The following is a 72,089-nucleotide window of genomic DNA, read 5'->3' as shown; positions in this document are numbered from 1 at the left end:
CTTAGAAGAAGAATACGACTCGCCTTGACTCGTCGTCAGTCATGCTTATTAATACGACAAGCAAAGAAAAATGAAATTTCAATCCACTAAATGAATTTTAGACAGGTAATAAGGAAAATATTTGGCGTTTCATTCTTGAAATTCAGATATTAACAATTGGATTCAAACAAATAACAACACATATTAGGACCCAACTTTTCTTTTGTAGGACGGATTGAACTAACATAATAAATGTCAGTCAATCGGCTTGGTCGTAATATTGAAGCATCCAGATATAAACTGTTTATATAGTCACAGAGCGGCTGTGATAGAAAGACACTCACTTTTAAATAAAATCAGCTGTCATTGGTCAATTTACTTTAATAGAGAATGTTGTTGAGAGAATAGAAAAAGAGGGGGGGGGGGCATTAATGTACTAATGTGAATACACAATTTCTATGACTTTGATCAGTGAATTTGACTTCACAGTAGATTTTATTTTCAGCAAATGACGAAGGCGCACGTACGTTGTGAAAAAAAAATGTCGTTCTCCTTCATCCTTTACATAGAAGCACTATGGGTATTTTTATGAAATTAACAGAATTCTTTTTATCAAAACTCCATTATCTGACATATCCTTTTCGTGCATATACATGTATGCAAGGTAATCTAGCGGAAAGTACATGCAGGAAAATGCGCAATCGCGGGTTTTTGGTTCTCTTTCTCCGTTGTGTACGATTCGTTAGTCTATTCGTATTAAAAGCATATTATAGCGATTTTCTTGTTTATCTTTCGTCAGATACGGTTATAATAGTAGCCAAAATGTTGGACAGTCGAACAGATACACATGTACATGTAGTACTAACTACATTGGCATTATATATACATGTAAGAAAGTTTTGATCGGTCAAGTTTGATTTTATTTGACCTACAAGTTGTGCATGTTGCATATGAAATCATTAAGTATTGCACGTGCAGTCATTTAATTCACTGTCGCCTGCGACTTTTCATATTATAACAGTAATGAAACGATTCTAGTAAGGAAGATATCAACGTTGCAGGTAACTGACAGAGATTTTTTCAAATGGACAAGTCTTTCAGTTAAAATACTTATAGGGGGATACGGGTGAGAAGTGCTCACAACACCTTACGGCTATAATACACAGACACATTGTTTCATTGTTTATAGATGTGTATGCCTTTTGTTGTATTAATTATAAAGGATCGTGAAAGAAAATGAAAAGATCAACTGGCGTTTGAATTGCTTTGCATTAATACACACGTCGGAAATACATGTAGCACATAATGTTACACTTTGAAAGCTGTCACTTTCAATAAATGTATGCATTCAAAGGCCTTTAGTGACTGTTTTTGATAGAACATGGTAAATATGTTATTCTGACCTACATGTGCATGTACATGTATAGGTGGGTAATAATGTAGGGGGCAGGGATATATATTTTTTTAAAATTTGTTTTATTTACACTTAATTCAGATATCAACCTAAGAATCTTTTTGAAATATTTTGATGGCCCTCAAAAGGGCCGTTTAAATATGTGGAAACTGACATCTGGGGCACATGTACATGTTCACCGTCTAGGGATTCTAGTCTGCGTAACAGCCGGGATGGTGATTCTAAAAGGTATATAAGTTGCTTTCATGATGAACTGTGACAGCAACACTCTGGTATCTTATGTTAGGCTTGACTTTGGTCGCGGGCGATTTCTCCTGTATGATCCCGCTCTCGCTACCATGGGTTCTCGCTCAACTTGAAACTTAGAAGAAGAATACGACTCGCCTTGACTCGTCGTCAGTCATGCTTATTAATACGACAAGCAAAGAAAAATGAAATTTCAATCCACTAAATGAATTTTAGACAGGTAATAAGGAAAATATTTGGCGTTTCATTCTTGAAATTCAGATATTAACAATTGGATTCAAACAAATAACAACACATATTAGGACCCAACTTTCCTTTTATAGGACGGATTGAACTAACATAATAAATGTTAGCCAATCAACTTGGTCGTAATATTGAAGCATCCAGATATAAACTGTTTATATAGTCACAGAGCGGCTGTGATAGAAAGACACTCACTTTTAAATAAAATCAGCTGTCATTGGTCAATTTACTTTAATAGAGAATGTTGTTGAGAGAATAGAAAAAGAGGGGGGCATTAATGTACTAATGTGAATACACAATTTCTATGACTTTGATCAGTGAATTTGACTGCACAGTAGATTTTATTTTCAGCAAATGACGAAGGCGCACGTACGTTGTGAAAAAAAAATGTCGTTCTCCTTCATCCTTTACATAGAAGCACTATGGGTATTTTTATGAAATTAACAGAATTCTTTTTATCAAAACTCCATTATCTGACATATCCTTTTCGTGCATATACATGTATGCAAGGTAATCTAGCGAAAAGTACATGCAGGAAAATGCGCAATCGCGGGTTTTTGGTTCTCTTTCTCCGTTGTGTACGATTCGTTAGTCTATTCGTATTAAAAGCATATGATAGCGATTTTCTTGTTTATCTTTCGTCAGATACGGTTATAATAGTGGCCAAAATGTTGGACAGTCAAACAGATACACATGTACATGTAGTACTAACTACATTGGCATTATATATACATGTAAGAAAGTTTTGATCGGTCAAGTTTGATTTTATTTGACCTACAAGTTGTGCATGTTGCATATGAAATCATTAAGTATTGCACGTGCAGTCATTTAATTCACTGTCGCCTGCGACTTTTCATATTATAACAGTAATGAAACGATTCTAGTAAGGAAGATATCAACTTTGCGGGTAACTGACAGAGATTTTTTCAAATGGACAAGTCTTTCAGTTAAAATACTTATAGGGGGATAAGGGTGAGAAGTGCTCACAACACCTTACGGCTATAATACACAGACACATTGTTTCATTTTTTATAGATGTGTATGCCTTTTGTTGTATTAATTATAAAGGATCGTGAAAGAAAATGAAAAGATCAACTGGCGTTTGAATTGCTTTGCATTAATACACACGTCGGAAATACATGTAGCACATAATGTTACCCTTTGAAAGCTGTCACTTTCAATAAATGTATGCATTCAAAGACCTTTAGTGACTGTTTTTGATAGAACATGGTAAATATGTTATTCTGACCTACATGTGCATGTACATGTATAGGTGGGTAATAATGTAGGGGGCAGGGATATATATTTTTTTAAAATTTGTTTTATTTACACTTAATTCAGATATCAACCTAAGAATCTTTTTGAAATATTTTGATGGCCCTCAAAAGGGCCGTTTAAATATGTGGAAACTGACATCTGGGGCACATGTACATGTTCACCGTCTAGGGATTCTAGTCTGCGTAACAGCCGGGATGGTGATTCTAAAAGGTATATAAGTTGCTTTCATGATGAACTGTGACAGCAACACTCTGGTATCTTATGTTAGGCTTGACTTTGGTCGCGGGCGATTTCTCCTGTATGATCCCGCTCTCGCTACCATGGGTTCTCGCTCAACTTGAAACTTAGAAGAAGAATACGACTCGCCTTGACTCGTCGTCAGTCATGCTTATTAATACGACAAGCAAAGAAAAATGAAATTTCAATCCACTAAATGAATTTTAGACAGGTAATAAGGAAAATATTTGGCGTTTCATTCTTGAAATTCAGATATTAACAATTGGATTCAAACAAATAACAACACATATTAGGACCCAACTTTCCTTTTATAGGACGGATTGAACTAACATAATAAATGTTAGCCAATCAACTTGGTCGTAATATTGAAGCATCCAGATATAAACTGTTTATATAGTCACAGAGCGGCTGTGATAGAAAGACACTCACTTTTAAATAAAATCAGCTGTCATTGGTCAATTTACTTTAATAGAGAATGTTGTTGAGAGAATAGAAAAAGAGGGGGGCATTAATGTACTAATGTGAATACACAATTTCTATGACTTTGATCAGTGAATTTGACTGCACAGTAGATTTTATTTTCAGCAAATGACGAAGGCGCACGTACGTTGTGAAAAAAAAATGTCGTTCTCCTTCATCCTTTACATAGAAGCACTATGGGTATTTTTATGAAATTAACAGAATTCTTTTTATCAAAACTCCATTATCTGACATATCCTTTTCGTGCATATACATGTATGCAAGGTAATCTAGCGAAAAGTACATGCAGGAAAATGCGCAATCGCGGGTTTTTGGTTCTCTTTCTCCGTTGTGTACGATTCGTTAGTCTATTCGTATTAAAAGCATATGATAGCGATTTTCTTGTTTATCTTTCGTCAGATACGGTTATAATAGTGGCCAAAATGTTGGACAGTCAAACAGATACACATGTACATGTAGTACTAACTACATTGGCATTATATATACATGTAAGAAAGTTTTGATCGGTCAAGTTTGATTTTATTTGACCTACAAGTTGTGCATGTTGCATATGAAATCATTAAGTATTGCACGTGCAGTCATTTAATTCACTGTCGCCTGCGACTTTTCATATTATAACAGTAATGAAACGATTCTAGTAAGGAAGATATCAACTTTGCGGGTAACTGACAGAGATTTTTTCAAATGGACAAGTCTTTCAGTTAAAATACTTATAGGGGGATACGGGTGAGAAGTGCTCACAACACCTTACGGCTATAATACACAGACACGTTGTTTCATTGTTTATAGATGTTTATGCCTTTTGTTGTATTAATTATAAAGGATCGTGAAAGAAAATGAAAAGATCAACTGGCGTTTGAATTGCTTTGCATTAATACACACGTCGGAAATACATGTAGCACATAATGTTACACTTTGAAAGCTGTCACTTTCAATAAATGTATGCATTCAAAGGCCTTTAGTGACTGTTTTTGATAGAACATGGTAAATATGTTATTCTGTCCTACATGTGCATGTACATGTACAGGTGGGTAATAATGTAGGGGGCAGGGATATATATTTTTTCTAATTTGTTTTATTTACACTTAATTCAGATATCAACCTAAGAATCTTTTTGAAATATTTTGATGGCCCTCAAAACGGCCGTTTAAATATGTGGAAACTGACATCTGGGGCACATGAACATGTTCACCGTCTAGGGATTCTACTCTGCGTAACAGCCGGGATGGTGATTCTAAAAGGTATATAAGTTGCTTTCATGATGAACTGTGACAGCAACACTCTGGTATCTTATGTTAGGCTTGACTTTGGTCGCGGGCGATTTCTCCTGTATGATCCCGCTCTCGCTACCATGGGTTCTCGCTCAACTTGAAACTTAGAAGAAGAATACGACTCGCCTTGACTCGTCGTCAGTCATGCTTATTAATACGACAAGCAAAGAAAAATGAAATTTCAATCCACTAAATGAATTTTAGACAGGTAATAAGGAAAATATTTGGCGTTTCATTCTTGAAATTCAGATATTAACAATTGGATTCAAACAAATAACAACACATATTAGGACCCAACTTTCCTTTTATAGGACGGATTGAACTAACATAATAAATGTTAGCCAATCAACTTGGTCGTAATATTGAAGCATCCAGATATAAACTGTTTATATAGTCACAGAGCGGCTGTGATAGAAAGACACTCACTTTTAAATAAAATCAGCTGTCATTGGTCAATTTACTTTAATAGAGAATGTTGTTGAGAGAATAGAAAAAGAGGGGGGCATTAATGTACTAATGTGAATACACAATTTCTATGACTTTGATCAGTGAATTTGACTGCACAGTAGATTTTATTTTCAGCAAATGACGAAGGCGCACGTACGTTGTGAAAAAAAAATGTCGTTCTCCTTCATCCTTTACATAGAAGCACTATGGGTATTTTTATGAAATTAACAGAATTCTTTTTATCAAAACTCCATTATCTGACATATCCTTTTCGTGCATATACATGTATGCAAGGTAATCTAGCGAAAAGTACATGCAGGAAAATGCGCAATCGCGGGTTTTTGGTTCTCTTTCTCCGTTGTGTACGATTCGTTAGTCTATTCGTATTAAAAGCATATGATAGCGATTTTCTTGTTTATCTTTCGTCAGATACGGTTATAATAGTGGCCAAAATGTTGGACAGTCAAACAGATACACATGTACATGTAGTACTAACTACATTGGCATTATATATACATGTAAGAAAGTTTTGATCGGTCAAGTTTGATTTTATTTGACCTACAAGTTGTGCATGTTGCATATGAAATCATTAAGTATTGCACGTGCAGTCATTTAATTCACTGTCGCCTGCGACTTTTCATATTATAACAGTAATGAAACGATTCTAGTAAGGAAGATATCAACTTTGCGGGTAACTGACAGAGATTTTTTCAAATGGACAAGTCTTTCAGTTAAAATACTTATAGGGGGATACGGGTGAGAAGTGCTCACAACACCTTACGGCTATAATACACAGACACGTTGTTTCATTGTTTATAGATGTTTATGCCTTTTGTTGTATTAATTATAAAGGATCGTGAAAGAAAATGAAAAGATCAACTGGCGTTTGAATTGCTTTGCATTAATACACACGTCGGAAATACATGTAGCACATAATGTTACACTTTGAAAGCTGTCACTTTCAATAAATGTATGCATTCAAAGGCCTTTAGTGACTGTTTTTGATAGAACATGGTAAATATGTTATTCTGTCCTACATGTGCATGTACATGTATAGGTGGGTAATAATGTAGGGGCAGGGATATATATTTTTTCTAATTTGTTTTATTTACACTTAATTCAGATATCAACCTAAGAATCTTTTTGAAATATTTTGATGGCCCTCAAAACGGCCGTTTAAATATGTGGAAACTGACATCTGGGGCACATGAACATGTTCACCGTCTAGGGATTCTACTCTGCGTAACAGCCGGGATGGTGATTCTAAAAGGTATATAAGTTGCTTTCATGATGAACTGTGACAGCAACACTCTGGTATCTTATGTTAGGCTTGACTTTGGTCGCGGGCGATTTCTCCTGTATGATCCCGCTCTCGCTACCATGGGTTCTCGCTCAACTTGAAACTTAGAAGAAGAATACGACTCGCCTTGACTCGTCGTCAGTCATGCTTATTAATACGACAAGCAAAGAAAAATGAAATTTCAATCCACTAAATGAATTTTAGACAGGTAATAAGGAAAATATTTGGCGTTTCATTCTTGAAATTCAGATATTAACAATTGGATTCAAACAAATAACAACACATATTAGGACCCAACTTTTCTTTTGTAGGACGGATTGAACTAACATAATAAATGTCAGCCAATCGGCTTGGTCGTAATATTGCAGCATCCAGATATAAACTGTTTATATAGTCACAGAGCGGCTGTGATAGAAAGACACTCACTTTTAAATAAAATCAGCTGTCATTGGTCAATTTACTTTAATAGAGAATGTTGTTGAGAGAATAGAAAAAGAGGGGGGGGCATTAATGTACTAATGTGAATACACAATTTCTATGACTTTGATCAGTGAATTTGACTTCACAGTAGATTTTATTTTCAGCAAATGACGAAGGCGCACGTACGTTGTGAAAAAAAAATGTCGTTCTCCTTCATCCTTTACATAGAAGCACTATGGGTATTTTTATGAAATTAACAGAATTCTTTTTATCAAAACTCCATTATCTGACATATCCTTTTCGTGCATATACATGTATGCAAGGTAATATAGCGGAAAGTACATGCAGGAAAATGCGCAATCGCGGGTTTTTGGTTCTCTTTCTCCGTTGTGTACGATTCGTTAGTCTATTCGTATTAAAAGCATATTATAGCGATTTTCTTGTTTATCTTTCGTCAGAAACAGTTATAATAGTGGCCAAAATGTTGGACAGTCGAACAGACACACATGTACATGTAGTACTAACTACATTGGCATTATATATACATGTAAGAAAGTTTTGATCGGTCAAGTTTGATTTTATTTGACCTACAAGTTGTGCATGTTGCATATGAAATCATTAAGTATTGCACGTGCAGTCATTTAATTCACTGTCGCCTGCGACTTTTCATATTATAACAGTAATGAAACGATTCTAGTAAGGAAGATATCAACGTTGCGGGTAACTGACAGAGATTTTTTCAAATGGACAAGTCTTTCAGTTAAAATACTTATAGGGGGATACGGGTGAGAAGTGCTCACAACACCTTACGGCTATAATACACAGACACGTTGTTTCATTGTTTATAGATGTTTATGCCTTTTGTTGTATTAATTATAAAGGATCGTGAAAGAAAATGAAAAGATCAACTGGCGTTTGAATTGCTTTGCATTAATACACACGTCGGAAATACATGTATCACATAATGTTACACTTTGAAAGCTGTCACTTTCAATAAATGTATGCATTCAAAGGCCTTTAGTGACTGTTTTTGATAGAACATGGTAAATATGTTATTCTGTCCTACATGTGCATGTACATGTATAGGTGGGTAATAATGTAGGGGGCAGGGATATATATATTTTTTAAATTTGTTTTATTTACACTTAATTCAGATATCAACCTAAGAATCTTTTTGAAATATTTTGATGGCCCTCAAAAGGGCCGTTTAAGTATGTGGAAACTGACATCTGGGGCACATGTACATGTTCACCGTCTAGGGATTCTAGTCTGCGTAACAGCCGGGATGGTGATTCTAAAAGGTATATAAGTTGCTTTCATGATGAACTGTGACAGCAACACTCTGGTATCTTATGTTAGGCTTGACTTTGGTCGCGGGCGATTTCTCCTGTATGATCCCGCTCTCGCTACCATGGGTTCTCGCTCAACTTGAAACTTAGAAGAAGAATACGACTCGCCTTGACTCGTCGTCAGTCATGCTTATTAATACGACAAGCAAAGAAAAATGAAATTTCAATCCACTAAATGAATTTTAGACAGGTAATAAGGAAAATATTTGGCGTTTCATTCTTGAAATTCAGATATTAACAATTGGATTCAAACAAATAACAACACATATTAGGACCCAACTTTCCTTTTATAGGACGGATTGAACTAACATAATAAATGTTAGCCAATCAGCTTGGTCGTAATATTGAAGCATCCAGATATAAACTGTTTATATAGTCACAGAGCGGCTGTGATAGAAAGACACTCACTTTTAAATAAAATCAGCTGTCATTGGTCAATTTACTTTAATAGAGAATGTTGTTGAGAGAATAGAAAAAGAGGGGGGCATTAATGTACTAATGTGAATACACAATTTCTATGACTTTGATCAGTGAATTTGACTGCACAGTAGATTTTATTTTCAGCAAATGACGAAGGCGCACGTACGTTGTGAAAAAAAAATGTCGTTCTCCTTCATCCTTTACATAGAAGCACTATGGGTATTTTTATGAAATTAACAGAATTCTTTTTATCAAAACTCCATTATCTGACATATCCTTTTCGTGCATATACATGTATGCAAGGTAATCTAGCGAAAAGTACATGCAGGAAAATGCGCAATCGCGGGTTTTTGGTTCTCTTTCTCCGTTGTGTACGATTCGTTAGTCTATTCGTATTAAAAGCATATTATAGCGATTTTCTTGTTTATCTTTCGTCAGAAACAGTTATAATAGTGGCCAACATGTTGGACAGTCGAACAGACACACATGTACATGTAGTACTAACTACATTGGCATTATATATACATGTAAGAAAGTTTTGATCGGTCAAGTTTGATTTTATTTGACCTACAAGTTGTGCATGTTGCATATGAAATCATTAAGTATTGCACGTGCAGTCATTTAATTCACTGTCGCCTGCGACTTTTCATATTATAACAGTAATGAAACGATTCTAGTAAGGAAGATATCAACGTTGCGGGTAACTGACAGAGATTTTTTCAAATGGACAAGTCTTTCAGTTAAAATACTTATAGGGGGATAGGGGTGAGAAGTGCTCACAACACCTTACGGCTATAATACACAGACACGTTGTTTCATTGTTTATAGATGTTTATGCCTTTTGTTGTATTAATTATAAAGGATCGTGAAAGAAAATGAAAAGATCATCTGGCGTTTGAATTGCTTTGCATTAATACACACGTCGGAAATACATGTAGCACATAATGTTACACTTTGAAAGCTGTCACTTTCAATAAATGTATGCATTCAAAGGCCTTTAGTGACTGTTTTTGATAGAACATGGTAAATATGTTATTCTGTCCTACATGTGCATGTACATGTATAGGTGGGTAATAATGTAGGGGGCAGGGATATATATATTTTTTAAATTTGTTTTATTTACACTTAATTCAGATATCAACCTAAGAATCTTTTTGAAATATTTTGATGGCCCTCAAAAGGGCCGTTTAAGTATGTGGAAACTGACATCTGGGGCACATGTACATGTTCACCGTCTAGGGATTCTAGTCTGCGTAACAGCCGGGATGGTGATTCTAAAAGGTATATAAGTTGCTTTCATGATGAACTGTGACAGCAACACTCTGGTATCTTATGTTAGGCTTGACTTTGGTCGCGGGCGATTTCTCCTGTATGATCCCGCTCTCGCTACCATGGGTTCTCGCTCAACTTGAAACTTAGAAGAAGAATACGACTCGCCTTGACTCGTCGTCAGTCATGCTTATTAATACGACAAGCAAAGAAAAATGAAATTTCAATCCACTAAATGAATTTTAGACAGGTAATAAGGAAAATATTTGGCGTTTCATTCTTGAAATTCAGATATTAACAATTGGATTCAAACAAATAACAACACATATTAGGACCCAACTTTCCTTTTATAGGACGGATTGAACTAACATAATAAATGTTAGCCAATCAGCTTGGTCGTAATATTGAAGCATCCAGATATAAACTGTTTATATAGTCACAGAGCGGCTGTGATAGAAAGACACTCACTTTTAAATAAAATCAGCTGTCATTGGTCAATTTACTTTAATAGAGAATGTTGTTGAGAGAATAGAAAAAGAGGGGGGCATTAATGTACTAATGTGAATACACAATTTCTATGACTTTGATCAGTGAATTTGACTTCACAGTAGATTTTATTTTCAGCAAATGACGAAGGCGCACGTACGTTGTGAAAAAAAAATGTCGTTCTCCTTCATCCTTTACATAGAAGCACTATGGGTATTTTTATGAAATTAACAGAATTCTTTTTATCAAAACTCCATTATCTGACATATCCTTTTCGTGCATATACATGTATGCAAGGTAATCTAGCGAAAAGTACATGCAGGAAAATGCGCAATCGCGGGTTTTTGGTTCTCTTTCTCCGTTGTGTACGATTCGTTAGTCTATTCGTATTAAAAGCATATTATAGCGATTTTCTTGTTTATCTTTCGTCAGAAACAGTTATAATAGTGGCCAACATGTTGGACAGTCGAACAGACACACATGTACATGTAGTACTAACTACATTGGCATTATATATACATGTAAGAAAGTTTTGATCGGTCAAGTTTGATTTTATTTGACCTACAAGTTGTGCATGTTGCATATGAAATCATTAAGTATTGCACGTGCAGTCATTTAATTCACTGTCGCCTGCGACTTTTCATATTATAACAGTAATGAAACGATTCTAGTAAGGAAGATATCAACGTTGCGGGTAACTGACAGAGATTTTTTCAAATGGACAAGTCTTTCAGTTAAAATACTTATAGGGGGATAGGGGTGAGAAGTGCTCACAACACCTTACGGCTATAATACACAGACACGTTGTTTCATTGTTTATAGATGTTTATGCCTTTTGTTGTATTAATTATAAAGGATCGTGAAAGAAAATGAAAAGATCAACTGGCGTTTGAATTGCTTTGCATTAATACACACGTCGGAAATACATGTATCACATAATGTTACACTTTGAAAGCTGTCACTTTCAATAAATGTATGCATTCAAAGGCCTTTAGTGACTGTTTTTGATAGAACATGGTAAATATGTTATTCTGTCCTACATGTGCATGTACATGTATAGGTGGGTAATAATGTAGGGGGCAGGGATATATATATTTTTTAAATTTGTTTTATTTACACTTAATTCAGATATCAACCTAAGAATCTTTTTGAAATATTTTGATGGCCCTCAAAAGGGCCGTTTAAGTATGTGGAAACTGACATCTGGGGCACATGTACATGTTCACCGTCTAGGGATTCTAGTCTGCGTAACAGCCGGGATGGTGATTCTAAAAGGTATATAAGTTGCTTTCATGATGAACTGTGACAGCAACACTCTGGTATCTTATGTTAGGCTTGACTTTGGTCGCGGGCGATTTCTCCTGTATGATCCCGCTCTTGCTACCATGGGTTCTCGCTCAACTTGAAACTTAGAAGAAGAATACGACTCGCCTTGACTCGTCGTCAGTCATGCTTATTAATACGACAAGCAAAGAAAAATGAAATTTCAATCCACTAAATGAATTTTAGACAGGTAATAAGGAAAATATTTGGCGTTTCATTCTTGAAATTCAGATATTAACAATTGGATTCAAACAAATAACAACACATATTAGGACCCAACTTTCCTTTTATAGGACGGATTGAACTAACATAATAAATGTCAGCCAATCGGCTTGGTCGTAATTCTGAAGCATCCAGATATAAACTGTTTATATAGTCACAGAGCGGCTGTGATAGAAAGACACTCACTTTTAAATAAAATCAGCTGTCATTGGTCAATTTACTTTAATAGAGAATGTTGTTGAGAGAATAGAAAAAGAGGGGGGCATTAATGTACTAATGTGAATACACAATTTCTATGACTTTGATCAGTGAATTTGACTTCACAGTAGATTTTATTTTCAGCAAATGACGAAGGCGCACGTACGTTGTGAAAAAAAAATGTCGTTCTCCTTCATCCTTTACATAGAAGCACTATGGGTATTTTTATGAAATTAACAGAATTCTTTTTATCAAAACTCCATTATCTGACATATCCTTTTCGTGCATATACATGTATGCAAGGTAATCTAGCGAAAAGTACATGCAGGAAAATGCGCAATCGCGGGTTTTTGGTTCTCTTTCTCCGTTGTGTACGATTCGTTAGTCTATTCGTATTAAAAGCATATTATAGCGATTTTCTTGTTTATCTTTCGTCAGAAACAGTTATAATAGTGGCCAACATGTTGGACAGTCGAACAGACACACATGTACATGTAGTACTAACTACATTGGCATTATATATACATGTAAGAAAGTTTTGATCGGTCAAGTTTGATTTTATTTGACCTACAAGTTGTGCATGTTGCATATGAAATCATTAAGTATTGCACGTGCAGTCATTTAATTCACTGTCGCCTGCGACTTTTCATATTATAACAGTAATGAAACGATTCTAGTAAGGAAGATATCAACGTTGCGGGTAACTGACAGAGATTTTTTCAAATGGACAAGTCTTTCAGTTAAAATACTTATAGGGGGATAGGGGTGAGAAGTGCTCACAACACCTTACGGCTATAATACACAGACACGTTGTTTCATTGTTTATAGATGTTTATGCCTTTTGTTGTATTAATTATAAAGGATCGTGAAAGAAAATGAAAAGATCAACTGGCGTTTGAATTGCTTTGCATTAATACACACGTCGGAAATACATGTATCACATAATGTTACACTTTGAAAGCTGTCACTTTCAATAAATGTATGCATTCAAAGGCCTTTAGTGACTGTTTTTGATAGAACATGGTAAATATGTTATTCTGTCCTACATGTGCATGTACATGTATAGGTGGGTAATAATGTAGGGGGCAGGGATATATATATTTTTTAAATTTGTTTTATTTACACTTAATTCAGATATCAACCTAAGAATCTTTTTGAAATATTTTGATGGCCCTCAAAAGGGCCGTTTAAGTATGTGGAAACTGACATCTGGGGCACATGTACATGTTCACCGTCTAGGGATTCTAGTCTGCGTAACAGCCGGGATGGTGATTCTAAAAGGTATATAAGTTGCTTTCATGATGAACTGTGACAGCAACACTCTGGTATCTTATGTTAGGCTTGACTTTGGTCGCGGGCGATTTCTCCTGTATGATCCCGCTCTTGCTACCATGGGTTCTCGCTCAACTTGAAACTTAGAAGAAGAATACGACTCGCCTTGACTCGTCGTCAGTCATGCTTATTAATACGACAAGCAAAGAAAAATGAAATTTCAATCCACTAAATGAATTTTAGACAGGTAATAAGGAAAATATTTGGCGTTTCATTCTTGAAATTCAGATATTAACAATTGGATTCAAACAAATAACAACACATATTAGGACCCAACTTTCCTTTTATAGGACGGATTGAACTAACATAATAAATGTCAGCCAATCGGCTTGGTCGTAATTCTGAAGCATCCAGATATAAACTGTTTATATAGTCACAGAGCGGCTGTGATAGAAAGACACTCACTTTTAAATAAAATCAGCTGTCATTGGTCAATTTACTTTAATAGAGAATGTTGTTGAGAGAATAGAAAAAGAGGGGGGCATTAATGTACTAATGTGAATACACAATTTCTATGACTTTGATCAGTGAATTTGACTGCACAGTAGATTTTATTTTCAGCAAATGACGAAGGCGCACGTACGTTGTGAAAAAAAAATGTCGTTCTCCTTCATCCTTTACATAGAAGCACTATGGGTATTTTTATGAAATTAACAGAATTCTTTTTATCAAAACTCCATTATCTGACATATCCTTTTCGTGCATATACATGTATGCAAGGTAATCTAGCGAAAAGTACATGCAGGAAAATGCGCAATCGCGGGTTTTTGGTTCTCTTTCTCCGTTGTGTACGATTCGTTAGTCTATTCGTATTAAAAGCATATGATAGCGATTTTCTTGTTTATCTTTCGTCAGATACGGTTATAATAGTGGCCAAAATGTTGGACAGTCAAACAGATACACATGTACATGTAGTACTAACTATATTGGCATTATATATACATGTAAGAAAGTTTTGATCGGTCAAGTTTGATTTTATTTGACCTACAAGTTGTGCATGTTGCATATGAAATCATTAAGTATTGCACGTGCAGTCATTTAATTCACTGTCGCCTGCGACTTTTCATATTATAACAGTAATGAAACGATTCTAGTAAGGAAGATATCAACGTTGCGGGTAACTGACAGAGATTTTTTCAAATGGACAAGTCTTTCAGTTAAAATACTTATAGGGGGATAGGGGTGAGAAGTGCTCACAACACCTTACGGCTATAATACACAGACACGTTGTTTCATTGTTTATAGATGTTTATGCCTTTTGTTGTATTAATTATAAAGGATCGTGAAAGAAAATGAAAAGATCAACTGGCGTTTGAATTGCTTTGCATTAATACACACGTCGGAAATACATGTAGCACATAATGTTACACTTTGAAAGCTGTCACTTTCAATAAATGTATGCATTCAAAGGCCTTTAGTGACTGTTTTTGATAGAACATGGTAAATATGTTATTCTGACCTACATGTGCATGTACATGTATAGGTGGGTAATAATGTAGGGGGCAGGGATATATATATTTTTTAAATTTGTTTTATTTACACTTAATTCAGATATCAACCTAAGAATCTTTTTGAAATATTTTGATGGCCCTCAAAAGGGCCGTTTAAGTACGTGGAAACTGACATCTGGGGCACATGTACATGTTCACCGTCTAGGGATTCTAGTCTGCGTAACAGCCGGGATGGTGATTCTAAAAGGTATATAAGTTGCTTTCATGATGAACTGTGACAGCAACACTCTGGTATCTTATGTTAGGCTTGACTTTGGTCCCGGGCGATTTCTCCTGTATGATCCCGCTCTCGCTACCATGGGTTCTCGCTCAACTTGAAACTTAGAAGAAGAATACGACTCGCCTTGACTCGTCGTCAGTCATGCTTATTAATACGACAAGCAAAGAAAAATGAAATTTCAATCCACTAAATGAATTTTAGACAGGTAATAAGGAAAATATTTGGCGTTTCATTCTTGAAATTCAGATATTAACAATTGGATTCAAACAAATAACAACACATATTAGGACCCAACTTTCCTTTTATAGGACGGATTGAACTAACATAATAAATGTCAGCCAATCGGCTTGGTCGTAATATTGAAGCATCCAGATATAAACTGTTTATATAGTCACAGAGCGGCTGTGATAGAAAGACACTCACTTTTAAATAAAATCAGCTGTCATTGGTCAATTTACTTTAATAGAGAATGTTGTTGAGAGAATAGAAAAAGAGGGGGGAGGGCATTAATGTACTAATGTGAATACACAATTTCTATGACTTTGATCAGTGAATTTGACTTCACAGTAGATTTTATTTTCAGCAAATGACGAAGGCGCACGTACGTTGTGAACAAAAAATGTCGTTCTCCTTCATCCTTTACATAGAAGCACTATGGGTATTTTTATGAAATTAACAGAATTCTTTTTATCAAAACTCCATTATCTGACATATCCTTTTCGTGCATATACATGTATGCAAGGTAATCTAGCGAAAAGTACATGCAGGAAAATGCGCAATCGCGGGTTTTTGGTTCTCTTTCTCCGTTGTGTACGATTCGTTAGTCTATTCGTATTAAAAGCATATTATAGCGATTTTCTTGTTTATCTTTCGTCAGAAACAGTTATAATAGTGGCCAAAATGTTGGACAGTCGAACAGATACACATGTACATGTAGTACTAACTACATTGGCATTATATATACATGTAAGAAAGTTTTGATCGGTCAAGTTTGATTTTATTTGACCTACAAGTTGTGCATGTTGCATATGAAATCATTAAGTATTGCACGTGCAGTCATTTAATTCACTGTCGCCTGCGACTTTTCATATTATAACAGTAATGAAACGATTCTAGTAAGGAAGATATCAACGTTGCGGGTAACTGACAGAGATTTTTTCAAATGGACAAGTCTTTCAGTTAAAATACTTATAGGGGGATACGGGTGAGAAGTGCTCACAACACCTTACGGCTATAATACACAGACACGTTGTTTCATTGTTTATAGATGTTTATGCCTTTTGTTGTATTAATTATAAAGGATCGTGAAAGAAAATGAAAAGATCAACTGGCGTTTGAATTGCTTTGCATTAATACACACGTCGGAAATACATGTAGCACATAATGTTACACTTTGAAAGCTGTCACTTTCAATAAACGTATGCATTCAAAGGCCTTTAGTGACTGTTTTTGATAGAACATGGTAAGTATGTTATTCTGTCCTACATGTGCATGTACATGTATAGGTGGGTAATAATGTAGGGGGCAGGGATATATATATTTTTTAAATTTGTTTTATTTACACTTAATTCAGATATCAACCTAAGAATCTTTTTGAAATATTTTGATGGCCCTCAAAAGGGCCGTTTAAATATGTGGAAACTGACAACTGGGGCACATGTACATGTTCACCGTCTAGGGATTCTAGTCTGCATAACAGCCGGGATGGTGATTCTAAAAGGTATATAAGTTGCTTTCATGATGAACTGTGACAGCAACACTCTGGTATCTTATGTTAGGCTTGACTTTGGTCCCGGGCGATTTCTCCTGTATGATCCCGCTCTCGCTACCATGGGTTCTCGCTCAACTTGAAACTTAGAAGAAGAATACGACTCGCCTTGACTCGTCGTCAGTCATGCTTATTAATACGACAAGCAAAGAAAAATGAAATTTCAATCCACTAAATGAATTTTAGACAGGTAATAAGGAAAATATTTGGCGTTTCATTCTTGAAATTCAGATATTAACAATTGGATTCAAACAAATAACAACACATATTAGGACCCAACTTTCCTTTTATAGGACGGATTGAACTAACATAATAAATGTCAGCCAATCGGCTTGGTCGTAATATTGAAGCATCCAGATATAAACTGTTTATATAGTCACAGAGCGGCTGTGATAGAAAGACACTCACTTTTAAATAAAATCAGCTGTCATTGGTCAATTTACTTTAATAGAGAATGTTGTTGAGAGAATAGAAAAAGAGGGGGGCATTAATGTACTAATGTGAATACACAATTTCTATGACTTTGATCAGTGAATTTGACTGCACAGTAGATTTTATTTTCAGCAAATGACGAAGGCGCACGTACGTTGTGAAAAAAAAATGTCGTTCTCCTTCATCCTTTACATAGAAGCACTATGGGTATTTTTATGAAATTAACAGAATTCTTTTTATCAAAACTCCATTATCTGACATATCCTTTTCGTGCATATACATGTATGCAAGGTAATCTAGCGAAAAGTACATGCAGGAAAATGCGCAATCGCGGGTTTTTGGTTCTCTTTCTCCGTTGTGTACGATTCGTTAGTCTATTCGTATTAAAAGCATATGATAGCGATTTTCTTGTTTATCTTTCGTCAGATACGGTTATAATAGTGGCCAAAATGTTGGACAGTCGAACAGATACACATGTACATGTAGTACTAACTACATTGGCATTATATATACATGTAAGAAAGTTTTGATCGGTCAAGTTTGATTTTATTTGACCTACAAGTTGTGCATGTTGCATATGAAATCATTAAGTATTGCACGTGCAGTCATTTAATTCACTGTCGCCTGCGACTTTTCATATTATAACAGTAATGAAACGATTCTAGTAAGGAAGATATCAACGTTGCGGGTAACTGACAGAGATTTTTTCAAATGGACAAGTCTTTCAGTTAAAATACTTATAGGGGGATAGGGGTGAGAAGTGCTCACAACACCTTACGGCTATAATACACAGACACGTTGTTTCATTGTTTATAGATGTTTATGCCTTTTGTTGTATTAATTATAAAGGATCGTGAAAGAAAATGAAAAGATCAACTGGCGTTTGAATTGCTTTGCATTAATACACACGTCGGAAATACATGTAGCACATAATGTTACACTTTGAAAGCTGTCACTTTCAATAAACGTATGCATTCAAAGGCCTTTAGTGACTGTTTTTGATAGAACATGGTAAGTATGTTATTCTGTCCTACATGTGCATGTACATGTATAGGTGGGTAATAATGTAGGGGGCAGGGATATATATATTTTTTAAATTTGTTTTATTTACACTTAATTCAGATATCAACCTAAGAATCTTTTTGAAATATTTTGATGGCCCTCAAAAGGGCCGTTTAAATATGTGGAAACTGACAACTGGGGCACATGTACATGTTCACCGTCTAGGGATTCTAGTCTGCATAACAGCCGGGATGGTGATTCTAAAAGGTATATAAGTTGCTTTCATGATGAACTGTGACAGCAACACTCTGGTATCTTATGTTAGGCTTGACTTTGGTCGCGGGCGATTTCTCCTGTATGATCCCGCTCTCGCTACCATGGGTTCTCGCTCAACTTGAAACTTAGAAGAAGAATACGACTCGCCTTGACTCGTCGTCAGTCATGCTTATTAATACGACAAGCAAAGAAAAATGAAATTTCAATCCACTAAATGAATTTTAGACAGGTAATAAGGAAAATATTTGGCGTTTCATTCTTGAAATTCAGATATTAACAATTGGATTCAAACAAATAACAACACATATTAGGACCCAACTTTCCTTTTATAGGACGGATTGAACTAACATAATAAATGTCAGCCAATCGGCTTGGTCGTAATATTGAAGCATCCAGATATAAACTGTTTATATAGTCACAGAGCGGCTGTGATAGAAAGACACTCACTTTTAAATAAAATCAGCTGTCATTGGTCAATTTACTTTAATAGAGAATGTTGTTGAGAGAATAGAAAAAGAGGGGGGGGGCATTAATGTACTAATGTGAATACACAATTTCTATGACTTTGATCAGTGAATTTGACTTCACAGTAGATTTTATTTTCAGCAAATGACGAAGGCGCACGTACGTTGTGAAAAAAAAATGTCGTTCTCCTTCATCCTTTACATAGAAGCACTATGGGTATTTTTATGAAATTAACAGAATTCTTTTTATCAAAACTCCATTATCTGACATATCCTTTTCGTGCATATACATGTATGCAAGGTAATCTAGCGGAAAGTACATGCAGGAAAATGCGCAATCGCGGGTTTTTGGTTCTCTTTCTCCGTTGTGTACGATTCGTTAGTCTATTCGTATTAAAAGCATATTATAGCGATTTTCTTGTTTATCTTTCGTCAGAAACAGTTATAATAGTGGCCAAAATGTTGGACAGTCGAACAGACACACATGTACATGTAGTACTAACTACATTGGCATTATATATACATGTAAGAAAGTTTTGATCGGTCAAGTTTGATTTTATTTGACCTACAAGTTGTGCATGTTGCATATGAAATCATTAAGTATTGCACGTGCAGTCATTTAATTCACTGTCGCCGGCGACTTTTCATATTATAACAGTAATGAAACGATTCTAGTAAGGAAGATATCAACGTTGCGGGTAACTGACAGAGATTTTTTCAAATGGACAAGTCTTTCAGTTAAAATACTTATAGGGGGAGAGGGGTGATAAGTGCTCACAACACCTTACGGCTATAATACACAGACACGTTGTTTCATTGTTTATAGATGTTTATGCCTTTTGTTGTATTAATTATAAAGGATCGTGAAAGAAAATGAAAAGATCAACTGGCGTTTGAATTGCTTTGCATTAATACACACGTCGGAAATACATGTAGCACATAATGTTACACTTTGAAAGCTGTCACTTTCAATAAATGTATGCATTCAAAGGCCTTTAGTGACTGTTTTTGATAGAACATGGTAAATATGTTATTCTGACCTACATGTGCATGTACATGTATAGGTGGGTAATAATGTAGGGGGCAGGGATATATATTTTTCCTAATTTGTTTTATTTACACTTAATTCAGATATCAACCTAAGAATCTTTTTGAAATATTTTGATGGCCCTCAAAAGGGCCGTTTAAATATGTGGAAACTGACATCTGGGGCACATGAACATGTTCACCGTCTAGGGATTCTAGTCTGCGTAACAGCCGGGATGGTGATTCTAAAAGGTATATAAGTTGCTTTCATGATGAACTGTGACAGCAACACTCTGGTATCTTATGTTAGGCTTGACTTTGGTCGCGGGCGATTTCTCCTGTATGATCCCGCTCTCGCTACCATGGGTTCTCGCTCAACTTGAAACTTAGAAGAAGAATACGACTCGCCTTGACTCGTCGTCAGTCATGCTTATTAATACGACAAGCAAAGAAAAATGAAATTTCAATCCACTAAATGAATTTTAGACAGGTAATAAGGAAAATATTTGGCGTTTCATTCTTGAAATTCAGATATTAACAATTGGATTCAAACAAATAACAACACATATTAGGACCCAACTTTCCTTTTATAGGACGGATTGAACTAACATAATAAATGTCAGCCAATCGTCTTGGTCGTAATATTGAAGCATCCAGATATAAACTGTTTATATAGTCACAGAGCGGCTGTGATAGAAAGACACTCACTTTTAAATAAAATCAGCTGTCATTGGTCAATTTACTTTAATAGAGAATGTTGTTGAGAGAATAGAAAAAGAGGGGGTGGGGGGGGGGGGGGCATTAATGTACTAATGTGAATACACAATTTCTATGACTTTGATCAGTGAATTTGACTTCACAGTAGATTTTATTTTCAGCAAATGACGAAGGCGCACGTACGTTGTGAAAAAAAATGTCGTTCTCCTTCATCCTTTACATAGAAGCACTATGGGTATTTTTATGAAATTAACAGAATTCTTTTTATCAAAACTCCATTATCTGACATATCCTTTTCGTGCATATACATGTATGCAAGGTAATCTAGCGAAAAGTACATGCAGGAAAATGCGCAATCGCGGGTTTTTGGTTCTCTTTCTCCGTTGTGTACGATTCGTTAGTCTATTCGTATTAAAAGCATATTATAGCGATTTTCTTGTTTATCTTTCGTCAGATACGGTTATAATAGTGGCCAAAATGTTGGACAGTCAAACAGATACACATGTACATGTAGTACTAACTATATTGGCATTATATATACATGTAAGAAAGTTTTGATCGGTCAAGTTTGATTTTATTTGACCTACAAGTTGTGCATGTTGCATATGAAATCATTAAGTATTGCACGTGCAGTCATTTAATTCACTGTCGCCTGCGACTTTTCATATTATAACAGTAATGAAACGATTCTAGTAAGGAAGATATCAACGTTGCGGGTAACTGACAGAGATTTTTTCAAATGGACAAGTCTTTCAGTTAAAATACTTATAGGGGGATACGGGTGAGAAGTGCTCGCAACACCTTACGGCTATAATACACAGACACGTTGTTTCATTGTTTATAGATGTTTATGCCTTTTGTTGTATTAATTATAAAGGATCGTGAAAGAAAATGAAAAGATCAACTGGCGTTTGAATTGCTTTGCATTAATACACACGTCGGAAATACATGTAGCACATAATGTTACACTTTGAAAGCTGTCACTTTCAATAAACGTATGCATTCAAAGGCCTTTAGTGACTGTTTTTGATAGAACATGGTAAATATGTTATTCTGACCTACATGTGCATGTACATGTATAGGTGGGTAATAATGTAGGGGGCAGGGATATATATTTTTCCTAATTTGTTTTATTTACACTTAATTCAGATATCAACCTAAGAATCTTTTTGAAATATTTTGATGGCCCTCAAAAGGGCCGTTTAAATATGTGGAAACTGACATCTGGGGCACATGAACATGTTCACCGTCTAGGGATTCTAGTCTGCGTAACAGCCGGGATGGTGATTCTAAAAGGTATATAAGTTGCTTTCATGATGAACTGTGACAGCAACACTCTGGTATCTTATGTTAGGCTTGACTTTGGTCGCGGGCGATTTCTCCTGTATGATCCCGCTCTCGCTACCATGGGTTCTCGCTCAACTTGAAACTTAGAAGAAGAATACGACTCGCCTTGACTCGTCGTCAGTCATGCTTATTAATACGACAAGCAAAGAAAAATGAAATTTCAATCCACTAAATGAATTTTAGACAGGTAATAAGGAAAATATTTGGCGTTTCATTCTTGAAATTCAGATATTAACAATTGGATTCAAACAAATAACAACACATATTAGGACCCAACTTTCCTTTTATAGGACGGATTGAACTAACATAATAAATGTCAGCCAATCGGCTTGGTCGTAATATTGAAGCATCCAGATATAAACTGTTTATATAGTCACAGAGCGGCTGTGATAGAAAGACACTCACTTTTAAATAAAATCAGCTGTCATTGGTCAATTTACTTTAATAGAGAATGTTGTTGAGAGAATAGAAAAAGAGGGGGTGGGGGGGCATTAATGTACTAATGTGAATACACAATTTCTATGACTTTGATCAGTGAATTTGACTTCACAGTAGATTTTATTTTCAGCAAATGACGAAGGCGCACGTACGTTGTGAAAAAAAATGTCGTTCTCCTTCATCCTTTACATAGAAGCACTATGGGTATTTTTATGAAATTAACAGAATTCTTTTTATCAAAACTCCATTATCTGACATATCCTTTTCGTGCATATACATGTATGCAAGGTAATCTAGCGAAAAGTACATGCAGGAAAATGCGCAATCGCGGGTTTTTGGTTCTCTTTCTCCGTTGTGTACGATTCGTTAGTCTATTCGTATTAAAAGCATATTATAGCGATTTTCTTGTTTATCTTTCGTCAGAAACAGTTATAATAGTGGCCAAAATGTTGGACAGTCGAACAGACACACATGTACATGTAGTACTAACTACATTGGCATTATATATACATGTAAGAAAGTTTTGATCGGTCAAGTTTGATTTTATTTGACCTACAAGTTGTGCATGTTGCATATGAAATCATTAAGTATTGCACGTGCAGTCATTTAATTCACTGTCGCCTGCGACTTTTCATATTATAACAGTAATGAAACGATTCTAGTAAGGAAGATATCAACGTTGCGGGTAACTGACAGAGATTTTTTCAAATGGACAAGTCTTTCAGTTAAAATACTTATAGGGGGATACGGGTGATAAGTGCTCACAACACCTTACGGCTATAATACACAGACACGTTGTTTCATTGTTTATAGATGTTTATGCCTTTTGTTGTATTAATTATAAAGGATCGTGAAAGAAAATGAAAAGATCAACTGGCGTTTGAATTGCTTTGCATTAATACACACGTCGGAAATACATGTAGCACATAATGTTACACTTTGAAAGCTGTCACTTTCAATAAATGTATGCATTCAAAGGCCTTTAGTGACTGTTTTTGATAGAACATGGTAAATATGTTATTCTGACCTACATGTGCATGTACATGTATAGGTGGGTAATAATGTAGGGGGCAGGGATATATATTTTTCCTAATTTGTTTTATTTACACTTAATTCAGATATCAACCTAAGAATCTTTTTGAAATATTTTGATGGCCCTCAAAAGGGCCGTTTAAATATGTGGAAACTGACATCTGGGGCACATGAACATGTTCACCGTCTAGGGATTCTAGTCTGCGTAACAGCCGGGATGGTGATTCTAAAAGGTATATAAGTTGCTTTCATGATGAACTGTGACAGCAACACTCTGGTATCTTATGTTAGGCTTGACTTTGGTCGCGGGCGATTTCTCCTGTATGATCCCGCTCTCGCTACCATGGGTTCTCGCTCAACTTGAAACTTAGAAGAAGAATACGACTCGCCTTGACTCGTCGTCAGTCATGCTTATTAATACGACAAGCAAAGAAAAATGAAATTTCAATCCACTAAATGAATTTTAGACAGGTAATAAGGAAAATATTTGGCGTTTCATTCTTGAAATTCAGATATTAACAATTGGATTCAAACAAATAACAACACATATTAGGACCCAACTTTCCTTTTATAGGACGGATTGAACTAACATAATAAATGTCAGCCAATCGGCTTGGTCGTAATATTGAAGCATCCAGATATAAACTGTTTATATAGTCACAGAGCGGCTGTGATAGAAAGACACTCACTTTTAAATAAAATCAGCTGTCATTGGTCAATTTACTTTAATAGAGAATGTTGTTGAGAGAATAGAAAAAGAGGGGGGCATTAATGTACTAATGTGAATACACAATTTCTATGACTTTGATCAGTGAATTTGACTGCACAGTAGATTTTATTTTCAGCAAATGACGAAGGCGCACGTACGTTGTGAAAAAAAAATGTCGTTCTCCTTCATCCTTTACATAGAAGCACTATGGGTATTTTTATGAAATTAACAGAATTCTTTTTATCAAAACTCCATTATCTGACATATCCTTTTCGTGCATATACATGTATGCAAGGTAATCTAGCGAAAAGTACATGCAGGAAAATGCGCAATCGCGGGTTTTTGGTTCTCTTTCTCCGTTGTGTACGATTCGTTAGTCTATTCGTATTAAAAGCATATTATAGCGATTTTCTTGTTTATCTTTCGTCAGAAACGGTTATAATAGTGGCCAAAATGTTGGACAGTCGAACAGACACACATGTACATGTAGTACTAACTACATTGGCATTATATATACATGTAAGAAAGTTTTGATCGGTCAAGTTTGATTTTATTTGACCTACAAGTTGTGCATGTTGCATATGAAATCATTAAGTATTGCACGTGCAGTCATTTAATTCACTGTCGCCTGCGACTTTTCATATTATAACAGTAATGAAACGATTCTAGTAAGGAAGATATCAACGTTGCGGGTAACTGACAGAGATTTTTTCAAATGGACAAGTCTTTCAGTTAAAATACTTATAGGGGGATACGGGTGATAAGTGCTCACAACACCTTACGGCTATAATACACAGACACGTTGTTTCATTGTTTATAGATGTTTATGCCTTTTGTTGTATTAATTATAAAGGATCGTGAAAGAAAATGAAAAGATCAACTGGCGTTTGAATTGCTTTGCATTAATACACACGTCGGAAATACATGTAGCACATAATGTTACACTTTGAAAGCTGTCACTTTCAATAAATGTATGCATTCAAAGGCCTTTAGTGACTGTTTTTGATAGAACATGGTAAATATGTTATTCTGACCTACATGTGCATGTACATGTATAGGTGGGTAATAATGTAGGGGGCAGGGATATATATTTTTCCTAATTTGTTTTATTTACACTTAATTCAGATATCAACCTAAGAATCTTTTTGAAATATTTTGATGGCCCTCAAAAGGGCCGTTTAAATATGTGGAAACTGACATCTGGGGCACATGAACATGTTCACCGTCTAGGGATTCTAGTCTGCGTAACAGCCGGGATGGTGATTCTAAAAGGTATATAAGTTGCTTTCATGATGAACTGTGACAGCAACACTCTGGTATCTTATGTTAGGCTTGACTTTGGTCGCGGGCGATTTCTCCTGTATGATCCCGCTCTCGCTACCATGGGTTCTCGCTCAACTTGAAACTTAGAAGAAGAATACGACTCGCCTTGACTCGTCGTCAGTCATGCTTATTAATACGACAAGCAAAGAAAAATGAAATTTCAATCCACTAAATGAATTTTAGACAGGTAATAAGGAAAATATTTGGCGTTTCATTCTTGAAATTCAGATATTAACAATTGGATTCAAACAAATAACAACACATATTAGGACCCAACTTTCCTTTTATAGGACGGATTGAACTAACATAATAAATGTCAGCCAATCGGCTTGGTCGTAATATTGAAGCATCCAGATATAAACTGTTTATATAGTCACAGAGCGGCTGTGATAGAAAGACACTCACTTTTAAATAAAATCAGCTGTCATTGGTCAATTTACTTTAATAGAGAATGTTGTTGAGAGAATAGAAAAAGAGGGGGGGGCATTAATGTACTAATGTGAATACACAATTTCTATGACTTTGATCAGTGAATTTGACTTCACAGTAGATTTTATTTTCAGCAAATGACGAAGGCGCACGTACGTTGTGAAAAAAAATGTCGTTCTCCTTCATCCTTTACATAGAAGCACTATGGGTATTTTTATGAAATTAACAGAATTCTTTTTATCAAAACTCCATTATCTGACATATCCTTTTCGTGCATATACATGTATGCAAGGTAATCTAGCGAAAAGTACATGCAGGAAAATGCGCAATCGCGGGTTTTTGGTTCTCTTTCTCCGTTGTGTACGATTCGTTAGTCTATTCGTATTAAAAGCATATTATAGCGATTTTCTTGTTTATCTTTCGTCAGATACGGTTATAATAGTGGCCAAAATGTTGGACAGTCAAACAGATACACATGTACATGTAGTACTAACTATATTGGCATTATATATACATGTAAGAAAGTTTTGATCGGTCAAGTTTGATTTTATTTGACCTACAAGTTGTGCATGTTGCATATGAAATCATTAAGTATTGCACGTGCAGTCATTTAATTCACTGTCGCCTGCGACTTTTCATATTATAACAGTAATGAAACGATTCTAGTAAGGAAGATATCAACGTTGCGGGTAACTGACAGAGATTTTTTCAAATGGACAAGTCTTTCAGTTAAAATACTTATAGGGGGAGAGGGGTGAGAAGTGCTCGCAACACCTTACGGCTATAATACACAGACACGTTGTTTCATTGTTTATAGATGTTTATGCCTTTTGTTGTATTAATTATAAAGGATCGTGAAAGAAAATGAAAAGATCAACTGGCGTTTGAATTGCTTTGCATTAATACACACGTCGGAAATACATGTAGCACATAATGTTACACTTTGAAAGCTGTCACTTTCAATAAATGTATGCATTCAAAGGCCTTTAGTGACTGTTTTTGATAGAACATGGTAAATATGTTATTCTGTCCTACATGTGCATGTACATGTATAGGTGGGTAATAATGTAGGGGGCAGGGATATATATTTTTCCTAATTTGTTTTATTTACACTTAATTCAGATATCAACCTAAGAATCTTTTTGAAATATTTTGATGGCCCTCAAAAGGGCCGTTTAAATATGTGGAAACTGACATCTGGGGCACATGAACATGTTCACCGTCTAGGGATTCTAGTCTGCGTAACAGCCGGGATGGTGATTCTAAAAGGTATATAAGTTGCTTTCATGATGAACTGTGACAGCAACACTCTGGTATCTTATGTTAGGCTTGACTTTGGTCGCGGGCGATTTCTCCTGTATGATCCCGCTCTCGCTACCATGGGTTCTCGCTCAACTTGAAACTTAGAAGAAGAATACGACTCGCCTTGACTCGTCGTCAGTCATGCTTATTAATACGACAAGCAAAGAAAAATGAAATTTCAATCCACTAAATGAATTTTAGACAGGTAATAAGGAAAATATTTGGCGTTTCATTCTTGAAATTCAGATATTAACAATTGGATTCAAACAAATAACAACACATATTAGGACCCAACTTTCCTTTTATAGGACGGATTGAACTAACATAATAAATGTCAGCCAATCGGCTTGGTCGTAATATTGAAGCATCCAGATATAAACTGTTTATATAGTCACAGAGCGGCTGTGATAGAAAGACACTCACTTTTAAATAAAATCAGCTGTCATTGGTCAATTTACTTTAATAGAGAATGTTGTTGAGAGAATAGAAAAAGAGGGGGTGGGGGGGGGCATTAATGTACTAATGTGAATACACAATTTCTATGACTTTGATCAGTGAATTTGACTTCACAGTAGATTTTATTTTCAGCAAATGACGAAGGCGCACGTACGTTGTGAAAAAAAATGTCGTTCTCCTTCATCCTTTACATAGAAGCACTATGGGTATTTTTATGAAATTAACAGAATTCTTTTTATCAAAACTCCATTATCTGACATATCCTTTTCGTGCATATACATGTATGCAAGGTAATCTAGCGAAAAGTACATGCAGGAAAATGCGCAATCGCGGGTTTTTGGTTCTCTTTCTCCGTTGTGTACGATTCGTTAGTCTATTCGTATTAAAAGCATATTATAGCGATTTTCTTGTTTATCTTTCGTCAGAAACAGTTATAATAGTGGCCAAAATGTTGGACAGTCGAACAGACACACATGTACATGTAGTACTAACTACATTGGCATTATATATACATGTAAGAAAGTTTTGATCGGTCAAGTTTGATTTTATTTGACCTACAAGTTGTGCATGTTGCATATGAAATCATTAAGTATTGCACGTGCAGTCATTTAATTCACTGTCGCCTGCGACTTTTCATATTATAACAGTAATGAAACGATTCTAGTAAGGAAGATATCAACGTTGCGGGTAACTGACAGAGATTTTTTCAAATGGACAAGTCTTTCAGTTAAAATACTTATAGGGGGATACGGGTGATAAGTGCTCACAACACCTTACGGCTATAATACACAGACACGTTGTTTCATTGTTTATAGATGTTTATGCCTTTTGTTGTATTAATTATAAAGGATCGTGAAAGAAAATGAAAAGATCAACTGGCGTTTGAATTGCTTTGCATTAATACACACGTCGGAAATACATGTAGCACATAATGTTACACTTTGAAAGCTGTCACTTTCAATAAATGTATGCATTCAAAGGCCTTTAGTGACTGTTTTTGATAGAACATGGTAAATATGTTATTCTGACCTACATGTGCATGTACATGTATAGGTGGGTAATAATGTAGGGGGCAGGGATATATATTTTTCCTAATTTGTTTTATTTACACTTAATTCAGATATCAACCTAAGAATCTTTTTGAAATATTTTGATGGCCCTCAAAAGGGCCGTTTAAATATGTGGAAACTGACATCTGGGGCACATGAACATGTTCACCGTCTAGGGATTCTAGTCTGCGTAACAGCCGGGATGGTGATTCTAAAAGGTATATAAGTTGCTTTCATGATGAACTGTGACAGCAACACTCTGGTATCTTATGTTAGGCTTGACTTTGGTCGCGGGCGATTTCTCCTGTATGATCCCGCTCTCGCTACCATGGGTTCTCGCTCAACTTGAAACTTAGAAGAAGAATACGACTCGCCTTGACTCGTCGTCAGTCATGCTTATTAATACGACAAGCAAAGAAAAATGAAATTTCAATCCACTAAATGAATTTTAGACAGGTAATAAGGAAAATATTTGGCGTTTCATTCTTGAAATTCAGATATTAACAATTGGATTCAAACAAATAACAACACATATTAGGACCCAACTTTCCTTTTATAGGACGGATTGAACTAACATAATAAATGTCAGCCAATCGGCTTGGTCGTAATATTGAAGCATCCAGATATAAACTGTTTATATAGTCACAGAGCGGCTGTGATAGAAAGACACTCACTTTTAAATAAAATCAGCTGTCATTGGTCAATTTACTTTAATAGAGAATGTTGTTGAGAGAATAGAAAAAGAGGGGGGCATTAATGTACTAATGTGAATACACAATTTCTATGACTTTGATCAGTGAATTTGACTGCACAGTAGATTTTATTTTCAGCAAATGACGAAGGCGCACGTACGTTGTGAAAAAAAAATGTCGTTCTCCTTCATCCTTTACATAGAAGCACTATGGGTATTTTTATGAAATTAACAGAATTCTTTTTATCAAAACTCCATTATCTGACATATCCTTTTCGTGCATATACATGTATGCAAGGTAATCTAGCGAAAAGTACATGCAGGAAAATGCGCAATCGCGGGTTTTTGGTTCTCTTTCTCCGTTGTGTACGATTCGTTAGTCTATTCGTATTAAAAGCATATTATAGCGATTTTCTTGTTTATCTTTCGTCAGAAACGGTTATAATAGTGGCCAAAATGTTGGACAGTCGAACAGACACACATGTACATGTAGTACTAACTACATTGGCATTATATATACATGTAAGAAAGTTTTGATCGGTCAAGTTTGATTTTATTTGACCTACAAGTTGTGCATGTTGCATATGAAATCATTAAGTATTGCACGTGCAGTCATTTAATTCACTGTCGCCTGCGACTTTTCATATTATAACAGTAATGAAACGATTCTAGTAAGGAAGATATCAACGTTGCGGGTAACTGACAGAGATTTTTTCAAATGGACAAGTCTTTCAGTTAAAATACTTATAGGGGGATACGGGTGATAAGTGCTCACAACACCTTACGGCTATAATACACAGACACGTTGTTTCATTGTTTATAGATGTTTATGCCTTTTGTTGTATTAATTATAAAGGATCGTGAAAGAAAATGAAAAGATCAACTGGCGTTTGAATTGCTTTGCATTAATACACACGTCGGAAATACATGTAGCACATAATGTTACACTTTGAAAGCTGTCACTTTCAATAAATGTATGCATTCAAAGGCCTTTAGTGACTGTTTTTGATAGAACATGGTAAATATGTTATTCTGACCTACATGTGCATGTACATGTATAGGTGGGTAATAATGTAGGGGGCAGGGATATATATTTTTCCTAATTTGTTTTATTTACACTTAATTCAGATATCAACCTAAGAATCTTTTTGAAATATTTTGATGGCCCTCAAAAGGGCCGTTTAAATATGTGGAAACTGACATCTGGGGCACATGAACATGTTCACCGTCTAGGGATTCTAGTCTGCGTAACAGCCGGGATGGTGATTCTAAAAGGTATATAAGTTGCTTTCATGATGAACTGTGACAGCAACACTCTGGTATCTTATGTTAGGCTTGACTTTGGTCGCGGGCGATTTCTCCTGTATGATCCCGCTCTCGCTACCATGGGTTCTCGCTCAACTTGAAACTTAGAAGAAGAATACGACTCGCCTTGACTCGTCGTCAGTCATGCTTATTAATACGACAAGCAAAGAAAAATGAAATTTCAATCCACTAAATGAATTTTAGACAGGTAATAAGGAAAATATTTGGCGTTTCATTCTTGAAATTCAGATATTAACAATTGGATTCAAACAAATAACAACACATATTAGGACCCAACTTTCCTTTTATAGGACGGATTGAACTAACATAATAAATGTCAGCCAATCGGCTTGGTCGTAATATTGAAGCATCCAGATATAAACTGTTTATATAGTCACAGAGCGGCTGTGATAGAAAGACACTCACTTTTAAATAAAATCAGCTGTCATTGGTCAATTTACTTTAATAGAGAATGTTGTTGAGAGAATAGAAAAAGAGGGGGGGGGCATTAATGTACTAATGTGAATACACAATTTCTATGACTTTGATCAGTGAATTTGACTTCACAGTAGATTTTATTTTCAGCAAATGACGAAGGCGCACGTACGTTGTGAAAAAAAATGTCGTTCTCCTTCATCCTTTACATAGAAGCACTATGGGTATTTTTATGAAATTAACAGAATTCTTTTTATCAAAACTCCATTATCTGACATATCCTTTTCGTGCATATACATGTATACAAGGTAATCTAGCGAAAAGTACATGCAGGAAAATGCGCAATCGCGGGTTTTTGGTTCTCTTTCTCCGTTGTGTACGATTCGTTAGTCTATTCGTATTAAAAGCATATTATAGCGATTTTCTTGTTTATCTTTCGTCAGATACGGTTATAATAGTGGCCAAAATGTTGGACAGTCAAACAGATACACATGTACATGTAGTACTAACTATATTGGCATTATATATACATGTAAGAAAGTTTTGATCGGTCAAGTTTGATTTTATTTGACCTACAAGTTGTGCATGTTGCATATGAAATCATTAAGTATTGCACGTGCAGTCATTTAATTCACTGTCGCCTGCGACTTTTCATATTATAACAGTAATGAAACGATTCTAGTAAGGAAGATATCAACGTTGCGGGTAACTGACAGAGATTTTTTCAAATGGACAAGTCTTTCAGTTAAAATACTTATAGGGGGAGAGGGGTGAGAAGTGCTCGCAACACCTTACGGCTATAATACACAGACACGTTGTTTCATTGTTTATAGATGTTTATGCCTTTTGTTGTATTAATTATAAAGGATCGTGAAAGAAAATGAAAAGATCAACTGGCGTTTGAATTGCTTTGCATTAATACACACGTCGGAAATACATGTAGCACATAATGTTACACTTTGAAAGCTGTCACTTTCAATAAATGTATGCATTCAAAGGCCTTTAGTGACTGTTTTTGATAGAACATGGTAAATATGTTATTCTGTCCTACATGTGCATGTACATGTATAGGTGGGTAATAATGTAGGGGGCAGGGATATATATATTTTTTTAAATTTGTTTTATTTACACTTAATTCAGATATCAACCTAAGAATCTTTTTGAAATATTTTGATGGCCCTCAAAAGGGCCGTTTAAATATGTGGAAACTGACATCTGGGGCACATGTACATGTTCACCGTCTAGGGATTCTAGTCTGCGTAACAGCCGGGATGGTGATTCTAAAAGGTATATAAGTTGCTTTCATGATGAACTGTGACAGCAACACTCTGGTATCTTATGTTAGGCTTGACTTTGGTCGCGGGCGATTTCTCCTGTATGATCCCGCTCTCGCTACCATGGGTTCTCGCTCAACTTGAAACTTAGAAGAAGAATACGACTCGCCTTGACTCGTCGTCAGTCATGCTTATTAATACGACAAGCAAAGAAAAATGAAATTTCAATCCACTAAATGAATTTTAGACAGGTAATAAGGAAAATATTTGGCGTTTCATTCTTGAAATTCAGATATTAACAATTGGATTCAAATAAATAACAACACATATTAGGACCCAACTTTCCTTTTATAGGACGGATTGAACTAACATAATAAATGTCAGCCAATCGGCTTGGTCGTAATATTGAAGCATCCAGATATAAACTGTTTATATAGTCACAGAGCGGCTGTGATAGAAAGACACTCACTTTTAAATAAAATCAGCTGTCATTGGTCAATTTACTTTAATAGAGAATGTTGTTGAGAGAATAGAAAAAGAGGAGGGGGGGGGGGCATTAATGTACTAATGTGAATACACAATTTCTATGACTTTGATCAGTGAATTTGACTTCACAGTAGATTTTATTTTCAGCAAATGACGAAGGCGCACGTACGTTGTGAAAAAATGTCGTTCTCCTTCATCCTTTATATAGAAGCACTATGGGTATTTTTATGAAATTAACAGAATTCTTTTTATCAAAACTCCATTATCTGACATATCCTTTTCGTGCATATACATGTATGCAAGGTAATCTAGCGGAAAGTACATGCAGGAAAATGCGCAATCGCGGGTTTTTGGTTCTCTTTCTCCGTTGTGTACGATTCGTTAGTCTATTCGTATTAAAAGCATATTATAGCGATTTTCTTGTTTATCTTTCGTCAGAAACAGTTATAATAGTGGCCAAAATGTTGGACAGTCAAACAGATACACATGTATATGTAGTACTAACTACATTGGCATTATATATACATGTAAGAAAGTTTTGATCGGTCAAGTTTGATTTTATTTGACCTACAAGTTGTGCATGTTGCATATGAAATCATTAAGTATTGCACGTGCAGTCATTTAATTCACTGTCGCCTGCGACTTTTCATATTATAACAGTAATGAAACGATTCTAGTAAGGAAGATATCAACGTTGCGGGTAACTGACAGAGATTTTTTCAAATGGACAAGTCTTTCAGTTAAAATACTTATAGGGGGATAGGGGTGAGAAGTGCTCACAACACCTTACGGCTATAATACACAGACACGTTGTTTCATTGTTTATAGATGTTTATGCCTTTTGTTGTATTAATTATAAAGGATCGTGAAAGAAAATGAAAAGATCAACTGGCGTTTGAATTGCTTTGCATTAATACACACGTCGGAAATACATGTAGCACATAATGTTACACTTTGAAAGCTGTCACTTTCAATAAATGTATGCATTCAAAGGCCTTTAGTGACTGTTTTTGATAGAACATGGTAAATATGTTATTCTGTCCTACATGTGCATGTACATGTATAGGTGGGTAATAATGTAGGGGGCAGGGATATATATTTTTTTAAATTTGTTTTATTTACACTTAATTCAGATATCAACCTAAGAATCTTTTTGAAATATTTTGATGGCCCTCAAAAGGGCCGTTTAAATATGTGGAAACTGACATCTGGGGCACATGTACATGTTCACCGTCTAGGGATTCTAGTCTGCGTAACAGCCGGGATGGTGATTCTAAAAGGTATATAAGTTGCTTTCATGATGAACTGTGACAGCAACACTCTGGTATCTTATGTTAGGCTTGACTTTGGTCCCGGGCGATTTCTCCTGTATGATCCCGCTCTCGCTACCATGGGTTCTCGCTCAACTTGAAACTTAGAAGAAGAATACGACTCGCCTTGACTCGTCGTCAGTCATGCTTATTAATACGACAAGCAAAGAAAAATGAAATTTCAATCCACTAAATGAATTTTAGACAGGTAATAAGGAAAATATTTGGCGTTTCATTCTTGAAATTCAGATATTAACAATTGGATTCAAATAAATAACAACACATATTAGGACCCAACTTTCCTTTTATAGGACGGATTGAACTAACATAATAAATGTCAGCCAATCGGCTTGGTCGTAATATTGAAGCATCCAGATATAAACTGTTTATATAGTCACAGAGCGGCTGTGATAGAAAGACACTCACTTTTAAATAAAATCAGCTGTCATTGGTCAATTTACTTTAATAGAGAATGTTGTTGAGAGAATAGAAAAAGAGGGGGGGGGCATGAATGTACTAATGTGAATACACAATTTCTATGACTTTGATCAGTGAATTTGACTTCACAGTAGATTTTATTTTCAGCAAATGACGAAGACGCACGTACGTTGTGAAAAAAAAAATGTCGTTCTCCTTCATCCTTTACATATAAGCACTATGGGTATTTTTATGAAATTAACAGAATTCTTTTTATCAAAACTCCATTATCTGACATTTCCTTTTCGTGCATATACATGTATGCAAGGTAATCTAGCGGAAAGTACATGCAGGAAAATGCGGAATCGCCGGTTTTTGGTTCTCATTCTCCGTTGTGTACGATTCGTTAGTCTATTCGTATTAAAAGCATATTATAGAGATTTTCTTGTTTATCTTTAGTCAGGTACGGTTATAATAGTGGCCAAAATGTTGGACAGTCGAACAGATACACATGTACATGTAGTACTAACTATATTGGCATTATATATACATGTAAGAAAGTTTTGATCGGTCAAGTTTGATTTTATTTGACCTACAAGTTGTGCATGTTGCATATGAAATCATTAAGTATTGCACGTGCAGTCATTTAATTCTCTGTCGCCTGCGACTTTTCATAATGAAACGATTCTAGTAACTTAAAAGTTGAGACACGTATGTTAGTTTTGTAACAAGAAATACCCTGCAAAAAAGAAGATTTCTAAAGAAATAAACACTTATTACTGCAAGTATCAGTAGATGAAATCTACAGATAGGTGCGATCCAATCCAAATGGAACAACTTCATGATCGATTTGTGATACCAAAGTAACCGAGAAGTTCGTAAGTTTTCGCCCAATCCTCTGACCAGCTTGCGGAAGACGCAGTTGGCCATATTTGGAAAATAAGCTGCGCCTACAAAATTCCGTATTTTTGAAAAAATAAAAAAAATAGGCGAAATATAAGAATTGTAAACACATTCATTTGTTACATAGATAATTACCACATATCATTCACTGGTAAATATATATTTATTGGGTCTGTGAGACTACAGAATAGGATATTTGTCTACAGAAGTAAATCATGAATATTAATCGCCCAAACGGAGTTACTCCCCCCCCCCTCCCACCCCCTTAATCGAATGGTTGAAAGTACCGGTCTCAGTATCGTATTAATTTTCCCATAGACTTCTATAGTGAAGTGCATATTTTTAGGATTTAAAAAAAAATATGTAAATTGATTCAATAAAACTTTCACTTATGTAGCATTTCTAAGGACATGTGAAAAAATAATTTCCCGCAAAGAAAATAGGGTGAGTCCACGAAGATCGGGCAGGAAAGTAGTCGAACTATAAATAGCCATTTTCCCTACTTTCACTTTCGTTTTGCACTCACCAAACCAATCTTTTCAGTGGAACATTTTTATGATATTATGTTAGATTTTCTTTCAAAAAAGTTCTTCATCTTACAGTGTGATGTTTGCTCTATTTTATAAGTCATTGTTCGTATCTTTTAATAAAACATTACTTTGTAGAGAGGCAAAAAGAAAATGCACTATATTTTTATAGCATCCATGTTCGTACACCCGCTCAGGGATATGCAATACGATACTGGCACCTACCGTAACACCCTTGCGCATGACAATCTCTTTAAACTTCCAAAAGCAACATCGACAACACCTAACAATATGATGTTATAGAGTTCCGTAGAGAAAAAAAAAACAGTAAAACAAATAAAGCCAAGGTCATCAATATTCGAACTGTTAAGTGAGCTACGGTATCATTCGATTTCTCAGGTCGGTTGGCTAGGATGACAAGTTCTGTCCTGAATTTTTAAAAGCAGTAATCACTGACCCGACTTTTTATTTCACTGTATTGTCCCTATACAAATTTTTATCCAGGCTTTTTTGTCCTGATACTCAGTTTTTAAAAATAAATTTAAACCAAACTAATGTCCTGCCCTTCATAATTTTAACCCCATCCCCCTAAAATCAAATGGTTGCCTCCTTTTAGTGTTGTCACGCGTGCGCTTGGGGAGGGGGATATTACGTTCCCGAGAATTTTAAAAATTTGATGTCTACATTTCCGAAAATTATTAAAGATTACGTTTCCGGGAACAAGAAATATTACTAATCCGAAAATTCAGCTGTAAATTTACCTGATGAAAAATACTGATAATATATTAATATTAATAATATAAAAAATATATCGAAAAAAAATGTTGAAGTTCGAGCAAAGACATTTCAGGTCTTGACTATGTCCGCCGTTTTGGATGCAAGTACTTTGCGAGAACTGATATGTAAAAGTATTAACTTAATAACTTAAGTTATTGAAATCTAGTGCTGCCCATTTTACGTTTTAATGTAAATGATGAATTTAGTGCTTACTTTTATATGCATAATTATATGTCTGATTGTATATCAATAAAGATTTATTCATCAAAATAAATATTCTTCTCGAAGACCTACTTCCACCCTCCGATCGTGAGGGGCAACAGTCATCTGACGAACGGAAGGGGCATTTTGGCTTACTTGCTTTAATATTTTATTTTTAAAAATTTTAAATACATACAATTTTCGGAAATATAATACTTTTTCGGTAACGTAACATTTTTATAGCCGGAAATGTGTTTTTTCTCGGAAAAGTAATGCCAATTCCAGGAAACGTAATTCTCCCTTGGAGACTCTAGAATCTGCCCAATAAGTAAATAATTATTACCGTTTTTGCAATACTGCTAGAAAAAGGGGAAATTCAATGGGTTATCATAGCAAAATATTGAACTGGCATAACTGACTTTTAAAGACTACTATAAACTTAACTTCCCCATGCAAAACAAATGGAGTACATTCAAGTTTCTTTTCCATCTGAATCACAGCAGAAGTTGCACGACTAAAATTTATTGGCACTAGGGGCGGATCCAGACACTTTGAAAAGGAGGAGTGCAAGTCGGGGTTCGTCAGAAAAAAGGGGTGCTAGGTCATTATTTGCCATTTTCTGTCAATTTACACATGAAAATGACAATTTTTTCAATAAAAGGGGGAGGGTGTGAACCTCATGCACCCAATCTGGATCCGCCACTGGGCACTCTGGTAAACCAGGATTATTTACCTCCTCCTGTTACGCTGATAGTCAGTATTGTGGTTATAAAGTGAGTTACTCTGGAGAATAAAACCGAGAAAAAGGAAAAAAAGTCATTTATTTTTAAATCAAATCAAAATTAACAAATAATCATATTAGAAATATAATCATATAACACACAAACGATGATTTTAATCATGTAAATGGGACAAATTAAAAAGGAAAAAAAAGGTAAAGCTAAAACATTTAATAAGACTTTTATAAATTAAGGCCTCCTACATAAAGTATGATTTACACATTAAAGGATATCCATTATTCTTGACAGAAGTATATATTACATGTAGTTTTCTACATGTAGAGGCTTACACATTCATTACATTGCATCCAGTTTTATGATCCAGATAAACCTACATGTATATTTACCCCTCCTCCTCCCAAAAAAAAAAATTTAAAAAAATCATCAGATTTTACCTTGGTTATAATGTTTGTTTTATCAATTTAAAGTTTCTTCTATCTATTATCAATGCCCTTTAATTTTTAAATCCTGTAACTCCTACATGTACATGGATATAAATAAAATGACTTGTCTTGCAACGTGAAGACCCAATAAAGGCTTTTGTCACTGCAACCCTCCAATATTTTTTATTACCTTCCTTCCTGCATATCTAACTTTATATAATGCTTTAATTTATGAAAATCCAATGAGTGGTTTTGGGAGAATAAGGCTTCCCACATATTTTGGTACACTTAAACATTATTTGTTGGGTACAAAAACTTGATTTTAAAATGTTCTTTTCATATGATTTAATGTACATTTATTAAAATACTCAATGACCTTTTGTTTATAAGAAGCATATTTGAACATAGTTTTTCATACAAAAACAGGAAAGACAAAAAAAAGGAATTACAACACTGCAGCTGGATTTCTTGACAAGCACTATTACAAGTAGTTACATGTACATTAATTAGCTTCTTTATACACACAAAAATTAACTAATTTCCTTGGTTTATGTAAAATAAATAGAAATAAAGTGAAACTGTCTAAACCAAACCTCTTTTAGACTTTAAAATTAGTTCAGTTTAGACAGGTGTTTGGTTTAGACAGGTCTACAGTTTAAACAGGCATTCAGTTTACTTTTGTTCAAAATACATTTAAATTGTTATAATGGGACATAAAAAGTATCTGGATTAGACAGCTTTTGGATTATTATGGGTCTGGGAAATTTTGGTTTCATTGTAAAGCTTTTTTCTGAATATTTCAAAAAATCCATAATACAACTACATGGCTTTTTGCTCTTCTAAGTAGATGAGATGTATATTATAAATCTGTATGTCTTCAAAAACATATGTTTACTTAACATTACACTGAATACTGTACATGTACTGTTTACTTGTATAGCGAGGGATATGGAAAAAATTACTTAACCTAACCAAAATATTTAAGTGATAGGATAAAAATCCTATCAGAATTTTAAAATGACATCATTGATACTGAAAGGTGTTTTGAAGAAATAATCAACAAGATAAACTGTTAAATATAAAATATTTTTACAGCTTGTCACTAACAGAAAATTACCTGTGAATCATAACAATATTTTACATGGCATAAGAAAAGACTTCTTAGCAATAACCATGAAATGTACAATGTTCATGTATAACTTGTTAAAACTGTATCAATGTCAACAAATCTATATGGAATGTAAAAACCAATTAATGTCATGGAAGTCTTTTAAATGTTTACCAAGTGTACATTTGTATAGGAAACAGTAACAGACCACATAACCAGTCTTACTTTGACCTCTAATTGTTGCACTTTTGAGATAAAACTTACGTAGATTGTACATTAAGGAGGTAGACCTGGGTTAAGGGACATAACTCTCGAAATCTGTGATATGTTTGCATCATATTCAATTTCACCAAAGCATATCAAGCTTTCATTTGAAATAGAATGAAATCAATCACAGTTACTTTGATGTTTAGATGAGATTGATGTAAAATGCTTTATATAAATGTTCCAAAGATTTGTAGGAGTTATGGCCATTATCCTTAGTCCACCTCCTTAAATTGCCACGTTGGCAAAATAGCAAGGGTTATACTTGATTTAAGCAGAGATAAATGCATGGTTTTCACCAAAATACAAATTTGTCTACAGAAACAATTAAAGTACCTTAGTGAGAGCGCTCTCATACCCCATGTTGGAATAAGTAAATTTGTTTGTAAGAGAAATACATGTAGAAGGACCCTGATAAAAAAGAGGAATAAGAATGCTTTTTAGGCTTTAGATCTTTATCTTCTAACTAAATTCTATTACTCAGAATGGTAGTTTCAAACTCCAGACTGGGATTTCTTTGAGTTTTAGTTAATCCAAAAGTAAATATCATCGTAGTGGAACAAACATACACTTGACCTGTAACTTATCATGGTGAACTTATATACCAAAAATCATGTCATAATCTGCAAGCGTTTAGAGAAAAAAGTCTGAAAAACGGTTACTTCTGTGAATTTAGCTAAGTTCAACGCCTGTAATTTTGGTAAAAATCATCGGAGCGGAACAAATTACAAATTTGTCCAGTAACTTATCATGGTTAATTTCTATACTAAAAATCAGGTCAATATCTGCAAACGTTTAGAAAAAAAGTCTGGAAAACGGTTATTTCTGTGAATTTTGCTAAGTTCAAGGCCTGTAATTTCAGTCAAAATCATTGGAATGGAACAAAAGTTAAACTTGACCTGCAACATATCATGGTGAAATTATATACCAAAAATCATGTCAATATCTGCAAGCGTTTAGAAAATAAGTCTGGAAATCATTTTTTTCTGTGAATTTTGCTAAGTTCAAGGCCTGTAATTTTGGTAATTATCAGTGCAGAACAAAAGTTAAACTTGACCTGTAACTTATCATGGTGAACTTATATACCAAAAATCATGTCAATATCTGCAAGCGTTTAGAAATAGTCAGAAAAACTGAAGGTGGACTGATGGACTGACGGACTGACAAAAGGGTCAAAAACATACCCTTCGCAACTTCTTTGTGTGGGGTATAATTAAATGTATGAAAAATATGACATATGTAGACCTAAAAAGTAACTTGATTGTTGGGATTTCTGAAACTTGTATCAAAGAATGGTATTGAAAATTCATCACTAACTTTACAAAATAAACTTTCAGAAAAACTAAGCAGCGATCCCTCGGGATAGCTTGTGTTGTTGAAAAGGTATTTGAAGACTTATATACATGTACAATGTTCATGTAGTTAAACTGGACATAAAATCAGAAACCTTAAGATGGCCAATGTGTAACTTTATGTATGTATAAGATTTGGTAACTGATAAATGTACATGTATGGATAAATATCCTGAAAATGAATATAACCTTAAGTAAGTTAATGGCTAAGGCAGAAACAAATTAATAGTTTTGTTTCTTGCTACCAGCAAGAAAAAGATAGGGTAGGATAGTCATCCTAATGAAAGTTCAAAATAAGAGGTGCACAATGGCATTATTTGATGAAGAATGTAAGCAAGTTTTATCAAATATTCCTTTAGAGGCTTTCATAGATATTGAGGATTAGAATATGGTCTCACTTAGTTAATGAGTGAAAAAAAGCTATGTTTTGCAACAGAAAACCTGAAAATTTATTAAGATGGAAATGCAAGGTAGGGGAATTATTTTATTTTTTAAAATCATTTTCCATGTACACTGAGTTTATAGGGAAACAATCTAGACTTTAAAAATGGTACTTGATCCAAAATGGCCATAGAATGATAAGGATAGGCACAAAAGAATAGGGTAGGTAAGGTAGAAAGAAACAGAAATAGAGAGTTCATAAAAACATGCACTACATGTGCTTTGTACAAGTCTATGTTAAAAAGAATCAAAAACAACCGATAATCAGAATTCTATGTATAAATAATAAATTCAGACTTTATGTCGGAAAAAGTGTAAAGTTAATCATAAATATTGTAATGTTAAAGCTTACAATATTTTTTTTTTATGATTCTGTATGGCATGAGAAGAATGTGAGTGAGATTGTACAAATTTTGATACATCAAAATGAAAAATAAGATCAAAGAAAAATTATGAAAACTTAGATTAAACTTAGCTCGTCTGAGAGCAACACTATATTGACATGCCAGATAATACTAAATGAACTTATTTCTTTTTAGGTACAAGTATAATGTATCTGTACAAGTATTAAACATTTTCTGTTCACAGATATTCTCAAATACATGTCAAATGTCAACCATCTCAATACACTATTACATTTTGTAGTTACATAATCACTATCATGTACATGTAGTTTTATAAACAGGAGTATAAACAGTGAATCAAATTAATACATGGATTTGTTCAAAATTACGAACATGTAAAACAAGTAAAAAAACAAAAGATAAACAAACATTAAATAAATATGGTAATAAATTATCACAACAAAACAAGTAAAGGAAGTAAAAAAAAAACCCAATAATGACCAGTTTTGTTTATTAGATGATATTTCCGCAATATTCTCATTTAGAAACCATATAGGACATGAAAGATTTTCCAAAAGTCTTCCAAATTTCAAAATAGGAGGTACACAATAGCATCATCTGATGATGAATGTATGCAAGTTTTATGAAACTCCATTAAAGGATTTCCAATCGGTGATTTCAGAAAAGTTGTGGATAAAAACCGGGAACAGACAAGCAAATAGCATCTTCACAATATAAACAATATACCTCCAGCTATTAAAGTGGGGGGTATAAAAAACATTTCACAGGAGAAACTACCATAAAGAAATTGTTACCCTGCATAATGACGAAAATTCTTGGAAACCAGAAGAAGGGAAGGAACATGTACATGTATTTAATTTCTAAAGGCAATAATTTAAATACACGTATATTGCACTCATAATGAACTGTATCATACCAGTTACTAATTAAACAGGATATCAAGTAACATTAAAAAAATTATAACAGCAAATGAAAAAATGAAAACATTAAGGCACCAACCATTACTGGGGGGGCTGGGATTGTTTGAAAAAAAAAATCCAAATTTCCAAAACATTTTTTTACTCTGCCATGGACAGGAAAAAAATTATGATTCAATATTTACCCCATTACTAAACACTGTAGATTTTCAAAAAAAATCCTTGTTAAATCAAAATTTTCAATCTGCTCTCGTATAACACATGCAGTGAGTTTTAAGGCTATCATTAATTACTCTCGTATAACACATGCAGTGAGTTTTAAGGCTATCATTAATTATTGGTTACTATTTTCATTATCACTACATATAACAGCAGCACCTTCTTCCTCTGATAGCTCTGAATGTATTCTATCCCCTGTATTAAATCTTTCCTCACAACGAGTCAGTTGATGCTGCTCAAGATTTTTCTTGCTGTTGAAACTCTTGAAGCACTTGTCACAATCAAATAAAAATTCGCCTTCATGTATTTTCATATGATATTGTAAAGCTAAAAAATCTTTGTAAAATGTTCCACAAACTTCACATTCTTTTCCCTTATAACCTAACTTGGAATGTGTCAGAGAATGCTTCTTCAGGCATCCTTTTTGGTAAAAGCACATACCACAATCTGCACATTTGAATTTCTTTTCTGGACTGTGGCGTTTCATATGCATATTTAGACTACTAATCTGAGTAAAGCGCTTACCACAGCCTTCAAATGTACATGGATAAGGTCTTATGCCAGTATGAGTAACAGCATGATTCTCAAGTTCTCGAGATGACTTAAACATTTGAGGACAATCAGAACATTGAAATTTAAACTCGTGCCCATGGAATTCCTGGTTATGGTTAAACTTTTCTTCCTTTGTACTGAAAACTTCACCACATTTTTTGCATTGGAATGTTCTAGAAGTCAAGTGCTTTACAGTATGTATTTCTAGTTTATTAGCAGTTTTATAACCTTGTCCACAAAGGTCACATTTGTAAGGGTAGTTATTAGTATGAGTAAGAATATGATCGTTTAAATGTCCTTTCTGGCTATAGCCTTTACCACAAACATCACAAATATGAGGTTTTTCACCTGTGTGTGACCGCACGTGGCGTGATAACTTGTACTTGGAAGAAAAACCTTTCTGGCATACAGAGCATTCATGAGTCTTTTGTTTTGCTTCTTTTGCAAAGTCTAGATGAACTGCTGCAATATGCTCTTTTAGATAACCTGACCCGGTAAAACCTTTCCCACAAACTTCACACACATATGGTTTCTCACCGGTATGTATTCGCTGGTGGACTTTCAGATTGTAAGATGAGTAAAAATTCTTACCACAATGTTGACAGAGATATGGTTTGTTTTCATCATGTGTTTTCACATGCTTTGCCAGTGTTCCTTTGACTGCAAATTCTTTTCCACAAAATTCACAACGAAATGCTTTAATCCCAGTATGACGAGTCATGTGATCAGTCAAATGATGGCTTTGGGTAAAACTTTGACCACATTCAGTACACAGGTATGGTTTATTGTCTGAATGAATCAGTAAATGTCTCTGTAATCTATAATTAGACGTAAAGCATTTCCCACAAATGTCACATTTAAATGGAGCATAGCCAATATGGACATTTGCCATGTGTGTCTTCAAAAGATCGACTCGTTTGAATCGCTTATCACACTCCTTACAAACATGTGGCTTTTCCTCAGAGTGCATTTTGATATGAAGATTATAACTACCTCTTAGCTTAAAACCTTTGTTACAAACCTTACATATATAGTTAAAACCCACGGTATGTATTTTCATGTGAATGTTTATATAAGATTGTGCTAACTTTTTGTTGCAGACTTTGCATTCAACCATTTTTCGCTTTCTTGTCTTCTTGAAACTTTCATTTTCTGTGTCATCAAAGGACGTTTCTATTAAAAAAAAAAAAAATAATACATGTGAATTACATTAATTGATAAACATGATACTAAAGAATTCATTGCCATTTTAATCATATTTTGGAATTTCACTACGCTACGATATCAAAACATTAAACTAACAACAGTTGCTATAGTCAAAAAGTATAAAAGCACCAATATTTAGTCAACAAAAGATGGCTTTTAATGCACATTCTTGATAAAGAAGCAGAATGAATATTAATTTCAAAGTCTTTAATATTCAAGAATATTATACCTGTAATATACATAGAAAGAACTGCATCATCCTCTTCCTGTCTCCCATCATGCATTTCACTGATCCCATCATCCAATGAATCACTGTAGCATGACTCCTCTAAAGTAGCGTGTCCAGAAATCATTTCTCCATTTCTCTGAGGTGCATTTTTATGAAAAGGACTAATTGGGCTGCTGTGTTTTGGGGTTGACTTTTTGTATTGTAATGAATTTAAGCTTTCAAGTGACCAATTGTCTTCCTCAATTTTAATATCAATTTCTTGCAAGTTCTTATTTGTAGGAATGTTAACATCACTTAAATCTTCTCCATCCGGAATTTTTTCTGAAGAACACATTGGAACTGAAAATTCTGCATCCTTTTCAACTTTGATACATGCATTCTTCATGGTTTTCATGTAAGTATCTGTGTAACCATTGATTTTGGAAGTGCCATCTTCATGTACATGTATATCTTCATCTGGTTCTTCTTTGATCACAGGATCACCAGGAATTTCTGTTATGTCCTTGTTACCATGCAAATCATTTAAAAGTGCATGCTCTTCTTTATTTATGTCATCAGAGTTTTTGTTACATCTGTTTGAAGATGCTGCCTTTTCCTTCACTTTGACACTATTCTCCTCATCGTGAAAGTTATTTATAGTAATGGCACTATCTTCCATGGTCCTGCTTAATTTACCATTTACATCTTGAAGAACCTTCAAAGAAATAAAAACAAAACAAAATTATGAAATTAAACTTGTTTGAGACCAATACTAAATTGACATGCCTGATGATAAGCGACTTTTTTTTTCTATTACATACAAGTATATGTACAAGTATTAAACATTTTCTGTTTACAGATATTCTCTAATACATGTCAAATGTCAACCATCTCAATACAATATTACATTTTGTAGTTACATAATCACTATCATGCACATGTAGTTTTATAAATAGGAGTATAAATAGTGAATCAAATTAATACATGGATTTGTTCAAAATTACAAACATGTAAAACAAGTAATGATCAAAAGAAACACAAACTGAAAATAAACAAAACATCTCATAGACTAAAATGGCATATAACATGTACATTCAAAAAAATAATCTTGGAGCCAGTACTTTACATGTATCATGTTGACACAATCTCTGTTCTTCCACAAGTCTATTCCTTAGCCAGCACTCCACAGTATTGTAGAACTGCCTGATTTTGGTCTTGTAATCTGATGCTTTGTAACATTTATCACTTTAAAAAATTGTCAAGCATCTGTAAATCTATATATCTAGAAATAGCTCAAGCCAAGGCCTTCAGGATGCAGTAAAAATTTTCTGAAAAAAAATTACCCACAGCATATAGGGTTACCATAGAAACCATGCAAAAATATGCGAAAATTTGCAAAAAAGTTCATAAAATCAGGTTTAAAAATATCAAATTTCCCGCAAAATATCTGAAATTTTTATTTCAATCCCTGAAACTGTTCAAACTTTTCCCTTCAAAAACCCCTTCCTCATATGGGCATCGCCGGTTAGATTTTGAGCTATTTCACTTTGTAATCCACTTATTAAATTTAGCATGGTACAAAATTGACTTACTTTCACTTTCACAATGAAGTCAAATTGTCATTGAAAAAAAGCCCCTTCAACATTGAATATATATAAAACATTGCAAAATACTTTTAAAAGTCCCCTTTTTTCAGAAAATGTTTTATCAACAATAGATTCTTCATTTTTAATCACTATAGCAACTACCGGTTTCCATTCATGTCATTTTTCATCCCTAGCCAAAAGTGCGAAACTAAACTAAACTGTGGAGTGCTGGCTTATTGAGGTCTCACTAACCACTTCCGGGTCAAATGGCCACCCCCCCTATGTAGTACCAAAAACACACTGAACCTAGACATATGCATTGTAAGTGCATTATTTGTGTGTATTATGATTAAAAGTAGTCAAAATAAAGCGAGAATGTGTACTTTAAAATCATATATGTAATTAACTACAAAAGTGTATGAATATTGTTTACATGTGTGAGTAATTTGCCTCCATGCTGTCAGTTAGCAGAACAGGTAAAAATGTGGATTTTCAGTATTATTTATTCAAGTAAATTTTGTGAAGAATTTCTACTATGATCGTACCATTAGCATAATGATTTTGGAAGCCTTATTTTCCAAGCTTCACAACGGTATGCAGCTTTAAGATGTCATTTGTCCTGGGAATTCACAGTGAGACTTTGAAAATTACTTATTACTTTTTTAACATGTAAAGTAATGGAAACGTTAGAAGTGGTTAGTGAGACCTGAGGGAATATTGAGTTATCTCCCTTCTGGAAGAGTTGTCTTTCCTTCAAGCAGATACCTTATAGGTACTATTTATTTCCCATAGGTGACAATAATAAAACTTTTGAAAAATTCACCCTTTTAAAACAATGATGGAGCTATCAACTGACTTTTTTGCCAGTCTTATCTGTAACTAAAAATGTGAGCAAAGTCATAGCATAACCTTCTCGTTTCTTTGGTACTTTAAGCAGATGATGTTTGGGGTCAAAGTTCCCCCTTTTTCTGTGAAAGGCACATGAATATTAAAAAATCATAATATTAACATTAAATGGATTTCAAAAAATATAATGTATTTTTTTTAAAAGTATGACGATGTTAAGAGTTCGGAATTATTAAAACATTTTGGCTATCAGCACTTTTGTCCTATCACAATGTCCGGAAGTATTTACTCAAGTAGGGTACACAAAAGGCCAACCTGAAATAATGAGAAATAGTACTGTTCTACCTGTATTGACATAAAAGGAGAAAAAAACAAGTTTTTTTTAAAAGAGATACCTCTGTTCTCTTTCAATATAGAAACCATATTTGAAATTCCTAAAGTCTTTTAAATGGATATTCAAAACATCAAAATTCCAAAAATAGGAGTATCTGATGAAGAATCCTGAATGTAAGAAAGTTTTATAAAATTTTCCTTTAGAGTTAAGGATTAGAATATGACCGCACTTCGTTAACAAACTGCAAATCAAAATTTAATCATATGAAATGCAAGATAGGTGCAAAATGACGTCATTTGATGAACAATGCATGCAAGTTTTATTGAATTTCATTCAGTGGTTTCAGAAGAGTTGTGGATAGAAACTGGAGACAAACAAGCAAAAGAAACAGAAGCAACAGTATCATTACAATATTCAATGTACCTCTTGTTTGAAGTAGGATATAAAAATATATTTCATAGAAGCCTAACAAGTAAGGATACCTGCTATAAAGAAAATATAAATCTGCATTATGAAGAACATTCTTGGAAACCAGAAGAAGAGTAGATACATGTGCATGTACTTAAACTCTGAAGATAACCTTTTAAATACATGTATATTCCATGTATCATGAACTGTATCATACCAATTATCAATGTCTGTTATCACAAACAGAAAAATCTATGAAATCCCAGGATAAGATTCATGTACACTTACAGGCTTAGAAACCTAGGATAATGCTAGGTTTAAACCATTTTCAGGTTTATATACTAGTCTACCTGCATCTTTGATAGTGGGAGCCCCTGTGCTTTGTATAGTTTTTACTTGATGATCAATTTAGAAATATTCATGAGCTTCTACTCAGTTTGCAGGCTTCATATTCGAAGCAGAGAAACCTGTGAAATCCCAGGATAAGGTTCGGGTACATGTAGGTGTCTAGAAACCTGGATATATATTGGGTTCAAACCCACAGTGGTGTCACCTTCTTGACTGATTACAAGTCACGTGCCTTAATCACTTGGCCGTCTAGCCTCCAAGTGATGTATATACTACTACACAAAAATGTACATGTAGCTACATGTACATGTACACTATAATGTAAGTAACAAAGGAAAGCACTTCTTTCTTTGGTATTGGTTTTGCTCTATACAATGGGAACATACATGTACATGTGATAAACCTTTAAAATTTTGGTCAAGAATTTAGACCTTGGAAGGGTAGCTTTTAAAATTGACATATGTTTTAGTCATACATGTACATTTTTTGTACATGTACTCTCTACATGTGTAATTTAGTTTAGAAAATTTCCTTTTTATGTGTTTCAGTATTTTTTTAAAGTCAGTGTTCCTGCAGGTGTTTTGGATCATAACATTGTGACCATACATTTGTATTTTGATGATGATACTTACTGGTAAGATTAATTCTAAACAGAGGTTGTTATATCAGAAAATTACTGTACAACTTAACACCTGTAAATTGCTCTACATGTAAATCAGTATTATAGTAAAGGTAAAACTTCAGAAATAACTCCTAGATTTTTCTCATATTGTGTCAATGACCCATTTATATGACATGAAATAGTTTATTTCAAATATTACAATGGGCCATTAATATGAATAATTCATTATTTTAACACAAAAAAATGGGCCACTGACCCATGCCTCCACATCTTTTAGGTCAGTTTTACATTTGTAGGGCCAAGGGTTCATCCGTATCTGATATGGCTGTCACCATTCACCTGAATTTGTTATTTTAAACAGTTTTTAAAACAGCAGAAGGACAGGAGATGACAGTTGACATTTTAAAATGGGAGATTCTAGGTGGGAAATTCACATATACAATGTATGTAGGTAGGAGTGAAAAAAAGGAGTAGATCTACAATGTACAGGACTCATGCTACAGGGCGATTCAGGTGAAATAGTCACCCTGGGGTTGCTCACTTTGCCCTCAGATGACAACAAAACTGAAATGAAGTCACCCTTTTATTTCCAGACATCACTCATGATCAGGACTGCATGTATGCTCCATCTTTTAGTGGTATTTTGACCAGAGTTATCTCTCTTGATATAACAATTAAACACAAAAATGGCGCCAGTTTGAGAAAATATACTGTAAAAGTCTTCAAAATCTATTGAATACATTTGTATTTGGTTAAAAGCAAGTATTTTAATCAGGTTTTCGTTTCAAATGTTTAAGACAGGATACGTTATGAACATTCTTTACTCCAGTTTGCGATAATTTATGTATTATCATTCATATTTCGTTACGAAACAAGCAAATCTGTCCTAGGTTTCAGAGACTTAGGTTAAATTTATCTCAATTGATAATTCGGTAGAAAACCCAAACAGTTTCATTTGACATAACTAAACAGTAAATTCTCCATTATAACGAACCTTTTCTTAAGCTTGAGATAAATTTGTACTGATCGCTACACTGTGTCAATAAAGTTTCAGTCTTGATTTTTCAGTAATAATTTATTGATTCTCTAGATCAAAGTCAATCAAAAGACTGGATATCTTGATCAAGAAATCATTATGGAGTAAGTGGGAATAGGGAAAGAATAAAAAATTCCAGCAGAATATCACTCCTGAAATTTTCTATTCCAGTGCTGCTAAAAAAGACACAATCAATAGAACAGTGCATTTTAAAAAGCTTTCTTATTCATATTTTAATTTTGCTGTAATAAATTTGGTAAGGGGTAGAGGTTTAGAAATTCATCAAGAATACAGTCAATCCTCCAGTTAGTTACGATAACTTAACCTTCCATCCGCGCTCATGGGAACGCACATAACATTATCATAACTTGCTCATTTTTATTTTGACAAAAATATTTAATTCTTTACATGTGTAGCTTACAGAAAAAGTAACATTTATATGTATCACAATTGAAGAAAATAAATATATAAAAATGTGTGTTTATATTGTATGTATGTAAGTAACATATAACACATATAAATTTTTAAAAAGCTTCATAAACGATGCACATACATGTTCACTCCTCCCTATCCACTCCCCACTTCTCCCAAGTGTCAATCTGAAAGAGAAGTCACTTCCTATTTGTTTTTCTCGATCTCGAGTAGTTTGAGCCCTGGTTCTAGGGAATATTGTGGCAGGACAGCCTATCTGCGTTGTAGTAGGTAGTGAGATTTAAATAGCCAGTTAATTGACTTGACTTAAGGATTAATTCTTTAGTCAAATTGGTTTTATGCTGGCTTGTCACCGAGCGACCCAGGGTTCGATCCCGGGGGGAAGTATAATTTTGGGAGTCAAATCATGCTCTCCCTTTACAATATACATGTATACACTGATCCAAATCTGAAAATAGCCCCGGACACTGAATCCCAAAAGGGATTAATACATGTCATGTACATTGCATATTAAATGGATTTGGTAATTTGTTGTCATCTTCCAAAAGCAAAATGCGTAACATTATGTCCACAGTCTGAACTTGTATCAAAGCCAGGGGAGCTAATCAGAGCTAATATGATGCTTCTATACAAGCGAAGAACTACTGTCTGATATACATTGTACATGTTGATACATTATTTCGTCGAGAAGATTACTGCAAATCGGATTTTTTGGGTCTATCACAAATCAGAAAAAATCGAAGGGTGTATGTACCTTGAAACTGCAAAATGATAACTATGTATCTTTCAAAATGCATCACGCAGACAGTTTAAGTTGCATTATCGATAGGGTAAATCAAGAAATCGATCTTTGAGCAGGAAGTTGTATTGTATATTGAAAAAACAAACCAAGAACGGATAAGGACGCACTTAAATTTCCGGACATTTAAATATTCATTCATATTTCCTTTGAACTTGAACGCAAATTCTGACATATATCGTTAATTTATAAGCATTTTTTTTTTATTAACAAGAAAAATGACCCACTGGAAAATCCCGAAAGGGAGGGGCTATAGCCAGGACATCCCCGAGGGGATGGGCTTAAGGCTACAAACCACTAATGTCACTTCCCATAGGCTGATTTCACTAAGTTCAATGAGTCATGGAGCTTCTACCTTAAGTTTAACCTGAAGAAGACTATACATCACCTGAAAGCTGCATGTGTACACTAATAGCCCTGAAAATATTATGTGGGGGTTACTATTTTGCAGTACGGCTCCTACAAGACAATGAGCTAAAAATAGAATGGGAATTCCCCTACATTTCACAAAAAGAGGTCTTCATGCAGAACTCATAAAAAATATGTAAATATGTTGTCGGACCAGCAGAAAAAGCCCAAAACAACATTGTTTTTGTCGGCAAAACGTTTTATATCCAATGTTTATTATCAGAGGTAGACGTAGAAAATAGCAGTGATAAGACCTACACTGCTACCACTCTTTCCAAAGAAGAGATTGTGGAAAATCATAAATCTGTGCTATCCTCTTTTGGTCTCTCTACCAAGGACGATGATTGTGATTTACCGTCTATGTACTGGATTCCTAAACTCCACAAGAATCCATACAAACAACGTTTCATAGCTGGATCTGCAAAATATACCACCAAACCTCTTTCAAAACTTTTAACTTCTATACTCAAAACTGTCAAAGAGGGTCTACAGTCCTACCACAACACTTGTTACTCCCGTAGTGGTATTAATTCAATGTGGATCCTGAAAAATTCAAAAGATCTTTTTGGAGACAATCAGTTCAAGAATATTATCTGAATATAATAGCATTAAAACCTATGATTTTTCAACACTGTATACTTCTATTCCCCATACTCAGTTAAAATCCCGACTTAAAAACATTATACATCGTTGTTTTTCCAAAAAAGATGGTACACCTAGATACAAATATATAGTTCTTGGTAGAGATTCCTCATACTTTGTAAGAAATAATTCCAAATCATCTTCCAAATATACAGAGGAAGATGTTTACAAAATGCTGGAATTTTTAATCGAAAACATATTTGTCCAGTGCGGTGGACGTGTTTTTCAACAAACGGTCGGCATTCCAATGGGAACAAATTTTGCTCCTTTACTAGCTGACCTATTCCTTCACTCTTATGAGGCTGACTTTATAGCTGATATGATCAGAAAGAAAGAATATTGCTAGATCCTTCAATCTCAGTTTCCGCTATATAGATGACGTGTTATCTTTAAACAATCCTAATTTCGGGGATTTGATACATCACATCTACCCAAAAGAACTTGAGATAAAAGATACTACAGACTCTGTGAAGTCAGCCTCATATCTTGACCTACACTTAGAAATCGGTGGTAAAGGAAAACTATCGACCAAACTTTACGACAAACGCGATGACTTTTCATTCAGAATTGTCAACTTTCCTTTCATCTGTGGCAACATCCCTTCGGCTCCTGCGTATGGAGTGTTCATATCACAACTCATACGTTATGCCAGAGCTTGCCGAAACTACGCAGACTATTTGTATCGCGCTGGAACTCTAACAAATAGGCTTCTGGAACAGGGTTATGTTGCTACAAGATTGAAGTCATCACTACAGAACTTTTATGGTCGTCATTATGAACTCGTGGATCGTTATGGTGTTTCCATCAGCACCATGAAAACTGATTTATTCAACGGGTCATAGTTTTCCTCTCCTCGTTTGTCTACCCCGGACTTGACTTTTCATGAGCAACTCGGCGGGTGTTTCTAGAAAAGCAGAGGACGCTTACCCTACCGGTGCACCTGGTCCATGCTCCCAGTTTTTAGTGGAGTCCGAGTTGCTCATTTACTTTTTTTACTTTGTATGTATGATTTTAGTTACTTTGTGTTCTTTGTTGTGTATGTCTGTTTTCCATGTCTGGTCTTTGTCCCTGTATTACATTCTTTTGATTAACGCTATAACCTTGGTTCCCTTGATTACTCTTTAATATGCATAACAGTGTATTTGCAAATTTAAAGTTTCTTATTTTTTTGCTTTTGCAAAATATTAAAAAATGCCTATATATTAGACTTACGATCTATTCAGTTAAAAGGGTTATTATTTTTTTCTAGTTATTTCAACTATAAACACTGAGCTGAAGTCCAGTGTTAACAACAAAATATAGGCACTTCCAAAAGTACAGTGTTAAGTTCAATTGTCTCCGGATATCGTTGACCAATCAAAAAAGAAATACGTACATCAAACGTTTTACAGGCTCGAATTTTAGAGTATACCATGATAACTGTTCCTGAATGACATGTATAAATACAATTCAGGTCCCACTAAAATTAACAATCCCGGTTTAAGGGAGTGTTTTGCACTTCATTATTATTGGTAGATTATTATTTTTTTATATATATATTATTAAAATGTTTGGGTTCTTAAATCTATTTTTAATTGACATATATATTTAAAGTTACAAATGCAGTTACACGGCACTGAATACTATTAGAAATGATTGCATTGTTCGTGCTTTCAGTCAGTGCCAAGTACATGTCCATGTATTTTTTACATTTGTCAGGTTACGGTCTGCAAAACCGAAAATTTTACAATGAAACAGAAGAAGTCAATGTAGTAAAGACGTAGTCTAGAATGCTTGTACATGTATGAGCTCCATGGCTTCTTTAAAATGCAAGCAAAGTTTAATTGATGGAAACGTTAAATGTGTCAAGGTTAAAGATGATAGAAACGGAACAGTTACTGTATTTTTTAAAAAAGTTCATGGGAAGTTCCATGGACTGTAGTTGTTTAGCAATAGTTACTGGTGTGCTGGCTAGGTGCAGGACAGATCCAAACAAATACAAAAGACTGGTTATTCAGGTTCATGGCTATAATTTGCTTATTTTTTTGAAAAAAAGTGAAAATACAATATGAAGGGAGGGGTGTGTCCAACTATCGAAATCGATCCACTGGATCCGAAGATTCAGATCTCTGAAAAAAAAAACAAAAAAAAAAAACGTTTAGATGAATACAAGAGCGTAATTATTCACAATCCTACTTCTGTATGGGGTGGGGGGGGTGTTACCCCGACTTCCACTAGAAACTAAAAATAGATCTGTGTGTAAATTCTCTACTTTAACGCAATGTTGCTAAAACACATTCCTATAGGTTTAAAATTTAGAAATAATAACCACCATGTCATGCGGCGTTTTTGTCCGTCAATTAAGGCTCATTAAGGGGGACCAATTTTTCAAACTAACCACCCTGAGCCTTAAGTGCCCCATGAACAGGTTATTTTTTTCCCTGTATGTTACCATGGCTACTGTTTTTATGACAATAATCGCTAATTCACTTATGAATCACTGGAACCTCCATACACCAAGGATTAAAAAAATATGTACTTTGTATGATAAAAAAAACCACTTGAAATTTCTGTGTGGACTGCCTCAAAACAGCATAATTTCAACAAAATGAGATCACATTTTTAGAACACATCTGACCGTATAGTGCATGTACTACCTTACTATAATATATACATGCGTCGACCGGGAGTCGAATCCGGATCGCTTGTTTTAAAGCAACCATGCTAACCGTTACACCACCGACGCTATATGACACTCTGATTTTGACGAAATGAAATCCTGGATATAACATATGGACCCTATGCCGGTCCAAATTATAGGCAGATGGTGTGTAAATAATGTACTTGGAAAATACAGACTTCCTTTTGTTCGACGAAAAACGCCGAGTACTTCTGATTGCTACATGCACAAAAGAAAATACTCCATTCTAAATTTGTCAATTATAATAACATATGACATCGGATATTTTTAAAAGAAAAATGCTATCTGAAATGATATACCAATAATATATCAATCACCCTGATGCTAACATTCACTTTTTGTTATCATACCTTTCTCAACCCTTGAATTGCCAAAACTTTGAAACTAAATGATATTGCAGAGGTACCACGGCAGTCTTGATCCGGTTAGTGACAATTATTTACCGTATACGTTTGTGACGTTCCGTTTCATCGAAGACAACGACAGGCGGGTCCCTCACTTAGACAAGGTAAATATGTATTTACTTTTTCGTTTTTGTCAAGTTCCATGTCTATTTTAGCAGTTGACATGAATCAAAAATAGAAGCACCGGAGCATACTTGTAGTTTCCATATGTTTAACTATTTTTAAGTGATTTTTACCAGTGAATATAATTATACACATTTTCTTAAACTCCCCCCCCAAATAACTATCGTAGATATGATATTATAAAAATATGAAGCACGCAAGAATTGTGTACAAGTGTTGTGGAAACTGCATTTTCCATTACGACTTCTATTTGAGAAACCAAATTGTGTCAATACGTGCGAAGATGTGGATTGCGAGGGCATGCCAAGACAAACCGCTCTAGAATCCAACTTTAGACCCTGCTGAGATAATAGATACATTAATGACCACATCTGTACTATTACGATACCAGAGATAATTAGTGCCAGTAGGGAGCAGACCAGAAATTTTTGGGGGTATTTCTTGGCATGGAGAAATGTTTGAGAGACTGAATACTTGTAATCATAATAAGAAGAAGACGAACCCGACAAAATACATGTAGAATATGTTTTCCCATTTCGTTTTGGGAACATAATACTTACATAAAAACTACAAACAACATTTGCAATTTGTTTGTTGTGATAAATAGAACCTCGACTTGAGTCGTGTACGTCGGAATACCCTTCTATATATAGTATGAATACCAGTAAAGTACGATGGATCAGTATGTCATTAAATTAGGGTGATGATCACTTGAGATGATTTTGCAATGTATACCTAGGGTCTAGGCGGTCTGTCCAATGCTTGTTATATTCCCTACTTCTGGGTTTTCATTAAGAAGTAAAATCAAGTCTTACGATCTTTTTCCTATTTTTTGGCTATTTTATGAAAAATAATAATTTTCCGGCGCTGGCCATGTTAAACCGGGGCTTTTGTGGAAATTTGAATAAGGTCGTTTGAAAGGCCTTGTAATTTCCTATTTTGGTATACGATGAAACTGTCTAAACCGAACCCTGAATAATCCGAAAACCTGTCTAAACCAGATACTTCTTGAAGTCCCTTTGTATCAATTTTAATGTTTTTTAACCTGGGTTAACTGAACTCCTTTCTAAACCAAACAACCTTAAACTCCGAAAGGGATCCGGTTTAGATAGGTTTCGTTGTATATGTATAAAAAGACTACGATTTTGTCCCTTACATTTGTAAACATCTATTTCTTTTTTTAAATGGCGGTACTGCTGAGTTTCTTAATATGTATGCTGTTGCACAACCTCTTCAATACGCACTCGATCTTGTACCAAATTTGGTTTGCTTGGACACGGTTCAATCCTGTAATCTAGCCAGATAACATTAATTTTCTGATCTTAATTATTATATTTTTTCATTATTTTATTTTATCATTGCAATTTGAGACCGTCGTTTAAAATTACCCCCCCCCCAAAGTAAATACAAAATGAAGAAAACGTTTCTTATGTGCGAATTTCTAAAGTCTATACCATGCCAAGACAAACCGCCCAAGAATCCAACTTTAGACCCTGCTGAGATAATAGATACATTATGACCACATATGTACTACTGCGTTACCAAAAATAATTAGTGCCAGTAGAGGCAGACCAGAAAGTTTTTGGGGTATTTCTTGGCATGTGTTTCTTTTCTCGAGGGAAGCTCAAGTAAGGTGGTTGAAGCAAGTGTTTATATCTTAGAATAGGAACCAGCATACTATAACTAACAGCAATTGAAATCAATTATAATCCGATTCATAATCAAGTCAAGTCCAAAATAAATCTGGCAAATAAATATTACACCACTGGAGCAGCTGGTACCGCAATGGTCCTGACTTGGTACAGGCACTTCAGTCAAAATAATGGGTTAATAGTAGGTTTTACAGCGCGCTAAACTCCCCTCTTCCATTGCGTCTTGACTATATTTGCATGCTTTTGTCATAAGCGGTAAATCAGTGGTCACTTCTGTGTGTATTCAGCACAAAGAACATTTTACAAAAAGCAATTAATATTCATTGTTTTAGAAGAAACTGAGTATTTTTCCAACAAAGAACTGATACAGAAATGTATGAGTGAGAAAAAAAATACGACTTTTGCGCAAACAATGAGTTTAGACTGAAGATATTGGTTTTGTTAATTGTTTTGGTTTGGAGACCGATAACTGCATTAAATATCACTTTATTTATTTAATGGGATTGCCCCCCTTCAATCAGTTATCATCATTGTATGGATAGACGAATGGACATGTCCAGACTGTACTAATTTTCTCGAGGCTGTCTTTATAGCTGATCTGATCCGAAAGAAAGAATATTGCTAGATCCTTCAATCTCAGTTTCCGCTATATAGATGACGTATTATCTTTAAACAATCCTAACTTTGGGGATTTGATACATCGCATCTACCCCAAAGAACTTCAGATAAATGATACTACAGACACTGTGAAGTCAGCCTCATATCTTGACCTACACTTAGAAATCGATGGTTAAGGAAAACTATCGACCAAACTTTACGACAAACGAGTTGACTTTTCATTCAGAATTGTCAACGTTCCTTTCATCTGTGGCAACATCCCTTCGGCACCTGTGTATGGATTGTTCATATCACAACTCATACATTATGCCAGAGCTTGCCGAAACTACGCAGACGTTTTGTATCGCACCAGAATTTTAACAAATAGGCTTCTGGAACAGGTTATGTTGCTACAAGATTGAAGTCATCACTACAAAAGTTTTATGGTCGTCATCATAAACTCGTCGTTACGGTGTATGTATATATCTGCGCCATGAAAACTGATTTGTTCAACGTGTCATAGTTTTCATTTTCTCTTTCGTCTACCCCGGACTTGACTTTTTATGAGCAACTCGGCGGGTGTTTCTAGAAAAGCAGAGGACGCTTAACCTACCGGTGCAGCTGGTCCATGCTCCCAGTTTTTAGTGGCGCCCGAGTTGCTCATTTGCTTTTGTTACTTTGTATGTATGATTTTAGTTACTTTATTTTCTTTGTTGTGTATGTCTGTTTTCCATGTCTGGTCTTTGTCCCTGTATTACATTCTTTTGATTACCGCTATAACCTTGGGTCCCTTGATTACTCTTTAAATTGTTGTAATAGAGTAATAGCAGGGAGATCGAGATCCAAAGATTTCGAAAAAAAAAAGGATTACAGGCTAGTTTAGTTTGCTAAAAATTTGCACGAATTGGTAAATGAACAAAATTGCAACACAAATGTGTGTGTGTGTGCGTGTGTGTTGGGGAGCACAAACAATACCGACACACACCCTCTTATATACATGTAGTACTTCATTTGATTAATTTAATGGAAACGTGAAATTAAAGTTTCATCATAACATATCAAAACTATTATAAGAACTTAACCATCATTACATGGATATATAAATGACTTCCGATTACCTCTGGTTTTATTACATGAGAAACCATATGCAAATTACTGCGGTATGATTAATAAAAAACTGTTTCCGAGATATCATTACAATATGTCATGTTACTTCAGCATTTCTTCCGCCAGCAAAGGAAATGTCTGTGTAATTAAGATACAGGATCAAATTTAGCTAAGTTTGCAAAATATTATTATAGAATCCATGTCATTTGAAATTACATGAATGGTAGGAGACACAATCAAGTTTCCACACCGTCAACGAATTTGTCTGTTTCTGTATCTCAAACGACTATTATTTATTTACATTTAATTTTTTATAATGTTTTTATTGCATATTCCAATATATAAATAACACCAAATTTTACATTACTTGCATTGGGGTGTTACAGTGGTAGATCCAGAGGGGTGCACGAGTTGCCCCCTTTTTTATTTGAATTTGTTTTTTTTTCTTATATAAAATTGACAAAAAGGCAAATAATGTCAATCATCCGTCCACATACCAATGAAACAAGTCAAATGGTACATATTAATATTTTTGTCACGATGTAAGATTCGTGATATATGATGTTGCTAGGTAACAATAAAACATATGTAGTGATAAACAAAGAGAGTTCTCTAGATTACAAACATAGACGAAATCACTAGTATTACAGTCATTTGACGTTGCGTACGTTGTTGGTGTCACATTCGACTGAACCGGGGCTGGTTACGAAAACTTAAATGTTGCTATTAGAATGTTGAGTTATCAAAGGCAATATAGATATTAAAATGTTCGAAAATGGTTGTTGTTTTAGGATTATAATCATAAATCTTTAAAAGATCCCATTAATTGCGGAGGGAAAGCACTATTTGATCGCAAGAACGTCCATTTTCATATGTGGACGGGTAACATTAAGAAATGCTTGCTTCCCATTTCACCAATATATCTAAGTTGTTTCTTGGCGTATTTTGATATATCAAACTCTGTGCTGCAGACGATGTCATATTTTTCATGACGTAATGATCAAAGCGTATTACAAAATCACAAATGTCTCCCCTTCGATGTGGACATTGTAAAAATGGAAAAAAAAATCGATTTGAAAACAAAATGTTAGACATTTCTTTTTAAGTTATGCGAACAGCTTTTTTAATCGGGACTTTTATTAACTATAATGACAATTTATTACATAACCCCAATGAAAAAATATATAAAATGTTCAATCAGCCTTTTTGTGCGAATTTCAATTATGTCACAAATTTTTTTTCGACGTTGGCCATTGGCTACTTTCTTGCTTACCGTTGTAAAATGTAACAACGAATAGTATTTTTACCAAAGTATATTCACGCTTAAAGGACTGTATAAATATTCAGAATATCATGCTAATTTAAAAAAAAATAATAAGTTTTATTGTCTGATAGTAGATAAATACCATATGTGTTGTGATGTCACGTTGTCTTTTTTCCGACGTTTTCTACACGGTGCGTGCTACCCGGTCTTTACCAAAACTTTTTTCGTTAGCTTAAAGTGAACTAATAACGAAATTTTGAGTTTTACATGTATATATGCTGCAGACAGTAAATTCTAAAAATAATGGTACTTGGTTGAACATCTATCTTAACGCAGCATTTTGTCTATGTCTAACCAAAATGTCACATCTAAAATTTGTATATTTTATTTATTCACGCGTACACCATGCGAAATTCGAACGAATGGTTCAAAAAAGGCAAATGGCGTTGAGTCGATTTCTTCACATACTTAAAAAATGTATTCATCCTCCTCAATGCTTTTATCATTTCATTTTTTCTTTGGCTTAACAAATGGGTTATATATATAATGTAAAAACCGTGTCTAACAAAAATGTCACAAAGCGTATTTTTTTACGTTTCCAAAATAACGTTTTGTTTTGCGACGTAAAAACTGTATAAAGGTCAGTTTTAAAAACAATAAAAAGTATTGAAACGTTACGACATACTAGATTGAACTAATACGACTGTGGATGTAATGAGTTAAAAAAAATAAACGATTTTAGCGAATCTGATAAAATAATGAAAGAAATGTTGAAAAGAAAACAGGAAGAAGAAAGCACCCCCCCCACTTGCGCGCACTCCTGTCTGTTCATATGCAATGATGCCCTGGTGAAATCTGTCTGTATCGAAGTATTTTGAAATATGTAGACACGCGCTTGCACATTCGACAGTGAAATATTGTAAAATCAATTTACATACATACATACATACATACATAACTTTAATTCCTCCAAAAGGAGATATGACATATAAGTACAATTACATAATGCAAATAGAAAAAATTAATATTAATCAAAATAGAAATGTATATACAAGCACGTCTTTAGAGAGTACAGTTCACAAGAAATGGACCAGTTGTGGATAAGATAGTGTCTGGGTCAGCGTGAGTCCAACTTGCTCCTAAAAGAATGTTGCATTGTGTTATAATGTCCAATTTTGAAAGTTCACTGTAGATGTCGTGTCCCAGGAGACAATACAGTTTTCTGTTCATTAATTGTCGATTGTCATTTAAGACTGGACAGTTTGAAATTTGATGCAGTAATATATCATTTGAATATGAAGCACATAACTGACCATTCCCGGATGTGATTGATAAAGTCCATAGTTATGAAATTTTCTTGGCTGTTTGCAGGCACAAAGATGAAATGAGACCGTATTTCTTTAAGTTTGATGGTTTGCCTAAGTCTATTAGTTCCTTAAATCATGCGAAGTCATCATCACACTGTATTCTCAACATTTTGTTGTTTAGTTTAGAGGTATTGATGGCAGTATTAACAAAATTTTCGCATGAAAACTTAGACGGAAATTCACCAGAGTATATATAATTCAAAAGGTATTGCTGGAGATCATATTTGTGTAAAATATTTATTATGTCCGGTATGAATCCAATCTGTTTCCTAAATGGATGATGAAAATATTGAAAAAGTCTGTAGATGAACACTTGTTTAGCGAGTGTATCAGTGTTGAGGGTACACAGTTTCTGTAGAAACATCAGTTTTCGCTTATCGACTACGACTGGAATGCGAGGTAAATCCAACATGCTTTCACAAATGTCGGATCGTGTGCTTCTGTGAAATCCTTGAATGTGTTTGACAATAAAGTGTTGGAAAGTGTTCAGCATAAATCCTTGTGAGTGCAAGTGTTCCACAATTCACTACCATACAGAACTGTAGGTAAACCTATTTTATTGTAAAGACTTGTTACTGTCAATGGATTCATTAGATGGGAACCCATTTCAACAATAGCGAAGTACGCGTTTCTAGCAGTTTGGCATGACAAGTTAATGTCAGATACGCAACTTAAGTCAGTAGTTCTCAATATGCCTAAGTGTTTCACGGAATCAACTGGATTGAGATCTTTATTTCCAAGTTTAAAGGAAAGTTTTGAATGTTCTTTATTCTTTTTTGGAATATAACATAAGACGGTCGATTTATCAGGATTAAATTTGAACTTCCATTTCTGATAATAGCATAACGCAGTATTCAACATTTCCTGAAGACCATTCGGTGTCATATTAATGCAGGTAACACCATCAGCTAATAACGGATTGCAGGTCGTCAAGTTCCCATTGTTGGCACATGATTTCGCTGATTGCAATTGATTGAGGAGATCGTTAATATATACTAGATATAGTAAGCCTGAAAGCACACCACCCTAACGAACTCCCTGCTTGATTTTGAATTTCTCAGAATTAAAGCCATTGGACATTATCGAACTTTTGATATTTTGGTAACAATCATATATGATTTTCAGGTATATTTTGTGTATTCCTAGTTCATGAAGTTTATATATCAAGCCGGAGTGCTACACAGTGTCAAATGCACGTGAACTATCCAAGAACGCTACATATAATTTACTGTTCAGCTCAAGGTTATAAAATAAAGTTTCTTGGAAGTTAAATGAAGCAGTTACACTGGAAAATGAGTCTGTTGTGATAAGCATGATGAGAAACGGTCCTTCATAATGGATTCAAAAAGTTAATATAATGCTGGTAGTAACGATATAGGTCGGTAGGTCCGATGATCTGATTTAACTTTTCCTCCTCCTTTATAAATCGGTACCAGTGTTCCATGTTTCCAACATTTCGAAATTTTACCTCGTCGTAAACATGCATTAAATAAATTTAGAATTTCACGTTTAAATTTTGCTCCACAGTGACGCAAGTGTTCGTTTTGCAATTTGTCGAAGCCTGGAGCTTTTCGTAGTTTCAGATTATTTATTGCCTTTTCTAGTTCCTCAGTGGAGACCAAACCACCTGGTATATCCAAATGTTCATTGCGAGGTGTCTGTAGAATGTCATGCAACGTTCGATCTACTATAGTTTTAAAATGTATATATCTTGGTCGTTCTCTGGCGACGGTGTGTAAACATCACTACAGTGTTCTGTGAAAATATCTGATATTTGTTGTGGAAGGTCACTAGATTTGTCGTTGTAGGTGAGGGTGAGTATAGAGAGCACTGGCTTTTTACGTTGTTTTCGTCGTGAATAAGTTTCCAAAAACGAACGTTGCAACCTGCTGCTTTATCAATGTCTTCAAACGTTTTATTCCTATAGTCTTCGCATGCTTTCCGTTGACAAGCACGAAAATTGTTTTTGGCAGATTTATAATATGTATATGAAGGAAAGTCATGGCAGCTACGTCGACCTTCTGAAATCCATTGTTGGCGAGCTAAGCGTTTGGTGCGATGAGCATGTTTTACATCGTCATTCCAGTATGGCTTTGTTAATCTATTAAAGCGGTTATGGGGTATACACGTTTCGACAACAATAATTCAGTAAGTTGTTGAGCAGTTGCGTCAATATCACAACTTGTCGCGATTCTAAGATTGATTACAGAAATTTGGTCATTAGTTAATGTTCTATAACTGTTGATGTCTAGTTCTGTCGCTTTGTGCCCTGATGACCAAGCAAGATCACTAGTAAGTATGAATCAATATCGGCATCATAGGAATATCAATTTTGATAATAATAGGCAGATGATCGGACGTATTAGCTAATGTTCCTTCTTCAACGACAGTACAGGATTTTACAAAAGTATTTAAAGTATTATCCATAAGAATGTAATCAAGCGTGGTTTTGCAGGTAATATAGGTATATGTCGACCCAACGCACATTTTGTTTACAGGGACCATTCCGTTATTTAAGATAAGATCGGAAAACTCGATGGATTTATAAACATTAGTATGACACAGGTCTCGTTCGATAACACTAGTATTAAAGTCTCCTCCAACTATTACATATCCGTATCGTGAGTAGAAATTGATGTAGTCATTCAAAATATTAATTTCATACTTGTATTCATCAATGTTATTGTTTGACGGTAAATACACGGAAAATATGAACATAAACCGATTTGATCTCGTCTTGAATTCTACCCCGATGATGCGTTCTGCTTGAGTTTGATAACATTGAGATTTATTTCGTTACGGCATAAGATTGCTACGCCTCCTTTACCGCATCTATAAGTTTCTTGTTTCACAGATGTATCTGCAGAAGCGTAAGACGTAAAATTACGATCAATGCTATCGAGGAAGTCCAACGAAAGTGGAAGCAATTTATGTTCACTTATTAAAGCTATGTCGCATCGGCTATACTGAAACAAGTCCGATAAGCATGCTGCAGACAACATGATCCCTCTAACGTTCCAAACAACAACTGATAACATAAATAATATTAAGATTATGGACGTACTGTTCATGATGATTGGTGTGAATTTTGCTCAGTTAACCAATCGTTCCATTCGCGATTGTTATACCAATGTCGACATATCATTCCAGAAGGCCAGAACGCTTTGTTTTGTACTGTCACGAAAGTCGGACGGAGCGTTAAATTTAGCAGACAGTCTCCCTTTCTTGGGATGAAAAAATATGATATTTGATGCCGTTTCACCTTTGCACTTTAAGAAGTCAGACATGGGTTGTCGGGTAGAATTTATGTCAATGTTAGTAACATAGAAGCGTGAAATTCTTTTACAGTTTACGGCTTGAAAGACGTCGGTGTTCGACTGCGTATTGAAGGAACTTTGTTCACTCTAACGATTTGTACTCGAAGTTGACCTATAATTTACAAGATGCGGGGTTTCTGACGACATATTCACACATACCGGAATTCGATATGATTTCACGTTTTCTGGCGGAAGCCGGTTTTGAACAACTGAACTATATAACTTTCGATTTGAGGTTGAAATTTCGTAGTTGCAAACGTTTATTGGTGGAATCAAATGTAACTTGGGATCATCATTACTGCTAATTGGCTCAAAATTGTCTCTGTAATAACGTAGATTTCTCTATTGCCGCGTTGTGTACAGTGTTTGTATTATCGCCTAAGGAGGTCACACTGTTTCCCCGACTAATCTCACTATCTGTCGACATGACGTTTGATTATTGAATTTTCCTAATTGACTTTTGAATAGAATTTATACACCCGCTATTTTTCTTCACTTCAGTTTTCAGATCTGATATTTTATAACAGTGCGTATTGAAGTTAATGCACCGATGCTTTCAAGTGGAGAGTCAAATGTTTAACTGTTACAGTAGATTCACATTTTTGAATTTTCGGTTGAAATTGGGCTTGAAAACGATCAAAAGTATAAAGGTAGCTTCTACAATATCCTAAAGTTCAGTTATTTTATCTTTCAATTCTTTTTCTCGTTCGTCTTTAGACTTTAACAACTTTTCAAGGGTGGCAACTCTCTCTACGAGCGACTGTATGACTACGGACATTTCAACATTGTGAACAGGGTTTTCAATTTGTTCATTTTCAACACTTTGTGCTGGTTTACTGGGTTTACTAAAGACACTTTCAATCTCAGAATCGTAACCGTTTATAAACATATTGATAACGAAACAGACTTAATACTTGAACTTAAGTTGGTTGTTTTTCTGTAGCAGAGTTTTCCATTTGGAAATCCATTGATTGACGAGGCCCTCCCAAAGAGTACAGTTCCATACCAAATTATTTAACTTTCATTGTTCTCACAAAGTTGGGAAAGTTTCTGAATATAAAGTTCTCTAGGTAACCCGTGTAAAACATTATCTAAAGTTTCATATGTTTGTTGGGACGGGATATAGGAGTCTTGTGACAACGGGCTAACGGGATACGGTTTTGTGTTGTTTACATATGACTGATCGGACCAGTTTTCACTTCGTGATAATTCGAATTGTTCATAATCTATGGATTTTCGTGAAGTTAACGTTTCTGGACTAATGTTAGTGTATTCAGTGTCATTGTGCAATCTTACTGACATTAAATCTGTGAATGTTTTTTCATCGGTATCATTTTCGATTTCATCGTCGGGACGGCGACATAGATCTGACATCATCCTGTCATCAGTGTTGGTGGGTAGACTACCACATGAGGCCATCTAGGTACTGTTTTTGTGCAGATGATGGGTATGAGTTAACGAAATCACTCTTAGATGTAGATGAATTGAATATGTAAGGAAAAAAGCGTCGATATAACACGGATACATTCAAACCTTTAATTTTGTGAAAACGCCCTGGTGAAATCGGGATCAGCGTGTCTGTATCGAAGTATTTTGAAATATGTAGACACGCGCTTGCACATTCGCTAGTGAAATATTGTAAAATCAATGTATTTCATGATCTTCTTAATTACCTCTTGACAATCATTTTAGCTATAAGATCTAATAAGTTGCACAAATATTGAAAAAAAGTTTTTTTTTAATTTGTTTTTTCAAATCGAACCCAATCCCTCCCCAAAAAAAAGGTTTATTCTTGTGTGGCCTTTTTGACCCCTTATAACTCGAAAACCGTAAGAGATATCCGAAATCTGATTGAAAAATGCAGGCAGGATTATTAATTTGGAATCCAATGAAGAATACAGTGGAATAAAAAATTTCGAAAAAAACTTATGAAAATGTTGCCCAAATTTGACCCCCTATAACTTGATACGGTCCAAAAAAAACAAAACATAAAATCTGGGGTACATTTGTTTGCCCGAATTAAATAAAGAACACTTTAAAAATTGAATAATTAAAATCGAAAAAAAACAATCTACGTAGGTTTTAATAAAACACGTACTTTTACCCCTTTTTGGCAAAAAGTGGCAAGGGCAACAAAGTCCAAATTAAATAGGAATCTTCTTAGTTTTTGGAAAAATCATATCAACATTTCAGAACAATTCGTCAACCACAACTTATTATCAGTTATCGCACGGAAATGAAGTCTCCCCAGACGACGACGACGTCGCCGCCGACCACGACGACTGCGCCATAACAAGTTTTTTTTCGTCGAATAATTAAAACGGGAGATTTCGCTCTCAAATTTTCTCAAAGAGGGATCTTTGCCCAGGTTTTGTTTTCTCGAAATGTTTAGCAATGTGTTATGTTTAGCAACATTCCGAAACGAGTACATGTATTCGGAAATTTCAACATACAATGTACATCTACGTTAGAGGTATAAAACCAAATAGGAAAGAAATAAAATAAATTTATACGCTTCCACAATTTGATTTCCGGGGTGGGGCGTTTACTGACTTTTTTGATTGTAGGTTTGTTGGCTTTCTGTTTTAGTGAGGGTGTTTTACTTTTTTTAGCGCATCACGAAATATGTTTTCATAATTCTTAACATTCGAAATATGTTTTCATAATTCTTAACATTTTTCTCATAGGATAAAATTTCCTTTTAATCATTTTTAAATGATTGATGCCAAATTATATACCATATCAGGATGTAATCTGATCACTTCAATCGACCAAAAAGTACGAAAAAATAATATCGAATCGGATAATTGAATAATAAAACATGTCATGTGTGTTATTTTATGCAAAAAAATAAATAAGCACACTTCTTTTTACATGTGACAATTATAGAACGGTGTACGTCGCAATACAAAATTTTGCCGATTTCGACGTTACCAAATATGACACCAACACCGTACGCTATGTCTTGGCATTCTGTCAATTAAGGAAAAAAAGGGGACCCGCCTCCTAGGGGGATCTCCATTCCTGTAAGATGATCACTTTCTTCTGAAGTTTTAATTTTCAGAGAAATTACCTGATTGAAATCAATATTTTAATTTAATATTCGCCTGGAAAAGCATGCATATCGTTTTTGTTTTTTGTTTTGGCTAAATACTTGTAATCTTGAGTTCATTGTCTTTCTCTGAGTGTCAGTATATATGATTTCTCGTGAGCAATTGAATTAAACGACAGTCTTTTCATTTTAATTTTCATTATAAGGTAACCTGTTCTTCAGAATATTCACCTACTCAGATGTGGGGATTTTGACTTCACCCGATCGAACTGACGAAACTTATAATGCTATTTCATAAGAATTTAACAACTCTGTTATTTCTTCTTACGAAATATCTATTTGTCAAGAAAATAATGAAAAGAAATGAAGTTTGTTTTGTACCAATCAAGTAAAACTTTAGAACAGATAACGTTAATTTTTAAATGAAGCTTCGAAGTTGGAAGGTTTAGAATTTCAGAAAACAATATAGAACTCATTACGAACGGTTTAAAACGGGTTATCATATTACTGAAAGTATGTTTTTATTGTTAAAATTGATTAGAAGCTGCACAAATCTGCATAGTTTGCAAGCAATAATGGCATTCTAATCATATTTGCAGATTCTATCTTTTAGAATGATGTATCCAATTTAAATTTAAATTAAACGATATCAACAAGAAATTCTGTTATGGGATAGTTTAAATTCAATCAAGACAAATGTTTTAGCGTTAAATGAAATTGAATCTTTATATCATACGTGTACATAAAGGATCACTTGTAATGAAATCGAGACAGCAGCCTCCTACGCTAGACCGTACAGTAAAAAGTCACAGTGATTTTGACCTACATTGTGCCAGCTGTGAAAAGCGAGCCACTCTTTGCACCTTCTGTGAGACCATGGCCATTAATTACGCCACTAAGGTGAATATAGCTTATATAAGACGATTTTAAGATTTTCTTTTAATGTCACGTCACTTAAACCTACTTTATTCCAATGTAATCACTTAACATAAACAAAGATCACTACAGTTTATGAGATATCTTATATACAATAAAATATACATGTATCTTATATATTTAATGAGATATCTTATATACTATAAAATATACATGTGTCTTATATATTTAATGAGATATCTTATAAAGAAAATCTTATAAGGTATCTCATATCTTTTATAAAATATCTTATAAAGAATATAAGATATCTTATGAAGAACGAGAGATATCTATAATTTAGAATGTAGGTTCATAATATACCAGTATATCCGCATCTTTACTTTTTATAAACAATTGTTCAGATAATCTTAATCTTAAAAAAAAAAGACAAATCAAAATCTACGTGTAGTGATCAGCATTTCGTGTCACGATTTACCTTTTTGATCGCAAAAGTTCAAGAAAAATGCAATAGTGATCAAGTGAACTAAGACTCTAGCGGAAATCAAAAGAATGTAATCCAGGGACAAAGACCAGAAATGGAAAACAGACATACACAACAAAGAACATAAAGTAACTAAAATCATACATACAAAGTAACAAAAATAAATGAGCAACTCGGACGCCACTAAAAACTGGGAGCACGGACCAGGTGCACCGGTAGGGTAAGCGTCCTCAGCTTTTCTAGAAAAACCCGCCGAGTTGCTCATAAAAAGTCAAGTCCGGGTTAGACAATCGAGGGAAGGAAAACTATGACCCGTTGAATAAATCAGTTTTCATGGTGCTGATGGAAACACCATAACGATCCACGAGTTCATGATGACCATAAAACTTCTGTAGTGATGACTTCAATCTTGTAGCAACATAACCCTGTTCCAGAAGCCTATTTGTTAGAGTTCCAGCGCGATACAAAAAGTCTGCGTAGTTTCGGCAAGCTCTGGCATAACGTATGAGTTGTGATATGAACACTCCATACGCAGGAGCCGAAGGGATGTTGCCACAGATGAAAGGAAAGTTGACAATTCTGAATGAAAAGTCATCTCGTTTGTCGTAAAGTTTGGTCAATAGTTTTCCTTTACCATCGATTTCTAAGTGTAGGTCAAAATATGAGGCTGACTTCACAGTGTCTTTAGTATCCTTCATCTCATGGAAAGCAGACAATCACAACAAAGAACATAAAGTAAATAAAATAAAACATAATTCAAAAAAAGTAACAAAAGTAAATGAGCAACTCCACCACTAAAAATGAGAGCATGGACCAGGTGCACCCGTGGATCAAGCATCTTCTGCTTTCTTAGAAACACCCGCCGAGTTGCTCATAAAAAGCCAGGGTAGTCGAAAGATGAAAGGAAAACTATGACACGTTGAACAAATCAGTTTTCATTGCAAACTTACTTTAAAAACAATTTTCCACCTATTTTTATAGGTAATTATCTGTCAAATATAAATAACATCTGAAACAGTCAATGACATATGTCATTCTAAGGATATTTACCCTTTGTGCATATAAAACGGGACAGACTGACAGTTGAAAGAGGATAACAGTACAGGTTAACAACATTTAATCCTCTTAAAGGACGCAGGGAACACGACGGCTTTACATTTATTTGCTGCGTCAACAAGGGTAAAATCATCATTCCAGTTGTCAATTGTGATGGTTTAGTCTAAACTGCAGTCATTTGGCATTTCAAAAAAAAAAATAAAAAAAATAAAAAAAAAATAAAAATAGAATTAAAATAATTGAAGTTGATAAAATATGGGTTGCTGGGGATGGCCATTGAACTTTGTATTATAGATTAAACAACAAAAATGTCAATCAATTCTATATTAACTCATTCTTTAAAAAAGCAAGTTTTCAAAATAGCAGAATATTGTCTCCTTTATATGAAGATTAGATATCGACGCTTGCCCTTATTTGGTATGAAGTGTACCCTAGTTTGTTGTTGATCAGTTTTTTTTTTGTTCCGAAATACATGTTTTTATTCGTCGTATAGTACTTGTGTAATTTTTGTACATTGAATTCAAATTAAGTAGGTGTAACATTTATAAAGACACTGGATATGGTGAATATGTCAAAGAGACAACAACCCGCCCACCGTAATGAAAAATGCCAGTTCAAGGCCAACGATGGGTCATCAATAAACGACGAGGAAACTCTCACACCAGTGGGCAGGCTGTGCACAACTATCCCCAAAACATTAGATACAAGTACCGCGAAATAGTTGCCTCTATATACCCGCTGCATAAATGTAAAAGACATACAGAGGCCAGAAGTTCCTGACTTGGGACAAAAAATTAGAAAAAAAAATACGGCGGGGTTTAAGTCCTTTCAATTGGCGTGATCACAACTCTCCAACTCTCTCTGTTTGAACCTGGCCACTGTGGTCTGTAGTATCATTTATCTCAAGTTTTGTAGGGTAGATGCGATGTAGTAAATACCCGAAACTACAAAATTACAGATCTGAATACAGAGAGGATTATAGGTACATAAAAATGTATTATAATAGATAGAAACAGCAACTTTGTTTGGTTAGTTTTTCTACACCATGAATCACCTCTGTCATAGGGATTCGATTATTTTTGCGAGCAAAATCGCAAAATGTAATACATTACTGCAA

The 72,089-nt window shown here is 34.6% G+C and overlaps 1 protein-coding gene across 1 annotated transcript; it reads right to left on the bottom strand.

Annotated features, from left to right (window-relative positions):
• Window positions 1-38,543: 38,543 nt before the first annotated feature.
• On the bottom strand, window positions 38,544-56,095 carry LOC148612348 (uncharacterized). The gene is made up of 3 exons (XM_088593692.1): window positions 56,027-56,095; window positions 45,557-46,250; window positions 38,544-45,294 (listed from the first exon to the last, which is right to left on the bottom strand). The coding sequence occupies exons 2-3, from the start codon at window positions 46,212-46,214 to the stop codon at window positions 43,685-43,687; spliced, it is 2,268 nt and encodes a 755-aa protein (XP_088449818.1). The 5' UTR covers window positions 46,215-46,250; window positions 56,027-56,095; the 3' UTR covers window positions 38,544-43,684.
• Window positions 56,096-72,089: the final 15,994 nt, after the last annotated feature.

Source organism: Perna viridis, chromosome 7, assembly GCF_037379345.1.
Source record: "Perna viridis isolate PV_CMFRI_1.1 ecotype Kerala chromosome 7, ASM3737934v1, whole genome shotgun sequence".
Taxonomy (NCBI): Eukaryota; Metazoa; Mollusca; class Bivalvia; order Mytilida; family Mytilidae; genus Perna; species Perna viridis.
Note: the sequence above shows the minus strand (reverse complement) of the source record. Positions and strands in the feature narration are given on the sequence as shown.

Bases quoted from the DNA above. Each gene is read 5' to 3' on its own strand.
- LOC148612348 (XM_088593692.1), bottom strand. From the start codon at position 46,214: ATGGAAGATAGTGCCATTACTATAAATAACTTTCACGATGAGGAGAAT. The intron at 45,295-45,556 runs GTATAATATTCT...TTTTTTTAATAG, and splicing joins TCTTTCTATGTATATTACAG to AAACGTCCTTTGATGACACA.